Genomic DNA, 61,816 nt, shown 5'->3' with positions numbered 1-61,816 from the left:
CAGGGAATACAATCTGCATAGCAGATTGTGCATGTGCACCAAATGCTGCTGCATCAGGGACAATGCATTCATAATTCCCATAAGTATCCCCATGCAACACTCTATGTACAAGGCTGTGGGACTTTCTGTATGCCATCAATATAGTGAAATGCTTACCTGATGAAGACACTACATTGTTGATGTTTTGCACAATGTCACCCTCATCCAGCATCCAAGCAGAAAACCACTAGCTACATCCTCCATTTTAAGGTACTAGCTTGGGAATCTCATAAAGTGGATTCCCCAACCTATGTAGTGCAAGCTACTGGAGAGCAACCAGCAGGCCACATGCTAAAGAAATGTATGGAGGTGAAGAAGCTCTATCTCTGCCTCCAATGTCCCACCCTTGCACCCACCTCCCTCTCCCTTCTCCCAGGGACATTTTTTTAAGCAAACAGTCTGGAGCAACAAATAAGCATACAAGCATGCAGGCAAAGGAAACAAAATATTTTTCACAAGTTGTCACATAAAGCATGCCTCTCTAAAATACCTCCCTCCAAATCAGGAATGAGATTTTTTTCAGTATCAAGACTCACGAGTCCATAATGGGTGGCATTCAAAAAGCACTGTGCATCTATGATTAGATGCATAAGCATTTCAATGTAAAAGAATTGAATTAAAAAAAATTAGTGGGCATTGCGTGCCCTTTAAAATGTTGAGAAAGGGGATTGGCTGCCTGGCTTGATTGACAGGCAGAAGAGAGTCACGTGTAAAGTACATTGCTCTCTTCCGTCATTTCAAGCAAGGATGCAGAGTATAAGAAGCGTGAAAAGGTGGCAGAAGGTGAAGAATGGCTAGAGGCTCAATAATTTTTATTGCTATACCATTACGTCGCTGTAATGCTATTTTTATATATGTGCGAAAGTACCCTGTGTAATTGTCACTATCTCTTTGCTGGCACAACAGTATACACAAAGTGTTCCCCTGATCCCATACTTAGCTTGTTTGGGCACTAGTCTTATAATTAAAGCTGGATTTAGTTGGCACTTGCATCTAAAACCAGACAACATTGATCCCTATAAATATTGTGGGAAGATGTTTTATCTCTTTTATCTCATAACTGGCAGAAGAAATGTGCGATAGGATTGCCTGGGCTCAGGGAACAGATTTTGCTGATATAATTAACTATTAAAGTCAATTCTGAAAGATTTTACTGTTCAATAACTCAAATGTTGCCTTACATATTAGTTTAAAATGAACTATGAAGACAAATAGTGACAAAACCAAAACATAATTTATGCGTGTTGTCATGAGTAACAACCCACAGAAAAGCAGTAGTGAGAGATATCCTTCAATAAGTGCAAAAAATATTTTAAATCCAATAAATGCTTTATTCCAGTGTATATAATCTGGTGTTAAACTATGCAAGGGTGCTAAAATAATTTCTGAAATTATCTAGCAACTAATCTAAGGGTTTCTCATTGCTTACAGTTCTGGAAGCACTAGAGTTATCTACTGTATTTTCTACTGTCCCCTAGATTAGTCATGCACAAATACCCACAGGTTTGGATCATGTTCTTGCTAGATATCATCTAGCTGCCTGGCATTATTGTAAATAAAATACATCCTTTTATCATGGTTGCAGTGCTTTCTCACATTGTTATATTGCTTTTTCTGTTACTAACCTGCTGCTGCATCCAATTTTTGAAAGGGAACAAAAGAAAGGGGAGGAAAGTGAAATTTTTGCATTGAGACTTACTATTTAGTGGTCTATCAGAATCATACTCAGTGCAGATGCATCCTTCTAGATCTGTTGACTTCAATAGGCTTAGCACCATGTAATTCTGTTTAGGATTGCATTGTCCATTAGCCTCCAATGTCTTCCTGAGCACACAGGAAAAAATCAGGTTTTGAAATAATTTCCAGATAGTTGCTGCTGACTGTCCACATGCAACAAATAAGCAATCTATTTGATGATGCATTGAAAATAAACCTCTTACTACACAAGTGCAAAGAAGGAATTAATAGTAAACAATCCCCTGCTTTACACAGCCTAATCAATTTAACGACATGTTTGTTTCCCCAGGAGATACATATACATGGAACTGTTTTGAATTGGCTGATCTCCTTTCTCCAAGGTCAAGGACAGAGGGTAACACTTGGGGAGGAAGAATCCCCTCCAGTGTGAAGTCCCATATTGGGCCTTCCTCTCTCCAATGTTGGTTAACATTTTCATGTGCTTTCTAGTGCAGCTAATTTGGGGATATGGGCTTGGGCGTCATCAATATGCAGATGACACCCAGCTCTATCTGTTGCTAAGTTACAGGCTGAATACACCCCCTGAGTTGTTGACTAAGTTTTTCAAGGCTGTGATGGAATGGCTCAGAAAAAGCCACCTGAAGCTGAACCCCTTGAAGTCAGAGGTCCTGTTACTGGAAAGGAAAGGGACTAACAAGGAAACATGCCTCTGTTATGCAGGGGGTCTCTGTGCCAAAGGGCCCTACTCCAACCGGAGTATCTAAACTCCACTTATCAAACTGGAAGCAAGGGGTTGCACACCAAGTTCTCCTGTATCATATTAAAGGTGTTCAATATGGAAGCATGTCAGCATAGCCAGCAGGTAATTGTTTGTTTGTTTGTTTATTTATATACCACCCTCCTCAAGGGCTCAGGGCGGTTTACAGGAAACAGGAAAAGATACAGATAATATATGGTAACAGGTGATAACAGTAATAACATTATAACAATAATAACAAGATTATACCTTATACTGACCATAAAAAGTCCCTGCCATTTTCCATGGGTTACAATCTTTCCAACTCGCCTTGTACTATAACAGCAGGGCATCCTTCCCAAGGATAGCTGAAACTTTGAAAGCAACTAATAGCTTTTTTGTTTGTTTGTTTTGTTCTTGCAGTCTACAGGGCATATAAGTATGAAGACCGGCTAACAGTCACAGCGTGAAGCCTCCCTAACTGTACAGTACTGTGGGGCTTCTGGAACCATGAGGCCCATTGTAGTGGAACTCTGTGTAATCTGTTTAATTTTGCTGCTTCAAACTCTGGTTCGGACTTGTAACAGCCAGTTGGCCTCAAACTGATCTTTCTGTAAAAATATGTACTCCCAATGAGTGCAGTTTACGCTGTCTTTGAAGCCTCTCTGCACCCACAGCCTTGAAGTCAGTGGCCAAGCCTACTTGGAGTGTTTGAAAATATGAGTTCCCATTTCCAGCTGTTGCCAATTACTGCTTTGAGAAATTGACCCTGATGTGCGGATGGGTCACCATGAAATCATCTTTTTTTCGGCTAAGCCCCTGATTGGTCATTGACCCTGTTGCCATCCTAATATGCAGCGTATCATTGGCCCTAATATTGACTGGCATAAGAAATTGATTGGTTCTAATTATTAAGCCCCACAAATGATTTTCTAATAAAAAATAAGAGTTGGTTCTCATATGCCACTTTTCTCTACCAGAAGGAGTCTCAAAGTGGCTTCCCTTTCTTCTCCCCAAAACAGACACCCTGTGAGGTAGGTAAGTCTGAGAGAGCCTTGCTATTACTGCTCAGTCAGAGCAGCTCTATCAGTTTTATGGTGAGCCCAAGATCACCCAACTGATTGAATGTGCGGGAAGCATGGGATCAAACCTGGCTGGCCAGATTAGAAGTCTGCACTCCTAACCACTACACCAAGCTGGCTCCATTTTGCATGTCTTATCCATCTGACCCTTTCATTTTACCTACTTGTTTTGTGGAACACTGTTCCATTTGGATTCTGTAGCTCTATGGACTTTGCAGCTCAGCTTCGTAACCTTTGCTTGTAAGTATAAAGTGCTAGATAGATATTATATAAAATTCTTATTTTCATTCACTGCTAGTATTAACTTTGTTTTTGTGCACATTTAGTAAAATTCCCTGACAGACCCCAACACTGCCTTTTGGTTTTGTTTGGCTTGGGAACAGTTCAGAGGAAATGGCAATCTACCTCACAGGGAGGGTGGGATAGACAACTTTCCTGCTTTATAATTGAGTCTGACTCACTAAAGAAGAGAGTGTCACTCAGAGGGGTGTCAGAGGATTTGGCCTTCCTAAGGGGTAAATGCTCAACACCCATAGTATATACTACATGTGGTATTAGGATAAACCGCCTCATTCAAAGTATGGTTTTAATGTAATGATAGAAGCCCGGAATCTTTGTGGAAGTACACTAGGGCTTATTTATTTCAGAAGGATTTGTGCAGGAGAAATTCCTTCATGGCATGTACTCCATTTTGTGAACATACTTCTGACAATGTAATATATCCAAATCCAAAAGTCTCTTCCAAAGGATTCAGCTCAGATACATGCTGCTGATCTCCAATTTTTATTTTACAAAATGAGGCTGCTGAGTAAAGAGGAAGATCTGCATTTGAGGGGAAAGGGGCCTTCTAACTCTTTCTGCTATTTTCCTACTAGAAGTCACACACACACACACACACACACACACACACAATTATTTTGCTCTGTATGAGGACAGTACAGGTAGTTGTATTTCCAAAGATTTGTGAAAGCTGAGACAATATCATTCCTTTAGTAGTTTTACAGAAAATTATATGCTGTTGTTATGTGCGAAGTCGTGTCCGACCCATCGTGACCCCATGGACAATGATCCTCCAGGCCTTCCTGTCCTCTACCATTCCCCGGAGTCCATTTAAGTTTGCACCTACTGCTTCAGTGACTCCATCCAGCCACCTCATTATCTGTCGTCCCCTTCTTCTTTTGCCCTCGATCGCTCCCAGCATTAGGCTCTTCTCCAGGGAGTCCTTCCTTCTCATGAGGTGGCCAAAGTATTTGAGTTTCATCTTCAGGATCTGGCCTTCTAAAGAGCAGTCAGGGTTGATCTCTAGGACTGACCGGTTTGTTCGCCTTGCAGTCCAAGGGACTCGCAAGAGTCTTCTCCAGCACCAGAGTTCAAAAGCCTCAATTATTTGACGCTCGGCCTTCCTTATGGTCCAACTTTCGCAGCCATACATTGCAACTGGGAAGACCATAGCCTTGACTAAACGCACTTTTGTTGGCAGGGTGATGTCTCTGCTTTTTAGGATGCTGTCTAGATTTGCCATAGCTTTCCTCCCCAGGAGCAAGTGTCTTTTAATTTCTTTGCTGCAGTCCCCATCTACAGTGATCTTGGAGCCCAGGAAAATAAAATCTGTCACTATCTCCATTTCTTCCCTATCTATTTGCCAGGAATTGAGAGGGCCGGATGCCATGATCTTTGTTTTCTTGATGTTGAGTTTCAAGCCAACTTTTGCACTCTCCTCCTTCACCCGCATCAACAGGCTCTTTAGTTCCTCTTCACTTTCTGCCATTAGAGTGGTATCATCTGCATATCTGAGGTTGTTGATATTTCTCCCTGCAATCTTGATCCCAATTTGTGACTCCTCTAATCCCGCATTTCTCATGATGTGCTCTGCATACAAGTTAAATAGGCAAGGCGACAGTATACAGCCTTGCCGAACTCCTTTCTCAATTTTGAACCAGTCAGTGATTCCATGTTCAGTTCTCACTGTTGCTTCTTGACCTGCATATAAATTTCTCAAGAGACAAATAAGATGCTCTGGTATTCCCATCTCTTTAAGAACTTGCCACAATTTGTTGTGCTCCACACAATCAAAGGCTTTAGCATAGTCAATGAAGCAGAAGTAGACGTTCTTCTGGTACTCCCTAGCTTTCTCCATGATCCAGCGTATGTTAGCAATTTGATCTCTAGTTCCTCTGCCTCTTTGAAATCCTGCCTGTACTTCTGGAAGTTCTCGGTCCACATATTGCTGGAGCCTAGCTTGTAGGATTTTGAGCATAACTTTGCTAGCATGAGAAATTAGTGCAATGGTGCGGTAGTTTGAACATTCTTTGGCATTGCCCTTCTTTGGGATTGGAATGTAAACTGACCTTTCCCAATCCTGTGGCCATTGTTGAGTTTTCCATATTTGCTGGCATATTGAGTGTAGCACTTTTACTGCATCGTCCTTTAAGATTTTGAATAGTTCAACTGGAATGCTGTCGCCACCACTAGCTTTATTGTTGCTCAGACTTCCTAAGGCCCATTTGACTTCACATTCCAGGATGTCTGGCTCCAGGTCAGTAACTACCCCACTGTGGTCATCAGGGATGTTAAGCTCGCTCTTGTATAGTTGTTCTGTATAATTTTGCCACCTTTGTTTAATCTCTTCTGCTTCTGTGAGGTCCCTACCATTTTGGTCCCTTATCATACCCAACTTTGCATGAAACGTTCTCTTCATATCTCCAATTTTCTTGAAAAGATCTCTGGTCCTCCCCATTCTATTGTTTTCTTCTATTTGTTTGCACTGTTCATTTAAGAAGGCATTCTTATCTCTTCTAGCTTTTCTCTGGAATTCTGCATTCAATTGGGTGTATCTTTCTCTTTCTCCCTTGCCTTTCACTTCCCTTCTCTCCTTAGCTATTTGTAAAGCTTCCTCAGACAGCCATTTTGATTTCTTGCATTTCTTTTTCTTTGGGATGGTTTTAGTTGCTACTTCTTGTACAATGTTGCGAACCTCCGTCCATAGTTCTTCAGGCACTCTGTCTATCAGATCTAATTCCTTAAATCTATTTGTCACCTCTACTGTGTATTTGTCGGGGATATGATTTAGTTCATACCTGAGTGGCCTAGTGCTTTTCCCTACTTTCTTCAATTTAAGCCTAAATTTTGCAACAAGAAGCTCATGATCTGAACCACAATCAGCTCCTGGTCTTGTTTTTATTGACTGGATAGAACCTTTCCATCTTTGGCTGCAGAGCACATAGTCAATCTGATTTCTGTGTTGACCGTCTGGTGATGTCCATGTGTAGAGTCGTCTCTTGGGTTGTTGGAAAAGAGTGTTTGCTATGACCATTGTATTCTCTTGACAAAATTCTACCAGCCTGTGCCCTGCTTCATTTTGTACTCCAAGGCCAAACTTGCCTGTTATCCCGGTTATCTTTTGGCTTCCTACTTTAGCATTCCAATCCCCCATGATGATAAGCACATCATTTTTTGGCGTTGCTTCTAGAAGGTGTTGTAGGGCTTCATAGAACTGATCAACTTCATCCTCTTCAGCAGCAGTGGTTGGGGCATAGACCTGGATCACTGTGATGTTGAATGGTTTGCCTTGGATTCGAACTGAGATCATTCTGTCATTTTGGGGATTGTATCCCAAGACTGCTTTTCCTACTCTCTTATTGATTATGAAGGCTACTCCATTTCTTCTGCGAGATTCTTGTCCACAGTAGTATACCTGATGGTCATCTGAATTAAATTCACCCATTCCTGTCCATTTTAGTTCACTGATTCCTAAAATGTCGATGTTCAGTCTTGACATTTCTTGTTTGACCACGTCCAGCTTACCTTGATTCATGGATCTGACGTTCCAGGTTCCTATGGAATAAAAATCTTTACAGCATCGGACTGTCTTTTCGCCACCAGTTACTTCCACAACTGAGCGTCCTTTTGGCTTTGGCCCAGTCGCTTCATTCATTCTGGCGCTACTCGTACTAGCCGTCTGCTCATCCCCAGTAGCATATTGGACACCTTCAGACCTGAGGGGCTCATCTTCCGGCGTCATATCGTTATGCCTATTGGAACTGTCCATAGAGTTTTCATGGCAAAGATACTGGAGTGGTTTGCCATTTCCTTCTCCAGTGGATCACCTTTTGTCAGAGCTCTCAGCTATGACCTGTCCGTCTTGGGTGGCCCTGTACGGTATAGCTCATAGCTTCACTGAACTACGCAAGCCCCCTTGCCACAACAAGGCAGCGATCCTTGAAGGGGGAAAAATTATATAGAAAACACAATTTTTAGAATATTGTAAGCTGCTTAAGGTGACTGTATAAATCTTTTAAATAAATATAACAATGTTTGATCTATCACCACAGTTTTAAATTCATTATTTCCATAATGTTTCTCTTTTTTGCAGGATTATTTTTTTGGGGGGGGAGGTTAATATTAAAATGTTGCCTATATATTATATTTGTTTGCTTAGAAAAACATGTAAACCACATGGAAGTGCTTACATTCCAGTTATGATAATTGAAAGCTTTGTGATCCATATTCATCATGTCTGACACATATTCTCTATGTAATCCACCTAACTTGGACTTGAACTCCACCAGGCTCATCTGGCCAAATGTGTACAAAAACAACTAAACTAAGATTGCTACTTTGGCAGTCGCAGCTAGCTCTCATCTATTGTATATAATGAAATTTATTAGTCAGTAAACACTCTTGCACACAGAAGGGATGGAATCCCTGCTGCCTGTTTCATTTCTAATAAGGTTGGACAAAGCACCATTCAACGTGCAACAGGAAATAACTCGACCTTGGAATCCATAGACAGGAGAAAGCCTTTGCTGTTTGTTCTCCCATCTTCCATGAAACCAGAAGATATTTTCTCAAATAATTCAAGTAATGTAATTTGCTGTCTGTCAGTGTTATTATCACCTACATTTTGCTGAATGGTATAAAAGGCAGTTTTCTTCTCCATTGCTAAAAGTCAGAAGAAAGAATAACAGTACATTATCATGAAATGGTCATTAAATTGCATTCCATTGTCATCAGATCCCCAATGGTATGTTGATGATTAATAGGACGCCTCTGAAATGTGTGCAGGTTTCCAGACACCATTTTTTACTGCTTTCTGTGAACAATCCTAAGCAGGACTCAAAGGGAAGTTCCATGGTACTCTATGGGTCTTTCCCCCCAGGAAAGTGTCATTAGTGCTGCAGTCTCTGTATAGTGGATGGAAGATTGGAGGACATGTTGATTCCTCCCTCTGCTCTGTCTTAAAAAAAAAAAATCAGCCCAAGGAAGTTTAGAACTGAAGACGGACATTGGCTTCATGCCAGTGTTTCACTGAGTCCTTGCTGCCTAGAAGCCCTTACATTACACTATGAAATAAAACAAATTAAGTGGACCCTATTCCTTAAATGAAAAGAAGCCGTGCAAGATCAGAAATCATGACGGCAATTGAGCCATAGGATCGCTAAGAGTCAGACTCAACTGAATGGCTAGCATCATCATCATCACCATCATCATCATTCCTTTCCAATTGTTCCTGAAACACTTTCTAAAAATCTTGTCAAAATAAAAATGTAGCCTAGAAGAAATTTCCTCCAGTCTAAAAATGGGCCTATTGTTTCATGCTTATATGAAAACCTGTGTGTCCCTTCATTCTATCCCCCTGTGTGTCCCTTCATTCTGTCCCCAACTGTAAACTGGGTTCCACAGTATAAATAAAAGGCTAAGGGGTGTGGGGGTGGGCTCAGTCCGTGGTGGCAGGGGCAACAATTGGCCCCTTGGCCCCGGACTGACAAGCAGAGGGGCCAATCAGAAGGCGCAAAATGCCTTTGATTGGCCCCTCCGCTTGTCAGTCCGAGGCCAAGGGGCCAATCTGGAGGTGCGTGCAGCCAGGGGCCAAGGGGTCAATCTGATTGGGCCCTCACCAGGACAGACCAGAATTCCATCCAGTCAGGAGGTGCAAAGCACCTCCCGACCCACACACCCAGCCCGGCCAGAGGCAACCTGGAGGCCTTGCTGCCAGTCTGCTCCTGACCACTGCAGGGAGAGGAGGTCAGTAGGGCTGCCAAGGGGGATGAGGCTTGGATAGGCTGTGCCAGCCCTTTTCGCCCCAAGGCTGTCCTAACTGTCAAGTCCAAATGCAAATTGCCTCAGAACCCTGACAGAGCTGGCAGGAGGCTGGTGAGTGCACTCCCTCCCCCTCCCTTCAGACCTGCTGGGAAAGAGCCTCTGACAGGCCCTGCCTGAGGGGAGGAAGGCATTTCCAAGAGCAATGTAGGGGTCTGAGGGCATGGGGGTGGGCATTCCTTTTGAGGGGGGAGCTGTCCTTTCTGCCAAACAGTTGGCTGACAGGGAGGCCACAGAAAAGCCCCTTCTCACTTAAAATACTGCTGTGGCCAGCCATGCTGCTGGAGGGAAGAAACAGCCAAGCAACTCTCTGCAGATTTGAGACCTACCACACAGGGTCGTTGTGCAGGTAAAACTGGAAGCTGTTGGAGAGGTTCTTTTGCCTCCTGTTTCATCTGTACAACAACCCTGTGCCTCAAGTGATTCAACTCCACAACAACATGCATGAGAGACCTTAAATGTTTCTTTTCCTCAACCATGTCCAAACTCCATAGGAGCCCTTTCTGCCTGGGCAGCTGATCTTTATACTCTGTAGATGAACTGTAATTCCAGGAGCTCTCCAGGCCCCACCTGGAGGTTGGCTACCCCTGGGTTGGAGATATTCCTGGAGGTTTGGAGATACAATGCTTCAGAGTCCAGCCTCCAAAGTAGCCATTTTTGCCTGCAGAGTTTATCATTATAATCTAGAGATGAGCAGCAATCTAGAGAGGATGGTAGAGGCTCACAGACTGTGGTTGGGCTGGGCTATGGGCTTTGGCCAGCCCTTACCAGCAACTGTTTGTATTTTGAGGTGCAGAGAGACAGACAGACCAATATCAATCCTGCAAGTCTGGAAAGTTCAGGAAGATCTAAATAAAGAATCTTTACAGCCTGAAACTGTAAATAGTGCACAAGTAAATGACTGGAGAGAAATGGGAACTAAAGTGACTTTTTTCAAGGTTGGCCTGGTAAATAAAAACTCCTATAAACTGAAAAACATAAGTGGCCCAGAATTTCAAGTGTATTTAGCTTTACAGGAAAGTAGACAGTGAGACTTCGGGGAAAACTAGGTGATCCATCTTTATTAGGCAACGACTTAGCCTTGCAGAAAACAAGAAGTTCACTGGAAGTCTTCAAGCAAAGGTTGGATACACACTTTTCTTGGATGCTTTAGGATGCTTAGGGCTAATCCTGCGTTGAGCAGGGGGTTGGACTAGATGGCCTGTATGGCCCCTTCCAACTCTATGATTCTATGATTCTATGATTCTATGATTCTATGATTCTATGATTCTATGATTCTATGATTCTATGATTCTATGATTCTAAGACGGACTGCAGTTGCCAGCAGTAAGTCTCAGGCTTCAGAAGGGCAGACATCACCAGCCAAGCAACCAAGTGGATTCTGGGGCCATGTGCATTCCTTTTGAAGGAATGCATTAGAGTGGGGAGAGCTTTCCCTTCAGCCTAACTGCCTAGAGATCAGCTGTACTTCCAGGGGATTCTCAGACCCCACCTGGAGGCTGGCTTTCCTAAACCTCAGGGGGATACAATGCTACATAGTCACCCCTCCAAAGTAGCCATGTTTGCCTGCATAGCTGGTTTGTATAGTCTGGAGATGAGCAGCAATTCCAGGCCCCACCTGGAGGTTGGCTGTCCCTGGTCTGAACATATTCCTTGAAGTCTGAAAGTGGGGCCTCAAAAGTGTGTAATGCCCCCACAGCTACGTAGCACCCCCTGACCTATTTTAGGTCAAGAAAACATTGCAGGAAGGAGGTAAGGTTGCCAGATTGGTGTAGATTCATCTTCTGGAATTCTACACTACCTAGGTGTGCATGAACCTGATTAAGGTCAAGACTGCTGTGCACAGAGGGACCTCCTCTTAGGGTTGCCATCTTCCAAGTGAGGCTCTCTACCCTACCACCCTCATGGAGAGTCTGCTATGGGGAGAAGAAGGGAAGGCGATTGGAAACTGCTTTGAGACACCTGAAGACTGCTGGGTCACTGCGGCCCATTCCCAGTTCTCTCACAGCCCCACAACCTCACAGGTTGTCTATTGTGGGGAGACGAAGGGAAAAGGTGTTTGTAAACCACTTTGAGACTCCTTTGGGTAGTAAACAGCAGGGTACAAAAATCCAGCTCTTCTTCTAAGGAGCAGCCGTGAAAGAAGCATTTGGCCACATAACATTTTATCAACAGTAAAAAAATGGAGACAAAAGAAGCAGGATAGACACCTGTGTACTGTGACTACTCCATGTGTATTAAGGCAGGGGGACAAGAAGGGAAATGATGTTGGATGCAGAACTGGGAGGAATTGGTTGCCGTGTAATTTCCCCCTAAGAAGAGTCTCCAATCTGATTTCCCCTTCACATATCTGAAGACATGGCTCTGGAAAGCTCATCTGTAACCACCATGCCACAATTCCAAAAGGTCAATCGTCTCCCATACTCTATGAACATTTCAAACCACAGGTTCTTGACACCCATTTCTCCACACCCACGCCCTCATTTGCCACCATGCCACCAGAACCTCCCACACAACATACATTCAACCCCATGCCCTTACAGACTGGACAACTTCTCCCCTTCCTCTTCCCACTGCCTAGCTCTAGCACCGGGTGTATTCCTGGATACAACAGGCTTTGCCTCTAGTAAGCTATAATAGAGGGATGGGGGGCACTCTCTTCAGGAGCCCCTAGAAACCAACCCCTTGGACCAATCCTTTTGGAGGGGAGTCAGAGAAGAGCCTCCCTGAGCTCAGAAATTTTGGAGGCTGTACCTCAAACCCCCACTCCTCCAGGCCCCGGGAAAGACGGAAAATCCAAAATTCCCATTTTCGTCAATGGAGGATGGAGATTGGGTGCCTGGCATGATTGACAGGTGGAAGATAGTTGTATATAAACTGCATTGCTCCCTTCCACCATTTCCAGCAGACTGCAGCGAGATAGCAAGAAAGTGAGGAATGGCCAGAGGCGCAATAATATTTAGTGCTACACCATTCAGCTGGTGTAACGCTATTTTTAGTGATGTGTGGAAATGCCCTAAGTATTCATAAGGTAAAGGTAAAGGTATCCCCTGTGCAAGCACCGAGTCATGTCTGACCCTTGGGGTGACGCCCTCTAGCGTTTTCATGGCAGACTCAATGCGGGGTGGTTTGCCAGTGCCTTCCCCAGTCATTACCGTTTACCCCCCAGCAAGCTGGGTACTCATTTTACCGACCTCGGAAGGATGGAAGGCTGAGTCAACCTTGAGCCGGCTGCTGGGATTGAACTCCCAACCTCATGGGCAAAGCTTTCAGGCGGCTGCCTTACCACTCTGTGCCACAAGAGGCTCTTTAAGTATTCATAGATGGGGCCAAAATGAAAATCAGATAAATTGATGATCCTGACATACACCTGTAATGTAACAAGAGACAATTAGGATTTGACTACAATGTGGGACTCACAAAAATTCGTAGGGAATACTGATAAGACATGTTATGAACTCCTGCTGTCAAACTGTTTAGTATGATTTTGAGCTGAAATAAAATTAAGCAAGTGAGAGGTAATAAAGGTATAGAAAAAATGTGTTTACACAAGTAATATGTTGGATATTAGTCTGCCTGTCAAAATTACAGAGTTAATCCATTCATGGTTACTCTGCTCTGGTTCAGCCTCACTTGGAGTACTGTGTTCAGTTTTGGACACCCCAGTTGAAGAGGGATGTTGACATACTGGAACGTGTCCAGAGGAGGGCAACAAAGATGGTGAGGGGTTTGGAGACCAAGACATATGAAGAAAGGTTGGGGTGGCTTGGTCTGTTTAGCCTAGAGAGGAGGCGAATGAGAGGGGATCTGATAAACATCTTCAAGTATTTAAAAGGGCACCATATGGAGGATGGAGCAGAATTGTTCTCTCTTGCCCCAGAGGGACAGACCAGAATGAATGGGATGAAATTAATTCAAAAGAAATTCCATCTAAACATCTGGAAGAAGTTCCTGACAGTTAGAGCAGTTTTTCAGTGGAACAGTCTTCCTTGGGAGGTAGTGAGTTCTCCATCTTTGGAAATTTTTAAACAGAGGCTAGATAGCCATCTGGCGGAGAGGCTAATTCTGTGAAGGCAAAGGGGTGGCAGGTTACAGTAGATGAGCAATTGGGATATGAGTGTCCTGCATAGTGCAGGGGGTTGGACTAGATGACCCATGAGGTCCCTTCCAACTCCATTATTCTATGATTCTATGCTTCTGTGATTCTGTGGTATAATTTGTGGATGCCAAATGAAATTTTATTCCATTAATATTCCTAGTGTAATAATGTGCAAATATTTACTATTTGAAATTGGTGATATTAACCACATAATCATATCAGAAAGTAATATGCAATTGTGTACATGAGTAACCATGGGATAACAGAATGATGTACTCACACAACCTCTGCCTCATTTCTTCATTCTTTACCAAACTCTAACTGGAAACAAGTCTTATGTTTTGATATATATACCTATATATGTATATCATAAATGGTAACGTGAAATAGTCTTTTCTGGTGTCCAGCCTCTATTTTGAATTTTTCAAGAGGAGTGCTGTTTTGACATTTTCTTGAAGCTTATTATGTTGTTAGAGGAAATGATAGGCAAAAATTCCACAATTTACAATATTATCATGACTTGATGATTAAGCAAATGACTTTTTAAATGGCTTTCTGTATGACAGGTTATTGAATACATGCTTGATTTTGTTTTCACTTGTAAATCATCATCAGTCTCATAACTGAAGTGCTTGTTTTAGGTGCTCAAAACAGCAACTGCAGTCTTTTCAAGGCCGTGCTAATAAAACAAGTGCTGCATCTGTATCAAGTAGAATGCCTCCTTTTGTGTAGCTCTTATTCAGCAAAATTGCTAAAGCTGGAAGTCAAGCGTAATATACATTTCAATTTGCATAGACTGAATACACACAATTTGCCTTGTGTTTGCTCAAAAACTTTGAGAAATCTGGATAATTCCCGTCCCCCATGTTTGCTATTATGAAATGTTTCATTCTGATCTCTGCTGACTCCCAAGCTTCATCAGGATTTAACAATTTTCAAGACAACTTAATTAACCTGAATAATCTATATGAAATATCTTTTAAAAAGTACTCTGCAGAAATATGTAAGGGTTGGGGAGGTGTCTTTTATTTTTTTACTGGTACAAAGTAGCAATGGTGGTGATCAGGGTATTATTGCAAGTATCAAAATATTACAAGAATCTCTGAAATTTGATGAGTTATATTTTCAGCTCTGTTGTTTCTAAGAAAAAGGTATTCACATTTATGTCAATTATTTATTTTTGAAGCCCTGATAGAATACTTCCTCAGATTAGGAAAGGCACTGCCATGTCTAAAAGAAGGCCTACATGGTTAACAGCAGAAGTCAAGGAAGCTATAAAAAATAAAGAGGCTTTATAAATAAAGTGGAAGGTCTATCCCAATGAACTGAGCAGAAGGGACCACAAGTTATGGCAAAATAAATGTAAGTTAATAACTATGCATTGGTGATCTGACCATGACAGTGGATTTCTCTCTCTCTCTCTCTCTCTCTCTCTCTCTCTCTCTCTCTCTCTCTCTCTCTTTCTCTCTCTCTCTGACTTCCAGATCACTCTTCCATGCAGAACATCAGGTCCAAAGTATGACAACAGAATGGCTAGGACTTAAAATATCCTGGGTAAATCCCATAGCTGTCATGTGCTGAGCTGCACACGAAGAGGCCTCCACATGGATATAAAAAGCTCAGGTCTAAATGCCCGGGAGATTGCAGTACCAGGCCTAAGACCATCTAGTAAACACAACCAAGGAATCTGTTATGCAGTGGAGTCGGCACTACGTTAACATAATCCCTAGTTTGTTCTCAAATCTCTCTCTCAGGTATATACATTTGATAAATGTCTGCTGGATCTAACGCTAAGTAAGAGAAATAGAATCCCTGTGGATTCCACCTGATTTCCCTATCCATTCTTCTTGTTCCAAGACTGCAATAAGTACCTGGCAGGATTTTGTTAATCCAAAACTGACCAGAAAGCTGTATCTAGGCAAATTTCAGTCAAGCATGTCAGAAATTATCTTTCCATCAGGGTTAGATATTGAATGACAGCTTTTGAAATTTTGGACCAGAATGCCAGAACCTGCATAGGGAGAAGAACGGTTAGCAGCAGCATTCAAAGATTTTACCTGGAGATAAAGATAGTTTTAATTGTCTACGTTTTTTGTGTTCTTATCTGGCATTCAGATGCCCAGACCTCTATCTCTTTTTACACCCAATAACATCACTGAAAGCCACAGAGCTAATTTTTATCACCTCAGCCTGGCAGTCACATAGTCAAAAAGGCAGTTCACTCCTTTGATAACTGTGGTCTCAGCTCCCTAATTAAGACCTTAGTCTCAACAACTTAAATTTTGACAAATGCAGCCATACCCTCACGTGGGCTGCCAGATTGTGGCAGCAGAGGTGCCCAAGGCTGCAAAGGAGGGTGGAGGGCTGATGAGAGGATGCATGCAGAGTCTGTGGGGTTGCTCATGGGCACTCAGCAAGGTCGGCTAAAAGGGAGAAGTTGCATATGGTAGGACTCAGAGAGCATTCTGGGAAGCTAGGAGAATGTTCATTTCACAATAAATGATTAACCCTGGGAAACTGATCCTGAGGCACTGGGGAGGGGGAGGAGGGAGGAGGAATGAGGCTGGATTTTTTAATATATTAACTTATTCTCAGGTCCATTCCACACGACTTAAATGTAGCAGAAGTCTTACCTTTGGTAAACACTATTAATTCGATGTTTTGCATGACGTCGCACACAATCTGCAACACTCCCGCAAAAATCGCTTCGTTGTAGCGCTTTTCGGAGAATTGGGAAAAGTGGATTCCCCCTGAATAAACCGCTACACTTCTGAGCACAAGCTGCAACACATCAGCGAAAGACATGTGCATTCTCAATGTAGCTGTAGAAAGAATGTCCCTCCCCCGCTCTTGCCCCTGAACTTCCAGAGAAGCGATCACCATTTCCCCCCCCTTAGACCGGCGCAAGCAACGAGCGAGCAAGTCCCTCCACAGAAGTGATTAACAGTGAAACAAAGCTCCCTACTGCAATTGTCTTTAAAGTTCCTAAGCACAATACAGCCCCTTGTTCGACACTGCCCACAAATCGCGCCCATGGGGGGAGGTTTTTTTTTTTACTTGAGGAGCGTGTAAACAATTAAGTGCCAGCTCCTATGCCAGCAGAAAAGGTCTTTCTGAAACAATGATTGAACAAATATTCTTTGCAACTGGTGTGTTTGCATTTTTAAAAAAACAGTTCTTAAAGGGAAAGGGGCTTTTCGGGAGCATGAACACAACAGCCCATTAGCTGTTCTGTTTGATGGACAGACAGGGGTGGGAAGAAGCACAGAAAAATATTGCTTCCTTAGTTGCGATTCCATTGACACCAGAAACCTGTGGGGAATGAATACAACGCTACTGGAATGATGAAATTATGTGGAATGATGAAATTCCACTATTTAATATAGTGTTTCTGCATTCTGAAAACATTTGGCAACATTGGTCCTTGTGCGGTATTCCCCTCACTGTCAGACCATGTTTTGGTTTTAATATTTTATCTTGTTGGGATCTATTTTGTGCTGTAACACCACTAGAAAACTTGCTTGACAGCGACAGATAATGAATCAAACAAATAAATAAAAATAAATCAAATATGATTGAACTCTAACTTATTACAATATAGACTCTATACTGTAGATTTTGTATTTAGTTCTTTTAATTTTATTCAGAATAACATATTTATGGCCTGTATGTGTGTCTTTCTTTGTTTTTTTTTTAAGCAGCAATTGATCTTTCATTTTCTTTCATTAGGGATTTATTTTTTTCCAAAATAAAATTATTTTTATTTTATTTTATTTTTCAAAATAAATTATTGGCAATTTCCTGTCAGGAGTTGGTGATTATTAAAAAATTTAAATGAGATTTTCAGTATTTCATTCATCTAGATAAACCAACATTTTCATTCTAGCAGCTGTTATATAATAGAGAAGCTTAATAAATTCAAATAAATTGCCTGTTTAAAGAAAGAGAGAAAAATAACAAATTAATTGGTTCAGTGAATGCCTGGCCCTGGATCTATTTATAATTGTATAACACTTGAAATTATGATAGATTTTTAAATTATGGGACTGAACGAACAGAGATTTTCATCTAACCATGCAATGTCATGAGCTGTAATGTTCATGTTAGATTTCTCAAATTTCCAAAATTAATCATTGCCATAACATGGAGGAAGAGGAAAAAAGAGAATGTAAGTTAAATTGGGTAATCTGATGATGTTGAATGATAGCAAATGTAAATGACAATTAAAGTACGGGTCCCAACTAAACACTTCAGTTTTCCTGATGGCTGCAATTTATCAAACTATATTGGTCACACTTTTCCTCAATAGTGTGTGATGATGTATTCAGAATTCAAATATAAAAGATTTCCTGATAGACAACGACAACTATTCCACCACAATTATCCAGCCTTTCTGAATGTTCTTCATCTCTGCAGAGGCAAGCACTGTCTTCCATGTTCTTAAACCCGGAGACTTATAATTTATTTTAGGTATGATTGGAGCCTCTCTCATCTATGTTTGAGGGGTAGGATGGGTGAAGGGTCTCTTGCATTAACAAGAGAAAAAGAAAAACTGCTTTTTCTTATACCCTGCTTTTCACCACCTGAAGGAGTCCCATAGCGGCTTACAAAGCAGTCTTTCTCTTCCTCTCCCCACCACAGACACTCTATGAGATAGGTGGGGCTGAGAGAACTCACTGCAAGAACTGCTCTGCAAAAACAGCCCTAAGACAACTTAGCCCAAGGTCACCCAGCTTGCTGCAACTGGAGGAGTGGGACATCAAATCCAGTTCTTCAGATGAGGAACTGTTACGAGGCACTAAATCATGCTTTCACTCAATGCACTGAGGCCTCACCAAAGGCAGTTTTCTTTATTAGCAATGCTGTTTACATTTTGAAAAAAAAAATAGCCTTGACAGTGCCCTGGGGCCTACCAGGTACTCCCGCTGGGAACTTGGGTCCCCTTGCCACTGCTCCAGCAACAGGGTTGGTATCCAAAAGCTGGAGAGGCTGGGCACTTGGACCTGGTTGTGGTTCAGGCCCTCCTGCCTCTGAGTCTGAGACTGTGGGCAGTAGCTGAGACTGAGGGGCATTTCCCACGGCTTAAAAATAGCACAATGGTTGCTGATTGAAAACGCTACTAATTTGCCATAACGCACGACGTCGTAAACAATCTGCAACAATCCTGAAACCGACCCGCAAAAAGCGCTTCGTTGTAGCGCTTCTAGGGGAATCCAGAAAACTGGATTCACCCTCCGGATAGCGATACACTCCTGCAACCAATCTGCAACAGTAGCGCTAAAGACCTGTGCGTTACCATTGTTGCGGGTTCTTCAAAGTCCCTCCTCCCGAGCCTGTCCTCCAAACTTCCGGCGAACTGTTCGCCATTTTTTTTTTCTCCGAGCGAGCGGGGATCTACGAGGCAACGGGACAGCGACTGGCTTTCAAGCACGATCACTTTCGGAAATTCTGCCCGGACACCACAAGAGTTTTTCACAAGCACAGTGGCACACACCGTCACGTTCCCAAAATTTGCCCAAAGCTTAAAACCCCGTCTACCATCGGCCAGTCCTAGCGGAGTCAACGTACAGGGAGCATTTTAAAAAATTTTCCTCTGAGCGTGCCAACGAACATTCGCCGCTCGCAGTCTCCTGCTTAGCTTAGAGGGGTTCAATAGACGTGATTCGTGGTGATTTCATGAGGGGCGGCTTATGTGTAGTGGGTCTTTGTGTGGTTCCCAGTGCGTGCTTGTGCTTGGGTGCGGACAACCCCTTCCATTGGCGGCTAGACCTCCGGCAAGCGGAGTCGCCGTCCCCCGTTCATTTTAAAAAACATTCCTCTGAGCGTGCCAACGAACGTACGCCAGTTACATGTCATGTTTGGTTGATTTATGCTGTGGCTGGTGAATATTATTGGGGAACTGCCGAGTACTGCCGCACTTGCTCTCGGTTGAACACCGGCATGCGTTTGTGTAATGGCGGACATTTTCCTAAAATGGCTCCCGCTGCATGTTCAAACTGCTCTTCTCGCGTGTAAACGAATACGCGCATGCGTTAAGTCAAACAACAAGGGCGCCAATCTGGCCATTAGGAGCAGATCCTGTTCCCGCGCGAGGAGTTTTGAACGTGACATGTGACCTGATGTGGCCAATGTGCGTGTCCCCTGCTGCCCTCCACCAATCAGGAGCCGGCTAGTCCCTTTGTCTTTGTGTGCGGGAAGGTATATGATCCGTTGCACCCTGCACCTCCCACCACCATTTTGCTCAGCTACTAGCAAAAGCAACATGGAATCGTCTTCTCAAGCCTCGTCCGTCCCTGCAACCGGCCGTGGCCCAACTTGGAGGGACGCGGAGATCAGGGACCTGATCGGGATTTTCTCGGAGGAGAAAATCCAGGACGCGTTCCAGTCCTCCCACAGGAATAGGGAGGTTTTTGAACAAGTGGCTATTAAGATGCGCGCCCTGGGCCACAACAGGACCGGCCTTGAATGCCGGTCGAAGACCAAGACAATGAGGGCAGAGTACATGAGAGCCGTGAACCATAACAAGGGTTCCGGCAACGAAAAGGTGACCTGCCCCTACTTCGAGGAGCAGCGCCAGCTGTACGGGGACGGGGAAGGATCCGGCAGGCCGAAGCGCGTCGGCCGGAGCCTTAAGGTGGTTCGGAAGCCGGCTGCCCCGGTCGAGGAACCACCCGCTGAGGAGGATCCCGGCGAGGGAACCTCCTCCAGCTTTCGCCCTCCACCCCCCGTCCAGCAACGAGCCGCGGAATCGGTAACGCTGGACCTGATCGCCATCGTTCCTGGGGAGCCAGAGGAGGCTCCTGAGCAAACGCCCCTTGCCTCCGGTAAGTGATTTTCTTTTTATTTTATATTTCCTTTTAAGCAAATGTGTGTTCTGACGTTTGGGCATCGTTTTCTCGTGTGTTCGTTGCAACGCATAATACGGTAGGCTGTGGAGAGCTTGCTGTGGTTACTATTTGAAACGGTTTTAATTTTATAATTTTATAATTTAATTTTTAAAAGATTTTAAAAGAAGGTAGGCTGTGGAGTGCTTGCTGTGGTTACTATTTGAAACGGTTTTAATTTTATAATTTTATAATTTAATTTTTAAAAGATTTTAAAAGAAGGTAGGCTGTGGAGTGCTTGCTGTGGTTACTATTTGAAACGGTTTTAATTTTATAATTTAATTTTAATTTTTAAAAGATTTATTAAGATGGTTGGCTGTGGAGTGCTTGATGTGGTTAGTATTTGAAACGGTCATGTTTAACCAACAGCCCCAAAATATTTGCAGCATGCCTCGCCCATAGGCCTTCTGCAGTACTTTGGCTCACAACTTTGGGAGCTTGCTTTGTGGTTCATGGTGTATGCTTGCTCGTTTTTCACTATTTTCTGCTCTTGTCCACAGAGACACAGTTGCCAGGGACGGGGCCCCTAGAGTCTCCAGCAGCACCTGACGTGGATAGTGATTCGGGGGCATCAACTAACATTGGTAGGTATTAGTAAAAATAGGGGGGGGGGCTGTTTTAACTGCTTTGTGCTTTTCTGTTTGTGCAGGGCAGCAGCACTGCTAAGAGAAAGAAGAGAGTCCCTCTGCGTTGCTGGTGTAGGCTTTGAAGCTGGCTTTGCCACCCTTTGGTCCTAGATCTGTTTTTTTTCCTTTTTTTGCAGATTTCATACCCGGAACACAGGAGGAGGAACAGCCTAGGGTGCTTGGACCTCCTGCCCGGCGCAGGCGGATACAGATTCAAGATGGTGAGCGTGCATGACCTGTTCCTTTCGAGCCATAGCTGCAGGACAATGTCGCTAGGCACTAACCATGTGCTCCCTTTTAATTGTTGAGAGTCCTGCTGTGCAAGTAGGCAAAAGTAAAAGCACACCATGGGCAAACAAACAATAGCCATGTGCTCGCCGGGGATTGTTTAAATTCTTGGCAGGAAAACACGGGGACAAAAAAGAACACCATGTCCACCATGGTGTGTTTTGACTTTTTGGATGTTACTAACAGTTTTGTTTCTCATTTTTTGCCAACAGAGGTTCTTTCAGATGAGGAGGAGGAACCACCCCTGGCTCCAGGCAGCCCACCACCTAGAGGTGCGCTCCCAGCAGAGGAGAGGCTTACGAGGGAACGCGGCAGGCTGAGGCGCGTCTCCGTCTTGACAAGCGTGGGAGAGAGGCTCCTTGAGCACTGCTATGAGGAGTCACGGCGTGCCGCGGCCGCTGACCAAGCCATGCTCACACTCATTGCCCAGGAGGGGAGAAAATTGAGGGCAGTCCTTAGAGAGACAAACCAAATCCTACGCGAAGGCGTGGAGGAGGTGCGTCTGATAAGGAGACTCATGGAGAGGGCTGTAGCGGTCATGGAAAGGGCCTACCCTCCACAAATCGCCCCCCCACCACCACCCACACCAACACCACCACTTCCAGCACCCACCCCACCGACTCCCTCTCAGAATGCCTCCACCCAAACAAGAAGGAGGACTATTCTCGGAAAGAGAAAAATAAAACCAGCAGACAAGTACTCCCCCTCCTAGTTTTGCCCACTTTTTCTATTTCATGTTATCTGTGTTTTGTTGTTTGTTGAATAAAGTTTATATTTTTGACTCTGTCTCTGTGTACCCTACTGTAGAATCTGCAAGGCTGAAAGCGGCCTCTCTAGTGATTGTGTATATTGTGGTACTGCTGTGTGGGTTGGAGGTTGGAGGGGTGTTAGTTCAAGGAGTTTTAGGAGTGTGGTGTGGGGTTAAATATGTGCGAGTTTAAGAAGTCACACTGGAGTCTTGTTATAAAATTTGCAATAACATTTTATTTTAAAAAACATTTTAACAGGGGAAAAACATTAGGGAATGAAACTTGGAGCCCCACCAGCACCACCACCCCCCACCCCCCTGGAAAACCAATTTTTTTTAACAAAAGTATACATTTAACAGGGGAAAAACATTGGGGAATGAAACTTGGAGCCCCCCCCCCCAACCCCTACCCCAAAACACAAACAGGAAACAAAACTCAGGTCCCACCGCTCCCCTCCCCAGCCCCTTCCATCGCCCTAACTCTCCTGCACAGCCGTCCCACGGTCCCCCTAACTTTGCGCCGGAAGAGCTCTTCGTCCTCCTTCTTCTTAACTGTGGGGAGGGAGAAAAAGTACACATTAGTACCACACATATTTTCAAATTTCTTTAGTTTACATGCATACACTTTTAAGTGGCCTTAGCCACAGTGTGAGAAGAGTTGGGCAGTGGGGAACATAACCTACGCTCTTCCGCCTCCCTCTGTTGCCTGTGCTGCTCAATCTCCCCTTTCAGCTCCGCCACTTGAGCCTCCAGGGAAGTAACTCTGGCCTCCATGGCACGCAGCCTTGCCTCCACAGTTTCAGCTATAGAAATCAAACAAAGAATTTGATCACACTCCAAAAGGAAGCATCACATCAGGCTCCCATATGGCTCCGTGTGGGTACACACACATGGGTCTCCCTCACAGACATAAAACTCTCACCTGCAGCCTGTCCCGAGGTGGAAGGTCCCTCTTCCTCCCCCTCCTCACGCTCAGGTGCTGTTGCCAGCTTGGATGGTGATTGTGTGGCTGGGCAAAGAAAAAGACAAATCATAATTAAAAGCACACAAAACAGAGATGAAACACAGCTGGTGGACACACCACAGTTAGAGTCTAAGCGCATAACCAAAGTGGTTCTACAGTACTGGCTGGCTAAGTCTGAGGGGGTTGACAGCATCTAAATACTTTCTCGAATTTCATTGGGGACAGTAGGGGAAAGAGGCAGCTAGTCATTCCATGCATGTTTAAGGGCAAAACACAACGAGGGCAGCACTCACCCATATGCCTCCTCATGTCCAGGGGGGGCTTCCCAGCCTTCTCCCATATTTTCACCATCTGGTCGTGGAAGACCGTCCTCCCACTTGGCTGCGGGATCCCCCCCCACTGTTCCAGACTGTTTAGGAAGTCCAGCTTAAGGCGCTTGAATTTTGTCCGGACCTGCTCCCAGGTCCGGACATAGCCCCTCTCCCTCAGCTTTGAAGCCAACACCAGGTAGGCACCCTTGGTGTGGCAATGGGTGCTGGCCATTAGGCGGCCAACACTTTTTGATTGTAGCACCAGCTCCAGAAGTGCCTCAGCCTCGGCGCGCTGCCAGAAGGAGCCCTTCCGTGGCTTCGGCATCTTCGGAATGACGGTTAGGGAACGAACGTGCGTTGCTCCGATCGACCACCCCGTTTTTTAAATGTATCAAAGCTGCCCACCAATAAAATTATTCCTTGGAACATGAGTGGATTGATCCTCCGGTTTGACAGGGGTCGCCAATACTTCCTGGCTACCCGCCTCCCCGAACTTTCCCCATTCAGCGCTTCCGTATTGTGTTTGTCAATTTCAGTGGGGAGTTAGCATTTAGGGCTGTCAAAGTGCTTTTGGACCAGAGAATCCCCGTTTTTTTGCTGGCAAAGTACACAAACCGCACAAGACAAGGTTAAACAAAGAACACAAAACTTTATTCAACAACAGAGTAGGAAAAACAATTAAACACGCCTCCTGTTTCTGTAGATGTGGGTGGCTATGGCGTCCCGAACCTTGCACCCCTCAGCATATATCCTTTTTCTCCTTGCTTCAGGGATGTCCTGTGTATCCTGAAGGACTACAGGTTCAGGTTCGTCCTCAGGGAAGGGGATGTTATGTCCCTTGTCCTCGCATATGTTGTGCAAAATCACACATGCGATTATCAGCGGAGTCACATTGTCAATATGTACATGGAGTCGTGACATTAAACAACGGAACCGTGACTTCAAACGTCCAAAGGCACGCTCCACTACATTCCTTGCCCGGGAGTGACTGAGGTTGTAGTGGCTCTGCACGTCCGTCCTTGGCCGCTTGTAGGGAGTCATGAGCCAGCGTCGTAATGGGTAGGCTCCGTCCCCGAGGACCAACGCCGGCACACGCACGCCCTCAATGGTGGCGGTGGGGTTTCCTGGAACAAAGACCCCTTCGTCCATGGCTTTCCTGAGGTTGGATTCCCTGAAAACAAGGGCATCATGCCTCCTGCCACTCCACCCCACCTCGGCATCGATAAACCGGCCGGAGAAGTCCACTGTTCCTTGCAGGAGAACAGAGCAAAAGTCCTTCCTGTTCCCGTACTCTTTTATGCTTCCCCCGGGGGCACGGATAGGGATGTGGCTTCCATCGACGGCCGCAAAACAATGCGGGAATCCAAGCCTGGCAAACCCGTCCATACTCTGGAATAAGGGAAAGAAAAGAATATAAGCCATGGCATGTCAGCGTGGGGTGTATCGCGTCTTCGTTGCTGACCTGTCAAACAAGAAAAAAAATTTAAAGGGCAAAGGGGATGGAATGACACTCACCGCTCCAAGCCGGTCTCCGAGGCACACGACTTTGCTGAACAATTCCGCCTCCATGGCGAGGCAGAACTCCTTAAGGATATCGCCAACCGTAGTGACTCCGAGTCCGAATTGCTGGGCTACTGTCCGGAAGTACTGAGGGGTGGCCAAGTACCACAATGCGGCAGCCACCCTTTTTTCAACTGGAACGGGGCGCCGCATGCCAGTGACTTGCCTCTCCATGCGTCCACGTAGAGCCTCCACGAGTTCAAAAAATGTCCCCCTCGACATCCTGAAGTTGGCAATCCAGTGGTCATCATCCCAGCGAGTCCACACAAAATTCTCCCACCAGTCAGAGGATCGTTCGTCCACCCAGAACCGGGGGGGGAACCGGACCTCTGCCAGAGCTTGCCAGCGTTTCTTGGCCGCCATGGTTACCCTTACAGAACGTCTTCTGCTGCTGGTCAGCGTTCCGGCCACCCGTTCTCGGTACTCCGCGATAGCATACGTCCGACGCGACAAGGCGGTATTCATGCGCTGGACCACCGCGAGCATGTAAGCCAGCAATTGAAAAATAAGCCTCTCCATTGCAACGTTGACCTGTGCTGCGGGCAGTAGGCTACGCAAACAAAAGAGTGAGGCCGACCGCGTGTCTGCCCAGGTGCATATAAGCAGGTAACCTGTGGGCGTGTACTGTGGGCGGGGATTAACCAATCAAACATGTCAATGCATCTGGTTCCTAGAAAACAATAGAAAACACGTTCCAAGGGCGCCAATGATTGGACGATAACGCGTTGCTACGGGGTTTCCTGGGTTTTTTAAAAAAAAAGGGAACCCCGACAAGTTCGGCTTTAGGGTCGAGGTCAAAGGTGTGCCTGCAGTTTGATTGACGGGCACGGGAGGCCAGAAGCGCTAAAAAGGGACCTCCTTTGTAGCGATAAGACGGAGAACCGGAAGCCTGTGGGTTACGAAAGTGGCGAGAAGTGAAAGTGCCAAATTCCGCAAAAACCGCAGCTGTGCGTTACGGGCACGGCTAGTTACATTTCGCTACTTGAAGTAGCGCTTTCACAAACGGCAACCAAATAGCAACTTTGAGCTCTGTGCGAAATGGCCCTTAGAGGCAGACTTGTAGACTGCCTCTTCTTTTCCCCATGCAGCCCAAGTTCACCCAGCTGGCTGCATGTGAAGGAGCACACAATCGAACCCAGCTTGCCAGATTAGAAGCCACTGCTCTTCAGCATTACACAAAGCTGGTGTGACCGAGTATAGGATCATCATAGGATTATGCTGCCCAGAACTCCAAATAAAAACATGTGCTTAGCATTTCTTCCCTATCTGTCCAGAGCCTGGGTGTTCTTTTAGCACTGCATTTTGGATTGGCTCCAAAACCTATAAGGACTAATGTTGACTGCAAAAAAAAAAGGGTTATGGTTGAAAATCATTCATGCCCTCAAACAACTATACTGTATATAATAGAATGAGCACAGTTTTCCACTCACTTCCATCTGTTAGAGACTGGAAAAGACCAGGCTTGAATCACAGTTAATATTTTAGAAGTAATGGAGGCCTAGAGCTCCTGTTGTTTATTCAGGGAGAAAATGGAAAGGACAAAAAGTTAATGAATGATTTAGATTAAATCTGAACAAAAGCTGTTATTGCCACTGGCTATTGTTGGGTGAAAAATTGAATACAGGGGGCTTGTAAGAATGAAATGAAATACACAATGCAAGTTTCAACTGATAACCATATATTCAAAGATAAGATGTAATCAGCTGATGATACTTTATGCCGATACTTTATTGAAAGGATTGGACCAGGGCACACCCAAAGAGGGTGGTCCATCCGACCTCCATTGTTTCCAATGGTAGGAAAAACAGATTCTCTGGTTTTGTTTCATTGGAGGTCAGATTGGAACACCCTCTCTGCCTCTAGGAATGGTGGCCCTGGTCCAATCTTCTTGAAACTTGAGGCAAATTTCCTCCAGGCTAGACCTTTTTTGGGGGGTATCATCTGAGCATGGAACTGGGGTCACTGTGGGTGGGAAGGTAGTTGTGAATCGCCTCATTCTGCAGGGGATTGTAACTAGATGAACCTAGAGGTCCCTTCCAACTCTATGAGAGTATGAGTGTGCACTTCTTGCTCACTGCCCCCCTTCGCACCTCCCCATGGCAGCTGGGCTCCTTTGCAGCACCAAGACCAGGGCTCGCCTCCCCCCAGCCCCTGTCTGGCAGCTGGTTGCCCTCCTTGATGAAGTCTAGCATCTGCCCGGGTCATATAGCCATCTTAGTACATGGCCTGGAGGTGGGCTGGGCCCATGGGAAGGCTGGCACCAGAGTAAGGGCTCACATTACAGCCTCCCCATGCCCTTTTCCCTGGCTCTCGGTGGTGGACACGCTCCCACAGTGCCAAGTCTGGCCCATCAGCTGGCCAGGCAAGGTGACACCTTGGTTGGTGGCGGTCCTGTCCCCACATGTAGTGGAGGCAAGACCTGGCCCCCTCTCCCTCCCAAGTCCCAGGCACTAACTGGGTGATCACCCTCCCCCCAACCATGGTCTGAGGCCCCCATCCCTCCCTCCTAGCTTGTTCACCAGCTAGCTCACCTCTGGTGGTCAGTGCAGTAGAGTGGACTGGCACTTCTTCCATGTGGTAAAAGGTCGAGGGGGATGCAGCTAGGAGTGGAACAGTTTACCTGATTGGCCGTTCATTGGATGTCCCAACTCCTCCCATCATCCCTGCCTGGCTTTATTTATGGTACAGAAGATTATAGTTACATACAAGTTTAATAAGATTTATTCTACTCCCTTTAACTTCTGTTCGCATATTAGGACATCTCTGAGCCCACACAGAGAAACCAACAAAAAAACTAACACAAAACATTTAGAACACTTTAAAATGTTTAAAGCACTTCATATTTATTATTTCAATGCACTCCTTGTTCTTGTTAAATTTTATTTGCGACCTCAAACTTGGTAATTGGTTCTTTCTACAAATCTAGCCTGGATTGTACTTCTGCTGCCCCAATGCATGCAAATTAATAAAACTCTGTGGGCCATGAATGCATGCCGTAGTAATTTCGTCTTTCCTTCTGTGCGAGAGAGATCAGTATCTTGGTCCAAGTGCTGCAAGCTGGCTGAGAAGCTTTGTTCCTTAATGTGATGAAAGCTGTCAGGTAGGGAAGAAGATTTGTCAGTTCCCAGGATGACGTCTCTGCTAACTAGATACCATCAGGACTTGTTTTCTTCATTTATTCTCAGTGCTTTTCCACTCATATTTTGATCTCCAGGCAGGAAAATAAATCTTGTGTCTTTGATAACGAGCAACAAAACATCAAAAAGGATTGCTAGTTACATACTCCTATTGTTTGAATTTTGCTACTCTGCCATATAGAAACTCTTTTGTGATTTAAGGGGAAATTTGCAGAGGTGTCTCTCACGCTCCAATTCAAGCTGACATTTGCAAAGTTAACTGACTTCCAGAGCTTGCTTTGCTTCTTTTAAGAGACATTTACCTTCAGCATGAAGATATGGGACACAGATGCCCATCCATTTTTATTTCTCCCTGTTATTACGTATACTGCATTATATTGTCACAGATGCAATTCTTTTTTAAAAAAATTATTTTATACTCCATTTTCTCCTCCAGCAAGGACCCAACATTTTCTCCTTCTCTATTTTACTCTAACAACAACTGTGAGGTATCATGTTTCCCCAAAAATAAGACACTGTCTTATATTTATTTTTCCTCAAGAAGACACACTATGGCTTATTTTCAGGGGGTGCCCTACTGGTATTTAGAAATGTCAGTGCCATCAACAAAGGTGTTTGTGTAGGGTGAGAGAGACCCTGCACCCACATGCAGGTGTCCACAGGCATGCTGGTGCAGGCTCCGCCCCTCCCACCAGGAAAGCAACCCCCAAAAGGGCCAGGGGAGAGAAGCAGATGCACAGCGAGGGAAGGAGGGGAGAAAAGCGGGATGGGGGGAAATGTGCTGGGTGTGCTCGGGGCTGGCGCCTGGGAGGATGCCTTGCTGGCTTCAGGTGCCCAAGTCTTCTGCCAAGCATCAGCTGGCATGTTGCTGCTGGTCGTTCCTGGTTATTAAAAAAACGCCCTCCTCACTGCCTCTCCTCTCCTGCTCTGGCTGCCGGGAGCAAGCTGGGATCACTTCTGCTGCACTGAGAAGGAGGTGGTGATACAAGTTGGAATCTGCCGCAAGAGAGGGAGGGAGAGAGGGAGGGAGGGCAGGCAGCTCTTCCCTTTGTCTCCTCTTGGCTGGGCTTTTCCGCCCCCTCCTTTGAAGAGAGGAGGGAGAAACACCCCCAAGTCAGGGTGGATTCCCAGCCCTGTGGCTGGGAGAGAGAGACTCACAGTGCTAAGTAAAAAGTCAGCTGCAGCTTTACTTCTATGGCGTATATTGCGTAAATGCTTAGAAATCCTGCTACGGCTTATTTTATGGGTATGTCTTATTTTGGGGGAAACACGGTAGGTGAGATGGATAGTGCATGACTGGCCCAAGGTCATCCAGCATGCTTGCATGCTACATCATGGGATTCAGACAAGGGTCTCCCAGATACTAGTTTGACAGTGTAACCACTATACCATGCTGACTCATTTTCCTGTTTCATTTTCCGCTTTGCATTTAGAAGTTTACCCTAGATTTGGTTGGTTGTAACAACTCATAGGATGCTCAAGGAGAAAATTCTGGTCCCCATATCAGAAAATGCAAAACAATGAAATGGATTCAAGTAGAGTTTCCGGTCTATAAGCTGAAATATGCATTTCCCCCCATTTCTCTTAATGCAGCAGATTTTCTAAAAGGCTGGCCAGTGGAATTATTAGCATTTGGGAAAACCCACCCTTGTTCAAGCCTCAATGCGTCAGCAGTATACCTTGTTTTTTCTTGTCTGCATAAAAACCTGTGCTGAGATATGCTGCCCATCAGCAGTTTAACTCCCCCCTCCCCCATCAGTGGAAGCTAATGATTACCAGCATCAGTCGTGTTCTCAGCCTATCTCCCTGCGTGGCCCATCCTCAGATGCCTCCAGATGCAAAATGATCTATTCTAAATGGCATTAATCTTGCCAACTCTACTCTTTGTATAGTTGCCAACCACCAGGTGGTGGCTGAAGGTCTCCCCCTAGTACAAATGATTTCCAGGAGACAGACCAGTTTACCTGGAAAACATGGCTTGCTTTGAAGGTAAACTCTATGATATTTAACTCCATTGAGGTCCCTCCCCTTCCCAAACCTTGCCCTCTTCAGGCATTACACTTGTAATCACCAGGTATTTACAGCCCAAAGGTGGCAACCCCATCTCTTCACCAGGCCAAGTCAAGAGCTGCCAGAACAACATTAAGTGGGGCAAAATTTGCCATTTTGAAAACAGTTAAAAAATTCCTGCTTGATCATGTAGTAACTGATAATTATGCAATGAAGGATGGCTCAGGTGAGTAGCTCCACAGATTTTGATGTACATTAATTTTATCTTTGCATTAAAACACTCTCAATCTTTGTACAAACTTTAAACTTTATGGCAATAACTGTTTTACATAACTTTTTCAGTCCTGGCCTTCTCACATTCTGCTAAGGCCCCAGCTGAAGAGAAACAGAAAGTCTAACCAATTCACTTGCCTAATCTATGGCTTCTCCCAGGAATTACAACTGAATCAGCATTTCCCCCCATTCTGCTATACCTGCTGTTGAGCAATGGGTGAATAGCCCCCACCCCCAGCTGTATGAAATGGCCTGGTTGCTTCATTCTTCCAGCCTGGACACTTCTTTTCCAATGGGAACAGGAAGAGGAAATGTGTCCCCTGCACCAGTTGGGGGCTGGAAACACTCATCTTGCCATACAGTCTGGGATTCTCATATTGGTGAGGATTCTTTGCACTCTCACATGCAAGTCTATGGGAATTATCTCTAATTAACAATGCAGCAGTAATCTTGGAGAGCCCGCTTGGTGTAGTGGTTAAGAGTGGCAGCCTCTAAACTGAAGAGCAGGGTTCTCACACTCCTCCACATGCAGCCAGCTGGGTGACTTTGGGCTAATCACAGTCCTGTTTAGACCTGTTCTCACTGAGCAGTCCTGTCAGAGCTCTCTTAGTTCCACCTCCCTCACAGGGTGTCTGTTGTGAGGAGAGGAAGAGAAGGCAAGACTACTCTGGGGGGTGAAAAGTGGACTATAAAAATCAACTCTTCTTCAACTAGTTTGAAGAGAATAGTGGCAATTTCTTGAAATCACAGCAGCATATAGAAGAAAGTGCTAAATGGCTAGAGAGGTTAAATTGAAGAAGGAAGACAAGAAGCTGTGGTTGCCTGCCAGGTGTTAAAGTCCAAAATGTGACTTCTTTTGATCTGTTCTGGTTGCAGGCCCTGGTGCTTCTACACTCCACAGGTCCTCACCAGGATGGGGAATCCTCTAGGGCAGGGGTAGTCAACCTGTGGCCCTCCAGATGTCCATGGGCTACAATTCCCATGAGCCCCTGCCAGCGTTTGCTGGCAGGAGCTCATGGGAATTGTAGTCCATGAACATCTGGAGGGCCACAGGTTGACTTCCCCTGCTCTAGAGCACCTTACCCCACTACTGTCAATCAGCTGACCAGTTGGGGAGGCTTACCAGCAGTAAAGGGACGAAGAGGCCTAGGATGGCATTGCCAGGAACACATGCTGGAAGTCTTGGGCACTTCCTATTGTTCTCCTTTTATTTTCCATATATACAGCCTGGCCAGTTCAGCATTCAGTTATTAAGATGGCACACTACTTATTTATTGCTTTTACTAGCATTGTATTGTATTTTAAATGTACTGTATTCTTATTGTTAGCTAAGCTTCCTTGGACATTTTTAGAAAAGTGAAATATAAATGTTTTAGGTAAATGAATCTGAATGAGCTAATGAACAGCATTTTATTAAATAAATTGCTGAGTTACACAATTAGAGTTAAAACCAAATGGAGAAGTAAATAAACCCTTCCTTTCTATAATTGTATTGTCTTCCTTGCTGTTGTTGGAAGCATCTTTATTAAAAATATATGTTCAGAAATTTGGGGAATGGCTTTTTTTACAGATTGTTGAGGAATAGGGATAGGAACAATGAAGCATCCACATTAGAAGGGCATGGATGTACTTTCTTTTAATGGCTTCTGGATTTATTTTATAGCAGGAACATTCCGTATCATAATGCATGATTATGTCCAAAGTATTTTCTAAGAAGTTGTCTAGTTTATTACACACGATAGAACCAGATGGTTATTGCAAACAACATTTGCAGGATTACAACCCAAATGAGTTTTTAAATCATGATCAGAATATATATAAGGCACTTTCCCTTAGATTATGGAACTCCCTATAGAAATGAACAGTGATTGTACAGTAATAGGGCTGGATTGCATTCATGTCCCCTAAATATGATTTATATATTTATTTATACATTTATCTTTTTAATTTTACAGAAATTATATCTTATCTTTCTGTCCTCACTACTGACGTGGCTACTGACGTGGCTAACAAATTAAAATATACACGATAAAAATCACACTATAAAACCATCCCAAATCAACCCTTCACCAACACACCATGATGACAATATGAATATTTATGTCCAAAGAGTTAGCTATGAACTTGAATTAAGTCCCATTTGGAACAAACGCCACAAGTTAGTAGTTAGTAAGTCAGATTCTGAGTTTCCAGTGGCTAAAAATGACATGACATGTAGCAGGCTTGTAGGCAGAAATTTTCTGTTGGAGGGGGGAAAATGAGAATAGTGGAAGCAGCCCCCCACTGGTATGGTTTTGGACCCAGGTAAGGTTTAGAATAGAATCATAGAGTTAGAGAAGCCATACAAGCCATCAAGACCAACCACCTGCTCAGTGCAGGATCAGCCTAAAGTATCCCCTCCAACCACTGCTTGAAGACCACCAATGACAGTTCAAGCCAGTTTGCAGCACAAGGGCTTTGTAGTATTAAAGTAATACTAAAGTAATATAATGAAGAGTATATGCAAAGGATCTTTCCTTCTCCTTCACTGAACAAACACCATTCATTTACCTACATGGTCAGGGCAGGTATCAGATACAATATCTTCTCTCTCTCTCTCTCTCTCTCTCAAAAAAAAAAAAAAAACACCTTTTTTGTACCAAGCTTACTCTATCAATATTATATGTGCCACATCTCTCCTCTTTCTATACAAAGTTGTTTCTCCCTGCATTGTTTACCAAAGGGCATTCAGCACAGCTATAAATATGGAGCTGTGATTGTACTGTTACTTTTTTTTAATAAGAAGGTTTAGCTCTGACGTCTCATGCCCTGATGCTGGGCCAAAGGATTCCAGGTGGCTTACATAAACTGCCACAACTAATCAGAAATTTGGGAGTCGTTACAAGCAGAACAGCGCACTCCATGCAGTTTTTCTACCTCTAATAAGGAACCTTTGAACTGCTTGTCAGAATGGTGTAGTTGCTGCCAGCAAGGTCAGAACTGCTCCCCTAATCTTCAACATTTTTGTATACCTTGCCCTAACTAGAGTCTACTCATCTGGTAAATGTGCTCAGGAGACTGTCAGCTACAGCAGTTTGCACAGGGGATGGTGGCTGGATGCTAAAATTGGGGGAATCTTTACATTGGAAGGGGAAAAAAGAGATTGGGAACCATTGAAGGTAATGTGTTCGAGTCCATGAGGTCAAGGATATCCAAAGTAGTAAAATTCAATATAAGTATCAGAAGATCAGATCACATATGACTCACTCACCCAAATTGTATTTGACGTATCAGTGACTGCTGCAACTGGAGAGGGAATGTTGGATGGAACAGAGACCTCAGCTCTGCAGCCAAGGATCTAGTCTCTTGAGGGTGCGGAAATGAGTAGGTGTATTTTGCTCATGCACAATCTCTGCAAAACTAAAATTAAATATAAACCAGTTCTGTATTAGTCTTTTTATGTTTTCTTAGCTCAATTAGATGTGCAAAGAAATGTTTCTTTAGGTTAGTTTAAGTAGAAAAGAGTAAGAGTCCAGTAGCACCATAAAGACTAACAAGATTTGTGGTAGGGCATGAACTTTCACAAGTCACTGTTCATTTCTTCAGCTACAGCTAGAATGTAAGTCCATCTGTCCTATATATTGGAAACAAGAGTTACTTGAAATATGATTTGCAAGTGACAGACAATATGAGGTGTGATATGCAGAGAGGTAGTAGGCATGGTAGTAGGTGCAAAGATAGTTTTAGAGAGGAGTAAATCAACTATGCCATTAGAAGGCAAGATATTACAGCTAAAGCTCACTTACTTTGAACACATCATGCGATCAAACTCACTAGAAAAATCATTAATACTCAGCATGGTCAGTGGCAAAAGGAAACATGGTCACCAAACGATTCGCTGGCTCGATACGATCAAAGCCGATACAGGGATGACCATGAAGCAACTAAAAGAAGCAGTCAGAGACAGGGGTGCATGGCGAAGACTTTCCTATAGAATCGCCGAGGGTCGGACATGACTGAACAAATGACATCATCATCAGTAGGCATGGAGAAATCAGCATTCATAACGAGACAGGAAACCTAGGTCTTGATTCAGTCCAGGAGGATGCATTGCCTTGAGCTTCATTCACAGTTGCAATTCAACAGTCTCTCTTCCTAATCTCCCTTTGAAAATCCTTATATGATAACTGCTAATTTTGGGACAGCAACTGGATGTCCCCCCACTGGTTTCTGAATGTTGTGGTTTCTGATTTCAGACATATGCCCATTAATTCTTTGTCGAAAGGACTGACCTGCTTGTCCAATGTAAAGGGCATTGGGATTACAGACATGTGATGGTATAAGTCACATTACAAGATGAACAGGAGTATGAGCCTGAGATGGTATGGCTGATGCTGCTGGATCCAGTGATAGTTTTGCCAAGGTCTATATGAGAGTAAAGTTGGCATTTTGTTGCAGGCCTTGGTAATAGAGCCCATGTTACTATTAAGTAGTTTGTAATTGCAGGTAAGAAGTTGTTTTAGGTTAGCAGGCTGTCTGTGGGTAAAAAAGGTCAGCCCCCAGTGCCTTTGTGAGGACAATGTCCTTTGTGAGGACAATACAACATGGGTTGTAGGCCATTAATAATGAGTTGAACTGACTTGACTTGTGAGTTGTAAGTGACCACTAGTGGTGTTCTGTTGTCATTTTCTTAGGGCTTGTCTTGTAGCAAACTGTTCTTGGGTATTATTCTGGCCTTTCCAATCATCTTTCTTACCATATCAGGAGGATATTATAGTTGCAAAAATACCTGTTGCAGATCCTTCAGGTGAACTTCTCTGTCTGAGGGGTTGAAGTAGAGGTGAGCTAACAATCAAAAATTAAAGTAGTCAAGAACCACCCTTCTGTCCAGGGCCAAGGTTCAATCCTAAGTCTACATCCACATCAGGAATATTGTTACATATTGTTAGAAGCTTCACATTTATGATTCTTATGCCACCAACCAGATCTTATTATTATAGTGTATTATTAAAGATGTGCATATAGTTTATTTGACCACTGACGACGACCCTCTGGATTGAAAACTTTTATTTATCTGTTTGTTTGTTTTTGTTTTTTTTGTTTGTTTCTACCGCCCTTCCATATGGCTCTGGATGGTTTACATAGAAGATCATGAGTAACTATATAGAACATAGTAAAAAATATAACAAGTCCAACGTGCTTCTCTGGGGCCAGGGATCCACAGCCAGTTGGAAGTGGCAGAGCGTAAGGCTGTTTGGGGGGTATAGGCAGGGAAATACCAAAACCTTAAGCTTAATTTGGAATTCAACTGGGAGCCAGCCAACTTATTGGAGTACAGGCCGGATGTGGGATTTCCATAGTGTATTAGTGAGCATCCTGGCTGCAGCGTTCTGTACCAGTTTCTGGATCAAGGATAAGGGTACGCCTGCATGGAGTGAGTTACAGAAGTCCCATCTAGAGGTGACCATTGTATGGATCACTGTGGATAGGTATTCTGGGGTCAAGTAGGGCACTAGTAGCTTGGCTTGGCAGAGGTGGTGAAATGCTAGCTGCACTACCTTTGTAATCTGGGTTTCCATTGTAAGGGAAGCATCCAGGATCATGCCCAGGTTCCTGGTGAACTGCTATGAGCTGCACTCCATCCAGAGTAGGCAGTTGTGCTTCCTTCCATGGTCCCTTCCTGCCCAGACCTCCATCTTTCCAGGGTTGAGCTTCAGACGACTCTGCTTGAGCCATCTTGTCACTACTTCCAGGCTAATGCTTCTGGGGAAGAATCAGGGAGGTCATCCATCAGAAGGAAAAGCTGGGTATCATCTGTGTATTGGTGGCAACCCAGCCACCATGCGTTTTGGCCACCAACATGTTTTGGTCTATGGTGCAACCATTGAGGTTGTATGCACACTGTGATTCTTGTTTTAACGTTTTTATTCTGCTTTATGTGCACGTAATAATAAATACTTGTACTTTAATCTTAATATATATTTGTTGCTCAACCTTCAAGTTCCTGCCTTGTTTTATCATATTGGGTGTTTGTTCCCTTTTTGTTTTTCAGCTCACTCATCCTGCCAGCCAACCTACCAGCTGCCCATCTCATTACTTTCCCTGCCCAAGAGCTTGAGGACACATTCCTTCTTGCTCCCCCATGCATTCTTTAACAGAACAGCAGCAAGTCATGCATGCCAAGTTCCAAACTCTTCCAACATTTCTTTTTCTCGCAAAGGTTCAGATACCCTTTTTAGTTGCCGCTGATCAGAGCTATCCAAATAGCAAGCAGACTCTCATAATAGGGAACAACCACACAGGAAGCTCAATTGGTCGTACACAATTTGCTTTGCTTATTTTTAAGAGCATATCATTCCCTCCAGCTCTTGGATAGTAGTGGTGGTAGCAGGATTAAGGCACAACCAATCACACTCCCTACTCCCTGTCACTTGTGGCTCTTCCTTGCATACCCAGGGACTTGTTAATTACTGCTGTGGGGTGGTTGGTAACTTCCTCCAGGCCAGGCTGGATTCTAGAGATGTTTGGTGTGTGGGGGGATCACTTGGGCATAAAACTGGGGTCAATGGTGGTGGGCAGGTAGTTGTGACTTCCTGCATTGTGCTGGGAGTGGGACTAGATGACCCTGGAGGTACCTTCAAACCCTATGATTCTATGATTCCCTACTGAATGACCTGAATCATATGGGAAGGAGAATTAATATAATATGAGGGAGTGAGAAGCCAGGTCTACAACACAAGGTTGGAAAAAAGGTGTTCTGGCTCTATGAGGATGCATATTTTGAGCAGTTAGAATTTAAATGTGGAAAATGACAACTGCAATACACAGAAACAGCCGAAAGCACTTTCTGTATGGAAATCAGAAAAAAAATTAGCATAGTCCTCTTTAAAAGCTCTGTGAAGGAAACAAAAAGCCCAAAATATCAACATTTGCATTTACTTTGACTACCAAGCAGTGCTTTGAAATGGGTGGTTTCACGTTTCCTAACTAAATCAAAACCTCCCAATTCTGATAATTTTGGAAAGGACTGTTTTACTCTCACAGCTAAACATTCCTCTGTCATTTTGGATGCCGTCCATCCTCCTTGTTACATTTTATGAATGCCTTATTGTAGCTACCTTCCACCATCATCTGGAACAACAGTGGTGTTTCTGAGTACAGCTTGACTGACTTTGTGTTTGATCATCTATTTCCTAAATGTCACTGAACTGTAGATAAACTAATTATAGATAACGGGAAATGTTTCCAACTTACTAACTAGCCATGTTCTTGTACAACGTGACAATTTGTGTCTTGTTCATACAATTTATAATTAGCTTGTGGTGTTTACTACCACAGGACATAGCGATGGACATGAGTTTAATCCCAGTTCACACATGGAGAAAGACAGCACTGAGCCTGGGTGAGCCATGCCTGGCTCATGAAAGATGGTTCCTGGCCTTCATGTCCCTCACCTGGCTCAGGAAAAGTGGCCCCCCAGCCAACACAATCTTTACCCATCACAGGCAGGTGAATCCCAGCCCAGAGGAGCTGTGTGGGGCAAGAAATCTGGGTCTGGCAGAGCTGCAGGGGGCACCCAGCCAAACTGTACAAGATGCAGAGCTTCCTGGTTCCTTCTCTCCCCACAGTTGTGGGGCTAGGCTCCTTTTCTGGAGTCATTTTTCCTTTAGTTCACCCCTGAATCACGCACAGTAAAATCCCTTCATGTCATAATGAATGACTTCTCGGCAACTTAAAAATAATTTTATTAAGAGGATTTTTTAAAGAAAAAAGATAAAAACTAAAAGACATAAAAAGAGACACAGAGCCAAAACAAACATAAAAGAGTAGAAATATACAGAAATATAAAGAAAAGGTTTCCAATTTTCTCTATGACAAATACAATTAAAGTTACAAACATATTGCTTATTTTATAATTACAGAACAAAAAACCCTCCCTTTTTCTATCTAAATCCCCACCCTTAATTATCAACAGCTGAAATCATCAATTTCCTTTTCCCCCTTTTTACACAAATAGTCCATAAGGAGTTTCCAGTTAATAATAAATGTAGATATTATCTTTAACCAAAGAAGTAACTTCAGCCATCTCTACAAGTTCCATTAGCCATCCCCAACCAATCTTCAACAGCTCAGACCCCAGACTAACTGCAAAGCCCTCTACTTCTGCAATTTACCCAAGGGGGAACAGCCATTAGAAAATGTGGGCTATCTCATGATCTCCCTTGGATCCAGAGAGGTAACATCAGCCAGAATTCACTTTCTAACCAGCATTCTTGACCACATGATGCTTCTCTGATCTTAACTAGATGCGATTTCCTCACCAAAATCCTCTAGACTAATTTTCTCTCACTTTTTAACATCTTCTCAAAAAGGACAAGAAGTTGCCATATACATCAACAACAATCTGGTTCTCCAAAATACATAGAATTTGTACAAGAACATCTATTTCCATTACTAAGAACATGTTAAGCAAATAAGGAATTACAAAGAACTGATGAAGAGCCTGGTAGCTATCTAGCAGCAGCTGAATGAGATTTGGCTAAGTTTCTCTTCATAGGTATTTACAGTCCAGAGGTACAAGATGATGGGGGTATTACCTAGATCTGGGTGGAGGATTTGAGGGAGACCTGCTCTTCATTCAGATGCCCCCTCTCCTTAAGATTCTACTTTAATGACATCTTATGTTGTCTCAAGACTCTCTCTTATTGTCACAGAAAACAATACAAGCAAATCATGGTGTGATATGGGCCCGTATTAAGCATGTATGGCATATACAGAGAATACTGCAGCATCTACATGGCACTATGAATTTTCATTTTAAATGCTGCCTGAGCAAATGCTATGGGCTCCAGCTCAGGGGATCTAGGTTAAAATGCTGTAAGTCAATTTATTCTGCTGTCTGCAAAGGTTTATAGCTCAGCTCTTTAACTTGCAGCAATAGACATATAAAATGTGTTTTAAAACAAACACCTCACTAGGGTTCATAACTCAAGCCAAATAAATATGAATAGGTGTGTGGAACTTACTGGGGCTCTGCTCTTCATGGAGGCACAGGGATTTGAATTGAAGATGTTAAATGCATTCTAATATAATTTTTGCCCTGATACCATAATATACCTAGCAAGATACTGCCATGCTGGCAGGCCATTCAACAGAGGGTGGGATGGGAGTGGGGTCGAATCCAGGAACAGCATGTCAAGGGGGAGTGGTATACACAGACTGTCTAAATGTTCCTCAGTATGAAAACAAAGTCCCAAGATCCCTGTATCTGTGGCTGTTGCATTCTACCTCATAGTTTTCACCACTGTGTGTATTATATCAGTGCAGCTGGCTCTGGATCTAAGACTAGAAAAAATCTTGGAAGGAGGGCTGCAGAGAAGCAGCTGTTGATGCATTTGGAGTTTAGTTCCTTATTTTCTACAAAGTTAGAGGACCACAAAAACATTCTATATTAACAAAATGGAAAGTACTCAGTTTTTTAATGTAAGCTATTTGTATTGTTTTTGTGCACACACAACTGACGGATTCAATACATTTTTTTTCACACCTCAGGCAGCATGTTCAAGGGAGAGAATCTTTATCAGTGGAGAATACAAGTGTGGCTGGGGGGGGGGCTTAAAAACTCACAGGGGGAATCCCCCTCTGCTTGCCATCCTGTGCAACTCCCTTGGAGTGCAGCCACAGTGGAGGTGGAATCTAGAAGCTACATGATGTACTCCATAAAATTGCATGTGCTAAAAGTGACAGATGTTCATTCATTCTATAGTTGACACTGCATAGAGGCACTAGTAAGCATAGTATCTGTACACTAATAGTATCTGTACAGAGCTACAAGGTGTGCTATTAATCCACAAGACAATGCTGACAAAAACAAATACAAAAGAACAATTCTGTACATCCAAAGAATTCAGGATGTAATAACTTAGGGTGTGTTCAGCTGTCATACAATGTGTTCTTCAATTGTGGGAACAATGTGTGAAAGTTTTGGCTGATGCATATATACAAAGTTCTTCAGAGTCAAAACTCTCTGAATTCAAGTATGTGTCAAATGAAATTCAAATATGTGTCAAATGAAACAATTTTTTTAAACTCAATTTTTAAAGCACTATTTATACGAGCTACATTATTTATCCCAGAGTAGAAGGACTGTAAAGGTACAGGACCTTAAAAACAATAGAGAAAAAGAGAGAGAAATGCCTATCTCTAAAGGCACACAAAGGCTATGATCAAAAGTCCATATCATCTTGCCATTAATATTTATGAGAGCAATCCCAGAAATTTCAAAAGCCTTAAAACACAATCTAAGGATTAATATTTATTTTTGAAATGTGTTTCATGGTGCTTTGACTCATCATATCTTTCTTTGAAAACTGTCGCCTTCTGAAGTGGTTTCAGCCCTGAAATCAGAACTTTTGGCAACCATTCATTATCATCTGCCTTTCAGCAAGGATCAGTCAGCTTCTTAATATCTCAGATTATGTACATTACCTGTGTACTCATACCACATGTCAATGTATTGACATAGAAGAAAGACTGTTTAACCTCTACAGAAAATAAATAGTTTGGCTGTCTATTCATTATTTTAATATTTAATTTACCTTACACATCTTTTACTCCCAAACTGCTATGCATTTTGGAATAGCACATGATGAACTACCAAAAATGCCTCCTTTGGAAGAATACATGGGAAACAGAATAAAGTCATTTACATTAGAGGAAAGTAATGGGAAAATATCATACATTTCTCGTGCAATTAAAGAGGAAGATTGTATCCCGTGAATGGAACAAGTGCATTGTCACTTTCCTCCTTCCTATTGCAGTCACTGGGATTTGTCCCCAACCCTCTTCCTTAGGGTTTGTGAACACACATGAGTAGGATGACAAAAGCCACCTCTTTTCATTCTTCTGCAAAGGGAGAAAGACTAGTGGCTATTTTTTCCACTTCCTGCTCCAGTTTCCCACCACACCTCACAGATGATTCTGAAGCTGCTCAAGAGCTGCAGTGGAAGGACAAGGATGCTTGTGCAGAGACACCCACGCAGCAAAACACAGGATTCTTCCCACAGCCTACAGGATCGTCTGCTGCTTTCCCCCTGTATTTTAAATTATAGAAACAATGTAAACCTGAGGTGCCATTGCCCCTATTTCCACCCCTCATGAACCAGTACATTTCATCCTGATAATCACAGTGAATTTTCACAATACAGGAGGGTGCTGATAACATGTAAGGTAAGGGGAATAAGTGTATCTTTTCAGAGCAGGGGTGTGAAAGAAAAATATTTGGTTTTCTTCAGATTTAGGTATAGCGGATCCATTTTTTTTAGTATTTCTTGATATTCCAGAATCCCAATGCTGGCTTGGTATTTGGATGTGGTAATCCTATGAGGACCATTAAAGTCAATGGGAAATCTATCCTGGGGTATATTCAGTGATATGGGGGGGGGTGGTACCAAATTTGCAGAATAACTGCTTCAGCCTCTTAAACATTTTGAAAATATTGGAGCAGGGGGTTCTATTCTATGGGCACCCAAATAAGGTGTTCCCATACTCCATTGTTTCCAATGGGGAAAAATAGTAAGGCAAAACAAGCCTGGCAGAATGTTGCAGAGAATCTCAGCAGAACCCAGTGCCAGCCTAATAGTGCTCATCAGCAGAATCCAGTGTTATTGTGGCAAATGCCAGATGAGCTCACCAGGACTGATGCCAAACCCAGAATCACAATCCAAGTAATGGGGAACAGGGTTGTAAGGACATCTGAACCAATGCACTAGTGCCCAGCAGCACAACTGAGTGCCAACCTACTAGTGCCAGTAGCGGAACCCAGTGTCAATTTACTATTATCCAGAAACAGACCCCAGTGCCAGCTCAACAGGACTAATGCCAATTGTCCTCCACAGAATCACAATCTGAGTGGGTGGGTGGGTGGGGGGGGGGATTTGCAAGGCCAGCAGAACCAGTGTAACAGTCTCCAGCAGAACTACCCAATGTCACTACGGCAGCAGTACTAACAAATATCACACCAGAGAATCCTAGCAGGGTTTAAAAAAAAAAAGAATCAAGGGCAATAGAAGCCAAGCAGAACACTCAAAAGCACACTGTTTTTAAAATCTAGGCTATTATACCACTGTTTTGAATACACACACAACCTTGCCTCTCTTAATATACTCCTAGAACTGGCCAAGTTAGTGAGGAACTAAAGACCTATGATGAAATTTAATTAAAAGTGTTTAAATGTAAAACAATACCTAAGACAGGCCCTTATTACTGAAAGCTGATTTAGCAGCACTTAATTATTGTACTCAATAGCCCTTGAAACCAGAAACACACACTTAGAACACAGTGAACTTCTACCCACCCTCCCCACAAAGACCAACCTTCTAGAAATTCAAGTAAAATAATACATTTTTTTTAAAAAAAACAAGAAACTCCAAAAAAGCCAAAACTTAATGTTAACCAAGATTTCAACAAAGAACCCAAACCAAAAACCAATGCAGAATAAAGGTTAGGAACACTTGGCCTCCCCTACTATGAAGCTCAAAGAACAATAAAACTCCACAAAAATAACTGCAAGGCAGAAGGCACAAAACCAGGAACTAAAACCTATGAATAAAACCAAAGAGAACAACAAAAGGCTTAAGTTCCTTGGCCTCACCCCCCCCCCCCACACACACACACTACCAGGTCCAAACAACAATAAATCTCCATGGAAATTTAGTGCCACAAAGCAAGACGGAACTAAAACCTATGAAAAAAAAAAAAAAAAAAAAGGGAACCCCTCCCTGCCAAAAAAGCTGAGTTTGTTGGCCACACTATCAGGCCAAATCCTAACAGAAATGCTAAGAAGTAGAATCAGAAATGAAGTTTATTGAGGAATAATGCAAGTTGCTGAGCTAGAGAAATACCAAGCTTAAGCAATCATAACAATAAAGGAAAAACTGAAGTTAAAGGCAAAAGATTCTGTTCCCAATAGGCTCAGGGAGTAGGGGTGGGGGAGAGATAAGCTAAAATTATACAATTAAATAGTCAAGAGGTAAGGAAGAGGAAGGTCTAGAGACCTGGGAATATTTCCAAAGAAGAAAAATGGAGAGGAGGCATATTGAAAGTAGCCTTAGTAATTTCACAGCTGGGGTTTCAGTGGGAAATAAACTGGATCAATTAGATCTAAGAATTTTAGTAGGGAATACTACTTTCACAAAAGAAGAAGAGCTAGTTTATATACCTTGCTTTTCACTACTTGGAGGAGTCTCAATGTGGCTTACAATCACCTTCCCTTCCTCTCACACAACAGACACCCTGTGAGGTAGGTGGGGCTGAGAGAGCTCTGACAGGACTGTTCTGTGAGAACAGAAGTATCAGGTCTGTGACTAGTCCAAGATCACCCAGCTGGCTGTGTGCAGGGGTGTGGAAATCAAACCCAACTCACCAGATTAACCATTACACCCTGATAACATACAGTCAGTATGACACAGTGGTTAGAGTGCTGGACTAAGATTCAAATATCCAGATTCAAATCCCCATCCCACCATGAAAACTTGCTGGGTCAGTAACATTCTCATCCAACCTACTTCACAGGGCTGTTTTTGTGATGACAAAACAGGAGAGAGGGGAATGGTTTAAATTGCTTTGGATCCCCACTGGGGAGAAAAGTGGGGAATAAATAAATACATATACACATAGTTCTTTATAGAAGAAATGCCAAATGAAGCAGAATTTTTTCTGTCTACATTTGCTTAAAAGATTGAGGAGTCCTAGTTAATGATACTGGGTAAGGCTTGCAAGGACAGACTGAGGTGCAAAAAGGGCCCTGGAAAGGGCTCTGCTTCCTGCCATACCCCAGCCCCACCTTAATGGAGGAGGGATGGAGTAAGTAGACCCATCCCTCTACAGCAGCAGCCTTGCTATGGCTTCTCATTCTATATTCTTTCCTGTGTGTGTGTGTCACCAACAGCTCTGGAGGCTCTCACTTTACATGTCTCTGTTTTCTGAGCAATGGGGACTGCGGCCTTAGGCAAGGCCGCAGTTCCCACCACTCATAGAGGCTGCCACTCTGATATCAGGACATTTTTTTGGGGGGGGGGAGGAAGTGTTTTGTCAGTGGCCTTAGTGGCCAGTCCTCCCGTGTCTAGTACAGTATTTTCCTGGTAAGTACAAATTTGTTCCATGTAGTTGCACTCCTTATCCTAGCCTTTGCTTTTCTCTGATACCAAACAGCTTAAAATATTGTGTCCTGGTGCCATGAGGACCACACAAGTATACTCACAAGAATCATCATGTCCCCATTCCTAGGCTCCCTAGACAAATTGGGCAAAAGATGCTCAATAACATTGTTAGTATAACACAAACCCACACCTCTGCTTAGCTCTTGTAATTTGGGATGGTGTGTGTGTGTGTTATTGTAGTGAGAATGGTTGAATATCCTACATGATTAGCCACCATTTATCTCAGTGAGTCAATTGACCAGTGATATTAATCAATTTGACACTAGCTTGTCATATTCCTAACATGTGATGATTTCAGATGCTTATGATATAATCACCTTCTTAACACTAATCAGCTGTGCTTTTAATGATCCCAGACATGAAACCATCCTATAGCATATATGCAGCTCATTCTTGACCTGACTAGGCCTAATATTCTTTGTTCTGCACCACAGTATAAACTTGCAATTACTTGCTGCCATTGTTTTATTTTTCAAGCTATTGTTTCCTTTTGACAAGAAAACAGAAAAATTTATAACTCGAACAGTGTTCAAGGAACAGCAATTCAATTCCTGTCCTCAAAGATAACGAACAGGTTGCCAGTTCATAAACTGAAAGCTATCTCAATTTTCCAGTACTTGATAAGACAGCACGGAATGTAACACCTTATGTAAATAGTTGGAAGACAACTTTGCCAGGCAAAACCCATCTATTTTGAAGAGTGGCATTCACAGAATGTGCAAAAACTCTTTGAATCAAGAAGAGCCATTTGCAGAAAACCCACACAGACATTCCAGACATAATGAACTGCTCCAGTAATGACATTTCCTTGTTTAAGACAGATTCTTGGCTCTAGATTTAGATTGTTGCACAGAAACAGCTTTCTAGAGAAATGGGAATGAGGTTACTCAACAGGTTATAGATGAAAAATCAAATGCAAAGTCTAGTCTAATCTTTGTGGAGGGTACCCAGGCTTACACATATGAGTGTTCCAGAAGTTATATGGAAAGGGTTGCGTATGCTTTCAAACTATTTAGGATATAAAGGCAAGGGAAAGGTGAGGGTTACAGTTCATCATTTGCAGTTTCAACCAAATTGCAGTGCATTTTATAGAGGGAAACCACAGAATACATGCCTTTTGTCTGTAAGACATTAAATAGTATAAGCCCCTTATATCTGAAGAAAGGTGCTGCATGCCCAGAATTAAACATTGATGGTCTTAAAAGCACCACTGGACTCAGACTTTGTCCTGTTGCTTCTGATCAATGCAGCTACCTATCTGAAAATGTCTGCAAAAGAAGTCACGCCTATCCATCAAGATGGGGTATTAGAACTGTTTTCCTTCTGGCAATACTTAAACTTCACAGAGCAATTCTGAGTTCCAGTATTATGAGAAAGAGAGTTTAAAAATTTCTCTGTTCCTTTTCTTTGCCACTTGAATAAATGAATATTATACATCACCCTCCATTTATCTTCCCTTTAAACCAAACACCCTCAAATGCCATAGTCTTTCTTCATAAAAATGAGCTCCAAGCCTTGTGATTTGTTTATCTTTTTCTGCATGCTTGCCAGCACCAGCATAGCCATTTTGAGTTGTGGCAACACTATTTGTCCACAGAACTCAGAATGTGGCCAAACCTTAGATTTATACAAAGACACAGCTATACTGGTTGCTTCCCCCTTGCTCCAGTCTCTTTCCTGGCAATACTTAAGTGGGAATTGGCCTTCTTTGCTACTGCTGTGCAGTGAATCAATATTTTCATGGAGTTATCCATCATGACCCCAAGATCACTTTTCTGGTGAGTCATTATCTGGGAAGATGCCATCAGTAGCCTAAAAACAGAACAATAATACTCCCCTGTTTTTCTAAAGCTTCCCTACCAGGAGGCAAATTCTTACTCACTACAGGCAACCAGATATGTGCTAGTTTTCATCTATCAAATATATATGGGTTGAAAATTCATTTTTTCAAGTATATGGAGTGGAAAATATAAGCAGCAGCAGACTTCTTTATGTGGAACTTTTATCTTCCATAAAAAGTATATGCAAAGTAAGTAGCACTCACTGTCAATAAACCCGGAAAAGCTCTTAGCACTCTTTTAATTCCTACAGCTCCTTGCATTAAAACAAACACAGTATAATAACACAAACATATATAACCAGAATTTGAATATGCATGATGCATCTTCTGGGCTGGAAGTAAATAGAAAAATCAAGACTGTCATAATAAACTCATGAATGCCATGGGTACCACTGGTGTTTTTCATACCAACCTTAATAATATAATAGAAAATCTCAGTACTGATGCACTGAAAACATTTACCAGTCAGAAATTCTAGCCACCTCTGCATTTCACTAAACAACAGAAGGGTGAAGACATAATCATTTTTAACATCCCACACAAGTGTTATTTGTATCACACAAGGAAATGTGGTGCTAGTTTGTATTCAGCAGAAGTTATTTTAAAACAGCCTTTTTCAACCTTTTGATAATGCAGGTACTGCTGAAATATTTGTCAGGCTTCGAAGTACCAGGAAGTGATGTCAGCTGGTCACACCTCTCCAAGAGTGAGAGGAGCCTCATGTGGCAAAAGTTTAATGGCTAGGGCCCCTCCCATTTCCACCCCATCCAGGCCCATCATTAAATTAAAAAAAAAACCTTTTTCTTTCACAGGGTGGGAGGGCTCTTTTTAGCCATCATTTTGAAAAAAAAACATGCTGCAGTACTACTGAGGGGTCTTTACAGTACCATATGATACCTCAGTACTGTGATTAAGTACCTTGATTTAAACACTGGTTGAGCTACAGGATTTAAGCTGAAAACATCTCGGATGTGATGCCATCCAGCACAACATTCACACCATTCAAGAAAGAAGATTTATAAAGAGCAACTGGTTCTCCTCAGACATGAATAGGGTACAAGAAGATGTAGAAGGATCATTCTGCATTAGCCTTGAATATCACTCACTTGGTTCACAGGATGATAGGTCAGATATTGTGGCCCATTCCGCACAAGGATCGATGTGGCAAATTGCTTGCAGAAATAAATAATGGAATTTAAAATAGTGGAATTTGGTGTAACGGATACCTGCCTTTGTAGTGGAATCCAGTAGCGTTTAAATCGTTTCCCACAGGTTTCTGGTCTCGCCAAAAATCGCTAGAAAGGAAGCGATTTTTTCTGTGCTTTGCCCCGCCCCTGGCCGTCAATCAAACAAGAAGCCAATGGGCGGTTGTTACCATGCTCTAGAAAAGCCCCTTTCCCTTTAAGAACAGTTTTGTTAAAAAAAAAAAGAAAAACACACGTTGCAACCAATATGCCTTGATTCCTTACTTCCTCCTAACGTAGAGACCCATCTAGCTGGCAGCTGGCCTGTGAGCTGCCGATTCATCGTTGCCACACTCCCCCGAGTGGAAAAAAAATCCCCCCCCCCGTGCACAGGCGCGATTTTTGGCCGAAAATAAAGGGAACTTGCAAACGGGGCTGTATTGTGCTTGGTGACTTAGGGGAGGTTTAAAGCCGCTCTGTGGAGGGACTGCAGCCAGAGAAGCCTCGCTGGGTGAATGAAGGCTTGCTGGCTCTCCGCTCGCTCCGAGAAAAAAAATGGCGATCGCTTCGCCGGAAGTTCAGAGGAGTGAGCCAGGGGGAGGAACTTTGCTGAAACCACAACAATGGGAATGCACAGGTCTTTTTCGCTAGTGTTGCAGATTGTTTGCAAGAGTGTAACGCTTTTTGGAGGGTGAATCCACTTTTCTGGATTTCCCTTTAAGCGCTACAACGAATTGCTTTTTGCGGATCGGTTTCAGGAGTGTGGCAGATTGTGTACGACATCGTGCATTACTGCAAATTAGTAGCGTTTACAATTTGCCACACTCCTGCTACATTTAACTTGTGTGGAATGGGCCTCTGTTTCTCCCTTTGTTTGGCCCGTGGCTACCTTTGTACATTCTAAGGGGTACAGAAGGGGAGTTATATAGTTTGCCAAACTATTTTCTACATAATGCATTCTAAAACAACAGCAATACCTGGTCAATTACATAGATTGGCATGATTAATAAAGGTTGGATACACACTTTTCTTGGATGCTTTAGGATGCTTAGGGCTAATCCTGCATTGAGCAGGGGGTTGGACTAGATGGCCTGTATGGCCCCTTCCAACTCTATGATTCTATGATTCTATGATTCAATGTAAAATGCATGAAAATATAGGGTTGAATGCTAGGGTTGTCCAGATACTGTGGGTGCAGGGGGTCTTTCCTACTTTCCCCTTACTCCCAAAAGTCATCTGTTAGAATAAGTGATTATGAGGGTTGAAAGACCTGTGTCGATGAGAACTCACACAACATAGACTTCTTTGGAAGTTTTTAAGCAGTAGCTAGATAGTCAACTGACAGAAATGTTGATTTTATGAACTTAGGCATATTATGAGTGAGTGGGCAAGTAATAGTGAGTTCCTGCATGGGGCAGGAGGTTGGACTAGATGACCCTAGAGGTACCTTCCAACTTTATGATTCTATGATTCTAGACAGGACAGGAAAGGGGTCAAAATAACGCTTCTTATATTCTTCTGTCAGCAAAACCCTAATGTTGACTGAAACATCACTGACAGAAGAGGCTAGAATGGTGATTTTGCTAACTTTCCCATCCTTAGCACAGCTGTTTATTTCTTTGGGTCCCAGTGGGGTCCCATCTTATATACATTTTAACTTTACAACAGACTGCTTGAATTAGATTCTTGCATGACTTTTCATCTATGCAGGTCCCTCAAATTTTGCTATGACTTATGCAAGGTTCACAGATAATAGCAGGTAAAAGGGGGAACTGGGAAAGAATCCACATCCACCAGCACCACAGGCTAGCAAAGCAAAGAATCCAACCTACAATTAAAAAGAGAAAGAAATAAGGAAGTAAACAAAAGAATGGCAGTAAAATCATTGCTTTTATTGGGATAATAGTGCAGCAAAATCACACTTTTGCTACTCATGCTGTTCCACAACACTGAGATGTACAGTTTTTCACAGTATTTTTTCTGCTTCAGAAAACATCTTCTCAGTTTCTTCATACAGTAAGGCTATGAGACAAGCTTTGCTGAATTAATGTTACCCACCCTGAGCCAACTGGGACAGGCAGGCTATAAAATAGTTATTGTTGTTATTATAATCTAGTACAGCATCCTATTTTTCACAGTGTCAAACTACAAGTCTCTAGAAAGCTTATAACCAGACCACAGTGTTGTCCCTCCACCCATTCATAACATGTCCTTGAAAATGGAGGTTCCATGTAGTCATCATGTATAATAATCACTTATGGACTTGTTGTCCACAAATTTATCCAATCCTCTTATAGAATAACCCAAAGCTTTATTCATGAGTTACAGCAAACTTGTGAGACCTGTGTAAGCCCACCTTCCATTCTTATACAGTGAATCAATGCATGAACAGAGTAATTTATGATCTATGTGCCACTAAAGCTAACAGATTAAAAATATACATAATAAAAACATGCATTCTAAAACTATTAAAACCATACAAAATGCATCATTAAAACAATTAAAATCAAGCTTAAAATCTAAAAACATAAGAACAACAATTAAACCTATGGAAGGAGGGAAGGATCACTAAAACAAACAAACAAACAAACAAGACTTCACATGTGAGGGGGCGGGGCAGAGATGGCAACAGAATGGAACAAGTGAATCTCCCTGAGGAGAGGGATCTTTTCAGCCCATTAAAGGCTGCAACTGGCGAATCAGTTGCACCTGATAGAAGACACATCTTGTCATAGTTGCCACCTGCTTATCCAGCAATAGGTCTGGGTCCAGGAGTACCCCCAAACAATGGACATGTTCTTTTAAGGGGAGTGCAAACCCATCCAGAACAGTGACACTAAATCCCATGGCTTAGCTTCTGCTCACTAATAGCACTTCTATCTTGTGGGGATTAAGCTTCAGTTTACTAGCCTATACCATTCCTAAACTGCCTCCAGACACAGATTGAGGGTTTCTACAGCCTTCCTGGGTTCAGCTGAAAGTGGCAAGATACAGCTGAATGCCATCTGCCTATTGGTGACAAGTCAGCCCATATCTGTACTTTCGATAAAAGGTGAGTGAGGTGTTCTTTACCAAATGATGTTATTTATCTTCACATCATCTTCCTCCACACATTAACCCTCTTCTCTTGTGTGTGGTTATTGCTACTGGGGAAGTATGCTTGTTCATGCATGCATTGTGATAAGGGATGATAAGAGAATGATGCAGTAATAAACTTATTCAAAGATGATGCAAACTTCCTTATTCACAGCCTTGTTACTAGGACAGACTGATGGCCCTTAGGCTGCTCTGAGTGAGGGGGAAGGTTTTACCTCAAGTTGGTAGTACGCTATCAGAGAGGGACAATTAGTGATTTCTGACCAGGCTATAAGCTGGCAGGGGAGTCTGGGGAGAGAGGACCCTCACATTTCTGAAGCAGAATGTTTTCTTCTTTCCTTCATTTAATTTGTTCCTATTTTATGGGCAACTACAGATTTCTGGGGAACAAATAAGCATTCAAGATACATCTTCTTAGGAAGGCAGGCTACTTAGCAGTTACTAAGCGTGTTTCACCAGTGTCATTCGAACCTATTCCTCAGGCTGGTATCTTCCGTAAGTAAGGCTCTTTCTGCTTTCTGATCCAGCAATTGATTAATGTTACGCTATCGATGCCTAAATGAATGAAGTCCATAAATGAAAGCAGAATTAGTTAAAATCAGTCCAGAATATAAATCTAGGATGATACATGAATGTAAATGTAAGATTTTTTTCACTTTCCTGTTGAAATAAATATTGTTAAAATAGATGCCTTGATCCCTACCTGTCAGCCTATGAAGAAAGGACTGCATCATCCCTTGTAAATGTACCATAAACAGCTTCTGCTAAAACTACATGTATTATAAATGATTCATGAAATTCAATCAGAGAAAGCAGATGAGGCAATCAGGCTAAGGAGAACAGGCAGGGCTTAAGAAGCAACCATGAAGGGAGAAAAAAACCCAGTCCCCATCAGAAATACAGATTATTTCCTACTTTCCTCCCTTAATGGACTAAGGGAATGATCTCACTCTCATTGAAGTCAATGGGAGCCTTTCCCACTGATTGAAGTGGGAATTGAACTGTGCAGTTTAGATTTTTGTTTGTGTAGCCATGTAACTGTGGCTTCTGTTGTAATACGTGAGAAGAAAAAATGTTACTTATACATCAAGAAGAAGAGTTGGTTCTTATATGCTGCTTTTATCTACCAGAAGGAATTTCAAAGCAGCTTACAGTTGCCTTCTCTTTCCTCTCCCCACAACAGACACCCTATGAGGTAGGTGAGGCTGAGAGAGCCCTGATATTACTGCTCGGTCAGAACAGCTTTATCATTGTTGTGGCAAGCCCAAGGTCACCCAGCTGGTTGCATGTGGGGGAGCATGGAATCAAACCTGGTTTGCCAGATCAGAAGTCCACACTCCTAACCACATCTTAAGGCCATCAAACTCAACAAAGAGACAAGTTCTTATGATACTTGGCAGTTTAGGTCATGGACAGGAGCTCAAATGGATGAAGTACAGTCACAGAAATGAATGGGTTCCAGTACCTAATATGTTAGTTGCTTCTTTCCGATGGTGAACAGGACTGAATGAGACAATTGCAGTAAACTTCATTAAGCATGACTTTATACCAGTCCAGTAGATAGCTCGGAGTAAGGGTTCATTTTTAACAAGCCAGGATTGCAGAATTGCAGCCTCAGTAGCTCAGCCTACCTTGAGCTTTTTCGGAGCTTGGAAGCTAAGCAGGATCAACCACAGTTAGTACTTAGATAGGAGACCACCAAAGAAAACCTGTGTGACTTCAAAGTACTTATACTGTGATTAGTAGGACTACAAAACAACTCTTCCACACACACCTGATCACAGAAGTAGGACAGAAGAACAACCCTTCCACACATACCTGACCATAGATTATGGTTTGCCCTCCTAGACATTTTTTATTCTCACTCAAGCTCCAGTACTGGAAGTGTGCTCTCTGGCTCATTTATACACTATAAAATCTTTTGGGCTGATACTGGGACTGTCAAGAGAAATGCATCTGAAGTTCCAAGCTAAGAACTGTACAGGTCACACAGTTGCTCTGGTGTTCTTCATGGCAGGGGTAGTCAACCTGTGGTCCTCCAGATGTTCATGGACTACAATTCCCATGAGCCCCTGCCAGCAAATGCTGGCAGGGGCTTATGGGAATTGTAGTCTATGGGAATTGTAGTCTATGTAGTCTATAGAAGGGGAAGAAATGGAGATAGTGACAGATTTTATTTTCCTGGGCTCCAAGATCACTGCAGATGGGGACTGCAGCAAAGAAATTAAAAGACGCTTGCTCCTGGGGAGGAAAGCTATGGCAAATCTAGACAGCATCCTAAAAAGCAGAGACATCACCCTGCCAACAAAAGTGCGTTTAGTCAAGGCTATGGTCTTCCCAGTTGCAATGTATGGCTGCGAAAGTTGGACCATAAGAAAGGCCGAGCGTCAAAGAATTGAGGCTTTTGAACTCTGGTGCTGGAGAAGACTCTTGCGAGTCCCTTGGACTGCAAGGCGAACAAACCGGTCAGTCCTAGAGGAGATCAGCCCTGACTGCTCTTTAGAAGGCCAGATCCTGAAGATGAAACTCAAATATTTTGGCCACCTCATGAGAAGGAAGGACTCCCTGGAGAAGAGCCTAATGCTGGGAGCGATCGAGGGCAAAAGAAGAAGGGGACGACAGAGAATGAGGTGGCTGGATGAAGTCACTGAAGCAGTAGGTGCAAACTTAAATGGACTCCGGGGAATGGTAGAGGACAGGAAGGCCTGGAGGATCATTGTCCATGGGGTCGCGATGGGTCGGACACGACTTCGCACATAACAACAACAACAAGTCTATGGGCATCTGGAGGACCACAGGTTGACTACCCCTGCTTCATGGTATAGACCTGCAGATCTCTTCCATGATGTGGTCAGGGAAGTATGGGGTTTCAGCCTACACAATGAGGTGGATTGCTCTACAAAGTACTTTGCAAATAAAATTTCTCTCAGCTGCTCTGACTTAGCTTCTGCATTAGCAGTGACAACATTGAGAATATATTATTATTATTATTATTATTATTATTATTATTATTATTATTATTATTATTAGATTTATAGCCCGCCACTCCCTTGCGGCTCGTGGCGGGTAACAATATCGCAATTCCCCATTAAAACCCCATAAAACAATAATAACATTGCCAATATTGCCGGCATGGCAAGAATGGCAGCTCAACTCCCCCCCTCCCTCCCACTACTAGCGGGTGGAGAGGAGGTCCTGATGATGTTTTGCTTCGGGTCCAGAACCTGAGTCCCCGGGGGAGGCATAGATCTATTATCAGCCCCGGCCTCAACCATAAACCTGGCGGAAGAGCTCCGTCTTGCAGGCCCTGCGGAATGTTGAAAGATCCCGCAGGGCCCGCAGCTCTCCCGGGAGCTCATTCCACCAGGTCGGGGCCAGGACCGAAAAGGCCCTGGCCCTGGTCGAGGCCAGGCGTGCTTCCCTAGGGCCGGGAACGACCAACAGGTTTTCACCCGCAGAGCGCAAGGCCCTGCGAGGGGCATAGGGCGATAGGCGGTCCCTCAGGTATGTGGGTCCCAACTCGCGTAAAGCCTTGAAGGTTAGAACCAGAACCTTGAACCGGATCCGGGCAGCAATTGGCAACCAGTGCAGCTGCCTCAGCACTGGCTGGATGTGGGCCCTCCAAGATGTGCCAGTAAGGACCCTAGCAGCTGCGTTTTGCACTAGCTGAAGTTTCCGGATCAAGGACAAGGGAAGGCCCGCGTAGAGCGAGTTACAAAAATCTATTCTGGAGGTGACCGTTGCATGGATCACTGTGGCTAAGTGTTCGGGGGACAGATAGGGCGCTAATAGTCGGGCCTGGCGAAGGTGGAAAAACGCCTGGCCCGCTACTTTTTTGACCTGCGCCTCCAAAGTCAGGGAGGCATCAATGGCCACACCCAAGTTCCTGGCCTGGGACGTGATGGTGAGTTGCGTCCCTGCCAGGGTGGGTAAGCGCGCTTCCTGGTCCTGCCTCCTACGTCCCAGCCACAGGACCTCCGTCTTGGAGGGGTTGAGTTTCAGGCGACTCTGCTCGAACCATTCTGTCACTGCTTCCAAACATCTGGCGAATGGTTCCGGGGGGGAGTCCGGGCGGCCGTCCATGAGGAGATATTGCTGGGTGTCATCAGCGTACTGGTGGCAACCCAGTCCAAAACTCCGTACCAGCTGGGCCAGAGGGCGCATAAAGATGTTGAATAATGTGGGGGAGAGGACCGCACCCTGAGGGACCCCACAAGGGAGTCTATAGGAACGTGAGAACTCATCTCCCACTGCAACCCTCTGGGTCCGGTCCTGGAGAAAGGAGCGTATCCAGCGTAACGCTGTGCCCCGTATCCCCGTGCCGGCAAGGCGGTGGACCAACAGCTCGTGGTCCACGATGTCAAAAGCGGCCGACAGGTCCAGAAGAACCAGCACTGCCGACCCGCCCTTATCCAGCTGGCGACGGAGGTCATCCAACAGGGCGACCAGCACCGTCTCCACCCCGTGGCCAGGTCGAAAGCCAGACTGATATGGATCGAATGCCGAAGTTTCTTCCAAGAATGCCAGGAGCTGGTCTGCCGCGGCCCTTTCAACCATCTTGCCCAGGAACGCCAAGTGCGACACTGGGCGATAGCTGGCAGGGTCCCGCGGATCCAGCGTAGATTTTTTCAGGAGAGGGTGAACCACTGCCCCCTTCAGCTGCTCAGGGAACTCCCCGGACTCCAGGGAGAGGTTGATAATGTCCCTGCGCTGGCCTCCTATCTTCTGGCCGCCTCCTTTGAGGAGCCATGATGGACAGGGGTCAAGGGGGCAAGTGGGCAAGTGGTCGCCCTAACTGAGCCTAGCAACTTGTCCACTTCGGATAAAGAGAGACGTCTGAAGCCATCAAACGTCACCTCCAAAGGCGGCCAACAGGCCTCCAGTTCATTTACTGTATTAACTGTGGCGGGAAGATCGTGGCGGAGAGACGAGATTTTGTCCGCAAAATAGCTCGCAAATGCCTCACGGCCGAGTTCCAATTTGCTATTATTTTGGCGCCCCTCAAGGGCGGTAAGGGATCTAACTACCCTAAATAATTGGGCCGGGCGAGAGCTTGCGGACGCGATTTCCGTGGCAAAAAATTCACGTTTTGCCACTTTCACCGCCATCTCATACGCCCTCATAAGCGTGCGATAAGATGTTCTCGTAGCTTCGTCGCGAGTCTTCCGCCACACTCGCTCCAGTCGTCTCACTTCCCTTTTCTTCTCCCGTAGCTCCCCGGTGTACCAGGGAGCCCGTTTGAGTCGAGGGCAGAGAGGACGTTTAGGGGCGATCTCATCTATAGCAGCTGTCAGGCGGGACTGCCAGTCCGCCACCAAAGCCGCTAGTGAGTCGCCAGGAGGCATCGGGTCCCGCAGAGCATTCCGGAATCCAGTTGGATCCATAAGTCTCCGCGGGCGGGCTAGAATGCGCCCGCCGCCCAACTGGGGGGGGGGGTGGTATCCTGAGCCGGGCCCGCAGGGCATAGTGGTCTGACCACGGCACAGCTAAAGCTGTATCCAGATCCACCTCTATCCCAGCGCCGAAAATCAAGTCGAGTGTGTGGCCGGCGTGATGGGTGGGCCCGGCAACAAATTGCGAAAGCCCTAGTGTCGCCATGGATGACACCAGGTCTCCACCATGGACTGAAGGGGGCGCGTCCACATGGACGTTGAAGTCGCCCAGGATCAGAAGCCTGGGGTACTGCAACGCCCAGGCGGCCGCCGCCTCCAGCAGGCGGGGCAGGACATCTGGCGGCGCGTTGGGCGGACGGTATACCAACCAGATAGCCACACTCTTGACCGAGTCCCATCCAATACCGACACACTCCACTCCACTGATTTCCGGCGCTGGGAGAGCCCTGCAGGTGAGGACCTCCCGGACCACAATTGCCACCCCCCCTCCCCTCTTGTGGGTCCGAGATTGGTGAAGGACCGAGTATCCTGGGGGGCTAGTTCTTTCAGGGCCGCTGACTCGCCTTCCCTCACCCAGGTCTCGGTCACGCAAGCAAGGTCCGCCTTCGACTCCGCGATGAAGTGTTGCAGAGTCGAGGCCTTGTTCTTAATCGACCTTGCGTTGCACAAGACCAATGTTGGACCCTTTACCCTAGCCTCCACCCTCACATTCCTGGGGATGGGACGGAGGTTAGAAGGGGATCGAGCACACCCAGGGCGCCGGCCGTGTCTCCACGGCCGGGTCCTATATGGGACACCAGTGCTTCCACCTCTTCTTTTGTCCAACCTCCTCCCCCAGCCATAGCGCCCCTGGCCTGTGATCGTTGGAATCCCGACCCCAGTGCGAGCCCCCCCCCTTATTTGGACCTCTCTCTCAATGTTCCCGCACCCCAGAGAGAACAAACCACTAACCTCCTGCATACTTCTTCCCCCCCGCTTAGCTGCACTAACCCACCCTAGCCCGCCCTTCCCTAGTACTACTCCCACCCAGCCCTCCCCTCCCGTCCACCCTAATCTAAGTAGCAGCTGGCGAGGCAGGAGCTACACTCTAGGGGCTAGATCCCGCCTATAAGGGGTTCTCTCTAGCCCTTCCAGTTCGCTCCTTTAACACCACTGGTCTTGCCCTAACTTCTATTTCTCTCTGGGTAAAAATCCCTATCCATTAACCCCTCCCCCCCTAATATCGAAGAATGGCCAGTCCAGGCAACCACAAAAAAATACAGTTGGCAGGTGTTCTTCGCTTGGCCACCAGATGGTGCAGAGGCGGTTCTCAGCTGGACCAAGTCCTTGTGGTTCTTCCGGCCGCCACTAGGTGGTGTCCAAAGGAGCCAACTCTTCACTCCCGGTTCAGATCTTAAAGTGGAAGCGTCCTCGCCTTCGTTCTCCTCCATTTATCTGGCGGTGGGGATTTGGCCTCCGGACCACAGCTCCAACTCTCCCAGCACAGTCAACAGCAGCAACAGCAGCGGCAGGTGCAAGAGAGGGCCAGGCTCACGGAGAGCTGGCAACAAGCCAATCACAGCAATCCCAGTGCCTGCTACCTCAGTGGGCGAGGCCTGCCTGGTCTGCAGTCTGCAGCTCCAAGCATTAACCTGTAGCCCAAGGTAGTAAATACCGGCAGCAGTAACAGAAGGACGAAGCAACACCGGCAGCAGGAACAGAAAGAAGAAACGACGCCTCCTCCACAATATCCACAAATATAAGAATATATAAGAACATAAGAATATATAAGAACATAAGAAGAACCTGCTGGATTAGACTAGTTCTCCATCTAATCCAAATTCTGTCATACACAGTGGCTATCCAGTTCTTCTGGAGATCTAACACTAGGGCACAGAGACCAAGGACTTGTTGCCTCCTTGTTGCAATGAGATTCAGAGTTGACTGCCTCTGAATGTGGAGATTCTCTTTAGTCACCATGGCTACTAGCTTTCCTCCATTAATCCGCCTAATCCTCTTTTAATATCTATGTCTGTGGTCACTACATCCCCTGACATGAATTCCACATTTCAATTACTCTGTGTATTAAGAACTATTTCCTTTTGTAGTTTCCATCATATCCTTCTGTATCAGCTTTTGAGGTTTGGACTGGAAGGCACTCTTCTAAGGTGGTTTTGGTCTGGCCCCAAAGGGAGGGTTTGAAGTGTGGTGCTGGGGGACTGCTACTTTACCTCATGTCCCTCAAGGTTTTGTCTTGTCCCCCATGCTTTTCAACATCTATGTAAAGCTGCTGGGAACTGTTGAAGCTAGATGGCTGAAGCTAGATGACTGATAACCAGAGAAAGGCTCCCATAGCTTACAGTGCTTCAACTTGGCAACTCCCCCTCCAGGAAGAGTTGTCTGCTTCCCACTTTTGCTAATGGGTAAAAGTTTTGGTGGGGGACTTTGGCATACCTCTTGTAACTCAATCTTCCTCCCTGTTTGTTCTTGTATATCTGTATGATTTTATTGTTTATATCCTTTATATATACTTTATTTTAAATTCTGTTTTAATGGTTTAAATGTTGTATTGTTTTGCTGATCACTGATTTGGGGACCTCATTTGTGTAGAAAGACAGCAAACAAAAACCCATTAAAAATCTTAGGCATGCAAATGCTCAACTCAAATTAGGAAAGCTTAAGCTTTTTTTTTCCAGGGTAGCACAATTGGGAACTTGGAGATGCCTCTCCTTCCAAATAGTGCTCCCTGGTGGCAATGTTTCTAACCCATACCTGCAGTAAACTGTATAGACTGTCCTAAGGGGCACTTGACTTGAGCCTTGAATTAGTTGTGATAATATAGAGAAATAAGGATAAAAGGAGTTACATCTTCATCCTTGTACAATAGGCTTAGCATAACTTTTTAATGTTATGTTGAATCTGGTATCAGCCTTGAACATATTAATAGAAAGTCAGGATATCAATACCATTAATACTTAATAGGATTCAGCATCAGGGAATTAATCATAATCATACCAAAACATGCCTGGTTATTTTTTTTACTATATATAATATAATAATCTGATTTCAGAGAAAACATCATCAGGGAGTCCTGAACTTCAGCACCATTTGATTTTAGGAGTACTACACTGAGATGTAAACTGTTGTGTATGGACAACCTCTGTACCACTCTGTGAAAAAGGCCTCTGAGAAGGCTCAGTGACATTACGCAGATAGGATGGCTAAACCGATATGATCCATCAAGACATCTCTGCATGTAACCTTTATTACTGCCAGCAGTTTTTAATGTATTTGTTTCTATTCTTTGTTATGCATTGCTTGTGAGCATGTCTTAAGGAAATGACAAGGTGGTAGGTGAATTCTAGTGCAGATAGCACAGCTCCCATGCAAGCTTGAAACAACCCTTTTTCTTTTTTTAAAGTTGCAACATATAACTCCTTGTTAGTAGTTAGGACATGGTTCAGATGGAAGATGACATAACCTCTCTACAGTTTTTTTTAAATCTTACCTTTTTCCCATCCAGATAAAACATATTTTCATGACTTCCCTTTCTTTTGAGATGCAGCAGACCAAAGTGTACATTAGACTCCAAAGGTGGCTGCACCAACATTTCCCCTTTCCTGGACAATGTGGTACCACCACTGCCACCTTCATTTCCAGGTAACAATTAATAAATTAAATAGCACTTGTCCCAACATAGGACCATGGGGACCCCACTGTTCACATTCCTCCACTGCAAAAATTGTCCATTTTATTCCCATCCTCTGGGGTTTCTTTAAACTAATCCATGGCAAAATATGTCCCATTTCCCCATGATTATTATGTTTACTCAAAAAGCTTTCAAAAAGCACCTTTTCAAATGCTTTTTAGACATTCAAGTATGCAGTGCCTCCTGAGCCATCCTTGTCTACTTGCTTAGCACTGAGGTTAATAGAGTTGATCTGCCCTTCACAGAAACGATGGTACTTCCTCTTCAGCAAAGCTCATTTTTAAGGCAGTTTTACTAATTTACTAGGAATAAAGGCTAACCAGTCTATATTTTCTAGTCTTCTGGCACAGTGGATGTTTATAACAAACCATATTGTGATTTTGAGCCCTGTCCGTACCTGGTGATTTGTTTATTTTCAATATGCCAGCCCCCAAAATCTTGCTTGGGACACGGCACACTATCAGAAGACATCATGTTCACTCAGTATCATTGAAATCTAGTAGAGGGTTACTTGCACTGATAAGGAGCTATGCCCTATACCTCACATCCACTGCAGGATATGTGATACCGTCACTTAAAAGACAAATAACAAAGACACTTGTATGAAACTAGGGAGTGAACTGTGAAAAATTAATCAGCCCAGCAGTATTTATTTTACAAATAAAAAAACACAGAAAATGTACTGAAATCTGAATGCTACAAAACAGCATAGGCTTGCAAGTTGCTGAGTGTGGGGATCTTTCTGTGTCACAATTAGCAGAAGAAAAATGGCAAGAAAACAATACTCAGTCTTGAATAGCTCTTAAGTTTCGCTGTCTTCATACCTTTTAATTTCTCACTGTTTGCACATTAGCTTTTATTCATGCAAATATCAGAGGAATAAAGCCAAGAAGTCAGATTGACTTGAGGAGCAGGAGTGTTCATGCATGAATGGAAGCACTCTGCAAATATTTAGGATTATTTTCTATTCAGAAAATCATTTTCCATCAGAAAGTTACATTCATCCCAAAACCAGAAGAAACAATGTCACATAATGATGGACTCCTTAACTATACAGTTAATGGTACAATCCCAGGCCAGGCTACATCTTTCTAAATCCATTGGAGTAAATTGGTTTAGAAGGGTGTAATTCTGTTTAGGAATGTACAATTGCTTATTTCGTACAATGAATAGTGACTAGTTAAAGGGAAGCTTAAAAACTGAAGTTGGAGGTCCTATAGCTGCATTGGAAAGAACTTGATGAGGAAGTACATGCTTCTTCTTAGCACAGACTGTCAGGAATCTGGAGGTGATCTAAGATACCTCCCTGAATATGTAGGCACAGGTCACTAGGGTAGCTCACCAGGTGTTAGAATCATAGAATCATAGAATCGTAGAGTTGGAAGGGGCAATACAGGGCATCTAGTCTAACCCCTGCTCTACACAGGATCAGCCCTAAGCATCCTAAAGCATACAAGAAAAGTGTGTATCCAACCTTTGCTTGAAGACTGCCAGTGAAGGGGAGCTCACCACCTCCTTAGGCAGCCTATTCCACTGCTGAACTACTCTGACTGTGAAATTTTTTTTCCTGATATCTAGCCTATATCATTGTACTTGTAGTTTAAATCCATTACTACGTGTCCTCTCCTCTGCAGCCAATGGAAACAGCTTCCTGCCCTCCTCCAAGTGACAACCTTTAATATTCTTAGAGGGCTATCATGTCCCCTCTCATCCTCCTTTTCTCCAGGCTGAACATTCCCAAGTCCCTCAACCTATCTTCATAGGGCTTGGTCCCTTGGCCCCAGATCATCTTCGTCACTCTCCTCTGTACCCTTTCAATTTTATCTACGTCCTTTGTGAAGTGAGGCCTCCAGAACTGCACAC

At 44.0% G+C, this 61,816-nt stretch overlaps 1 protein-coding gene and 1 long non-coding RNA gene across 2 annotated transcripts; one reads left to right on the top strand and one right to left on the bottom strand.

Annotated features, from left to right (window-relative positions):
* The first annotated feature begins 18,839 nt into the window (after window positions 1-18,839).
* On the top strand, window positions 18,840-22,266 carry LOC143830058 (uncharacterized). Its single transcript, XM_077321897.1, has 4 exons — window positions 18,840-20,577; window positions 21,138-21,221; window positions 21,401-21,484; window positions 21,764-22,266. The coding sequence occupies exons 1-4, from the start codon at window positions 19,956-19,958 to the stop codon at window positions 22,261-22,263; spliced, it is 1,290 nt and encodes a 429-aa protein (XP_077178012.1). The 5' UTR covers window positions 18,840-19,955; the 3' UTR covers window positions 22,264-22,266.
* Window positions 22,267-22,692: 426 nt separating this feature from the next.
* Window positions 22,693-23,309, bottom strand: LOC143828756 (uncharacterized). The gene is made up of 3 exons (XR_013227853.1): window positions 23,222-23,309; window positions 22,983-23,102; window positions 22,693-22,851 (listed from the first exon to the last, which is right to left on the bottom strand). It is a non-coding gene; the product is annotated as an uncharacterized LOC143828756 (long non-coding RNA).
* Between the last annotated feature and the right edge of the window lie 38,507 nt (window positions 23,310-61,816).

Source organism: Paroedura picta, chromosome 2 (genome assembly GCF_049243985.1).
Source record: "Paroedura picta isolate Pp20150507F chromosome 2, Ppicta_v3.0, whole genome shotgun sequence".
NCBI classification, from domain to species: domain Eukaryota; kingdom Metazoa; phylum Chordata; class Lepidosauria; order Squamata; family Gekkonidae; genus Paroedura; species Paroedura picta.
The sequence above is the reverse complement of the archived record's forward strand: the minus strand, read 5'-3'. Positions and strand labels throughout refer to the sequence as shown.

Excerpts from the sequence above, each read along its gene's own strand:
- LOC143830058 (XM_077321897.1), top strand. The coding sequence starts at position 19,956 with ATGATCCGTTGCACCCTGCACCTCCCACCACCATTTTGCTCAGCTACT. Across the intron at positions 20,578-21,137 it reads GCAAACGCCCCTTGCCTCCG|AGACACAGTTGCCAGGGACG; the intron begins GTAAGTGATTTT and ends TCTTGTCCACAG. Across the intron at positions 21,222-21,400 it reads GGGGGCATCAACTAACATTG|ATTTCATACCCGGAACACAG; the intron begins GTAGGTATTAGT and ends CTTTTTTTGCAG.